The 61,454-nt window shown below is 44.1% G+C and overlaps 2 protein-coding genes and 1 non-coding gene across 4 annotated transcripts; all 3 read right to left on the bottom strand.

Annotated features, from left to right (window-relative positions):
- Positions 1-8,306: 8,306 nt before the first annotated feature.
- Positions 8,307-23,193, bottom strand: CFAP107 (cilia and flagella associated protein 107). Of its 2 annotated transcripts, XM_012473607.2 has the most exons (4): positions 23,083-23,193; positions 12,685-12,798; positions 9,754-9,931; positions 8,307-8,488 (listed from the first exon to the last, which is right to left on the bottom strand). In XM_012473607.2, the coding sequence occupies exons 1-4, from the start codon at positions 23,191-23,193 to the stop codon at positions 8,307-8,309; spliced, it is 585 nt and encodes a 194-aa protein (XP_012329030.1). The 2 variants fall into 2 exon arrangements, with proteins under 2 accessions (XP_012329030.1, XP_021525596.1); XM_021669921.2 differs by lacking the exon at positions 12,685-12,798.
- Positions 23,194-28,284: 5,091 nt separating this feature from the next.
- Positions 28,285-28,388, bottom strand: LOC135269572 (small nucleolar RNA U13). The gene has a single exon (XR_010337827.1). It is a non-coding gene; the product is annotated as a small nucleolar RNA U13 (small nucleolar RNA).
- Positions 28,389-47,254: 18,866 nt separating this feature from the next.
- Positions 47,255-56,379, bottom strand: AADACL3 (arylacetamide deacetylase like 3). Its single transcript, XM_021669922.2, has 4 exons — positions 56,212-56,379; positions 52,695-52,911; positions 51,474-51,537; positions 47,255-48,026 (listed from the first exon to the last, which is right to left on the bottom strand). The coding sequence occupies exons 1-4, from the start codon at positions 56,377-56,379 to the stop codon at positions 47,255-47,257; spliced, it is 1,221 nt and encodes a 406-aa protein (XP_021525597.1).
- Positions 56,380-61,454: the final 5,075 nt, after the last annotated feature.

The raw sequence follows: 61,454 nt of genomic DNA, 5'->3' as shown, positions 1-61,454 counted from the left end.
TCTGAAACTATTCCAAATAATACAAAAGGACGGAATCCTCCCTAACTCATTATATGAGATCAACATCATCCTGATACCAAAACCTGACAGAGACACAACTAAAAAAGACAATTTCAGGCCAATATCCATGATGAACAACATTGATGCAAAAATCCTCAATAAAATACTGGCAACCTGAATCCAACAACACATCAAAAAGCTTATGCACCACTACCAAGTCAGCTTCATCCCCGGGATGCAAGGGTGGTTCAACAAACACAAATCTATAAACATAATCCGTTACATAAACAGAACCAAAAACAAAAACTGAATTATTATCTCAGTAGATGCAGAGAAGGCCTTCAACAAAATTCAACAGCCCTTTATACTAAAAACTCTCAATAAACTAGGTATTGATAGGACATGTCTCAAAATAATAAGAGCTATTTATGACAGATTCACAGCCAATATCATACTAAATTGGCAAAAACTGGAAGCATTCCCTTTGAAAACTGGCACAATATACTCCAAGAATGTTATGAAAAAAAAAAAAACTGGCACAAGACAAGGATGCCCTCTCTTACCACTCCTATTCAACATAGTATTTATTGGAAGTTCTGGCAAGGGCAATCAGGCAAGAAAAAGAAATAAAGGGTATTTGATTAGGAAAAGAGGAAGTCAAATTGTCTCTATTTGAAGAGGACATGATTGTATATTTAGAAGACCCCATTGTCTCAGCACAAAATCTCTTTAAACTGATAAGCAACTTCAGCAAAGTCTCAGGATACAAAATCAATGTGCAAAAATCACAAGCATTCCTATACACCAATAACAGACAAACAGAGAGCCAAATCATGAGTAAACTCCCATTCACAATTGCTATAAAGAGAATAAAATACCTAGGAATACAACTAACAAGGGATGTAAAGGACCTCTTTTTTTTTCTTTTCTTGGTCTTTTGGCTAATTTTATTTTATTTTATTTTTACTTATTTATTTTCTCAGCCTTTTGGCTAAGTGAAGGACCTCTTCAAGGAGAACTACAAACCACTGCTTAAGGAAATGAGAGGACACAAACAGGTGGAAAAATATTCCATGCTCATGGTTAGGAAGAATCAATATTGTGAAAATTGCCATACTGCCCAAAGTAGTTTATAGATTCAGTACTATCCCCATCAAGCTACCGATGACTTTTTTAACAGAATTGGAAAAAACCACCTTAAACTTCGTACTTCATGTGGAGCCAAAAAAGAGTCTGCATAGCCAAGATGATCCTAAGCAAAAAACAAAAAACAAAAAACAAGCTGGAGGCATCACACATCACACTATCTGACTTCAAACTATACTACAAGACTACAGTAATCAAAACAGCATGGTACTGCTACCAAAACAGAGATATAGACCAATGGAACAGAACAGAGGCCTCAGAAATAAGGCCACACATCTACAACCAACTGATCTTTGACAAACCTGACAAAAACAAGCAATGGGGAAAGGATTCCCTATTCAATAAATGGTATTGGGAAAACTGGCTAACCATATGCAGACAGCTGAAACTGGTTCCCTTCCTAACACCTTATACAAAAATTAATTCCAGATGGATTAAAGATTTGTTTTTTTTTTTTTGAGACAGAGTTTTGTTCTGTTGCCAGGCACTAGGCTGGAGTTCAGTGGAGCGATCTCTGCTCACTGCAACCTCCGCCTCCCAGGTTCAAGCAATTCTCCTGCCTCAGCCTCCTGAGTAGCTGGAGCTAGAGGCACGCACCACCAGGCCCAGCTAATTTTTGTATTTTTTTTTTTTTTTTAGTAGAGACGGGGTTTCACCATGTTGGCCAGGATGGTCTCAATCTCTTGACCTCATGATCCGCCTGCCTCAGCCTCCCAAAGTGCTGGGATTATAGGCGTGAGCCACTGCACCTGGCTGGATTAGAGATTTAAACATAAGACCTAACACCATAAAAACCCTAGAAGAAAACCTAGGCAATACCATTCAGGACATAGGCATGGGCAAGGACTTCATGACTAAAACGCCAAAAGCAATGGCAACAAAAGCCAAAATAGACAAATGGGATCTAATTAAACTTAAGAGCTTCTGCACAGCAAAAGAAACTATCATTAGAGTGAACTGGCAATCAACAGAATGGGAAAAATATTTTGCAATCTACCTATCTGACAAAGGGCTAATAAAGAATTTAAACAAATTTACAAGAAAGAAAACAACCCCATCAAAAAGTGGGCAAAGGATATGAACAGACACTTTTCAAAAGAAGACATTTATGTGGCCAAAAAACATATGAAAAAAAGCTCATCATCACTGGTTATTAGAGAAATGCAAATAAAAAGCACATTGAAATAACATCTCACGCCAGTTAGAATGGCAGTCATTAAAAAATCAGGAGACAACAGATGCTGGAGAGGATGTGGAGAAATAGAAATGCTTTTACACTGTTGGTGGGAGTGTAAATTAGTTCAACAATTGTGGAAGACAGTGTGGCGATTCCTCAAGGATATAGAGCCAGAAATACCATTTGACCCAGCAATCCCATTACTGGGTATATACCCAAAGGATTATAAATCATTCTATTATAAAGACACATGCACATGTATGTTTACTGTGGCACTGGTCACAATAGCAAAGACTTGGAACCAACCCAAATGCCCATTAATGAAAGACTGGATAAAGAAAATGTGGGACATATATACCATGGAATACTATGGAGCCATAAAAAAAGATGAGTTCATGTCCTTTGCAGAGACATAGATGAAGCTGGAAACCATCATTCTCAGCAAACTGACACAAGAACAGAAAACCAAACACCACATGTTCTCACTCATAAGTGGGTGTTGAACAACGAGAACACATGGACACAGGGAGGGGAACATCACACACCAGTGGCTGTCGGCGGGTGGGGGGCTAGGGGAGGAATGGCAGTGGGTGGGGGGATTGGGGAGGAATAGCATTAGGAGAAATACCTAATGTTGTTGACGGGGTGATGGATGCAGTAAGCCACCATGGCACCTGTATACCTATGTAACAAACCTGCACCATCTGCACGTGTGCCCCAGAACTTAAAGTATAATAATGAAAAAAAGAAAGCCTTTCTTCTGAAATCTGGAACAAGACCAGGATGCCATTTTCTCCACTGTTTTTCAACATAATACTGGAAGTCCTGGCCAGAGCAGTAAGGCAAGAGAAAGAAATAAAGGGCATCCAAGTTGGAAAGGAAGAAGTCAAATTAACCTTGTACACGGACGACATGATCTTATCTTTAGAAAAACCTAAAGACTTTAATGAAAAGTCTGTTTCAGTAAAATTGTAGGATACAAAGTCAATGTACAAGAATCAGTAGCAGGCCAGGCGCGGTGGCTCACGCCTGTAATCCCAGCACTTTGGGAGGCCGAGGCGGGTGGATCACGAGGTCAAGAGATCGAGACCATCCTGGTCAACATGGTGAAACCCCGTCTCTACTAAAAAAATACAAAAATTAGCTGGGCATGGTGGTGCGTGACTGTAATCCCAGCTACTCAGGAGGCTGAGGCAGGAGAATTGCCTGAACCCAGAAGGCGGAGGTTGCGGTGAGCCAAGATCGCGCCATTGCACTCCAGCCTGGGTAACAAGAGTGAAACTCCGTCTCAAAAAAAAAAAAAAAAAAAAAACAGTAGCATTTATATATGCCAACAGCAAACAATCTTAAAGATTGTTAAAGAAATTAAGAAATCACTTCCACTTTTAATAGTTACAAAGAATACAAAATACCTAGGAATTTATTTAACCACAGATGTCAAAGATTAATACAAGGAAAAATATAAAACACTGGTGAAAGAAATTGGAGAGGATATAAGAAAAAAATGGAAGGATAGTTTATGCTCATGGATCAGAAGAATTAATATTGTTAAAATGAAAATGCTACCCAAAGCAATTTACAAATTCCATGCAATCCCTATCAAAATACCAATGATATTCTTCACAGAAATAGCAAAACCAATTCTAAAATTTTTATATGGAACCTCAGCAGACCCTGAATAGCCAGAGTCATCCTGAACAAAAAAAACACAGCTAGAAGCAACATACTACTCGACTTCAAAATATACTACAAACCTATGGTAACCCAATCAGCATGGTATGGCATAAAAATAGACACATACACCAGTGGAAAAGAATGGCAGATTCAGATATAAGTTCACACATTTATAGCCAACTCATTTTTGACAAAGGCAGTAAGCCCATATACAACTGGGAAATGACAGTCTCATTCATCAATGGTGCTGGAAAATCTGCATACCCATGTGTGAATGAAAGTCTATCCCTATCTTTCACCATATTTAAAAATCAAGTCAAAGTGGTTTAAAGTCTTAAATCTAAGATCTGAAATTATGAAACCAGAAGTAAAACTTGAAAAAATTCTCCAGAACATTAGTTGGGGCAAAAATAGTTTGTGTAAGACTAAGACCTGAAATTATGAAACCAGGAGAAAAACTTGAAAAAAATGCTCCAGAACATTGATTGGGGTTAAAGTATTTTGTGTAAGGCCTTAAAACACAGGAAACCAAAGCAAAAATAGACAAATGGGATTACATCAACCTAAAAAGCTTCTTTTGCACAGCAAGGGAAACAATCAAAATGAAGATATAACCCACGGAATGGAAGAACATTTTTACAAGCTATCCATCTGACAAGGGATTAATAATTAGAATATCCAGGAATATCTGGATACCCATGTGCAGAACGAAAGTCCATCCCTTAAACAAGGAGCTTAAACAAGTCAATAGAAAAAAATCAAATGATCCAATTTTTGAATGGGCAAAAGTTCTGAACAGACATTTCTCAAAAGATGGCGTACAACTGGCCAACAAATATATGAAAAAATGCTCAGTGTCACTAATCATCAGAGAAATGCAAATCAAAGCCACAATGACATATCATCTTATCCCGGTTAGAATGACTTTTATCGAAATGACAAGAAATAACAGATGCTGGTGAGTATATGGAGAAAGGAGAACTCTGGTACACTGTTGATGTAGATTGATGAGTACAGCCTCTATAGAAGCTGCCTGGAGGTTCTCCAAAAAACTAAAACTACCATATGATCCAGCAATCCCACTACTGGGCATATATTCAAAAGAAAGAAAATCAGTATCTCAAAGAGATGTCTGCACTACCATGTTTATTGCAGTACTATCTACAACACCCAAAACATGAAATCGACTTATGCGTCCATAAATGGATTAAGGGATAAAGAAAATGTGGTATATATAGATAGACAATGAAGTATCATTCAGCCACTAAAAAATGAAATTTTGTTATTTTCAGCAATATGGATGGAACTGGAGGTCATTATGTCCAAATAATCATTATGTAAAATAATGTCATTATGTAAAATAATCCAAGCACAGAAAGACAAAAAACGCACGTTCTCACTTAGTCGTGGGAGCTTAAAAGGTGGACATCATAAAGATAGAGAATAAAGTGGTGGCTACCAGAGGCGGGAAACAGTTGGGTGCTGGGGGTGGATGAATAGAGGTTGGTTGATGGGTACAAATATACACTTAGAAGAAATAAGAACTGGTGTTTGATAGATCAGTAAGGATACTATATTTAATATTAAGTGTACATTTCAAAATAGAATCATTAGGATGTTCCTAGTGTAAAGAAAAATATTTAAGATGTTGGATATCCCAATTACTCTGATTTGATTATATAAATGTATCAAATTGTCACATGTATCTCAAAAGTATGTACAGCTATTAAGTATCAATAAAAATAAATTAATTAAAAAACAAAAAAGATTTAGACTAGCTCAGCCTAGTGGCGTGGTTGCCAAAGTTCAGTACCCAGGCCAGCAGCACCAGCTTCCCCTGGGAACTCATTAGAAATGTAACTTCTCAGCCCCACTTCTCAGCCCCACCCAAGACCTACTGATTCAGAAGCTCAGGGGGTGGGCCCAGCTTGCTCGCTCCTTCCTTCCTTCCTTCCTTCCTTCCTTCCTTCCTTCCTTCCTTCCTTCTTTCCTTCCTTCCTTCCTTCTTTCCTTTCTTTCTTCCTTCCTCCTTCCTTCCTCTGGCTCTCTCTTTCTTTTCTTTCTTTTTCTTTCTCTCTCTTCCTTCCTTTTCTTTCTTTGTTTCTTTCTTTTTCTTCTTTCTTTCTTCCTTTCCTTTCTTTCCTTCCTCTCTTTCTCCCTTCCCTCCCTCCCTCCCTCCCTCTCTCCCTTCCTTCCTTCCTTTTGACAGAATTTCACTCTTGTGGCCCAGGCTGGAGTGCAATGGCACGATCTCCACTCACCACAACCTCTGCCTCACACATGCTGCTCCCATGGCCCAGCCGCCTTCTCTTCCCTCCCGACCTGTCCCTTCAGCGGGGCAATCTCCCTCAGCTTTCTGGCCTTGACCTACCTGATTCTCCCTGGCCCTACCTAGATAGGTCAGCTCTTCATTCATCACCTGTCAAGCCCTGCCCGTTGCTCTCATGACATAATTACTTTCACACAAGCTTGTCCAACCCTCTGCCTGTAGGCTGAATGTGGCCCAACATAAATTAGTAAACTTAACTTAAAACATCATGGTATTTTTTTTTTTGCAATTTTTTTTTTTTTAGCTCATCAGCTGTTGTGTTAGCTTGTTGTTGTTTTTGGGACGAAGTCTCGCTTTGTCACCCAGGCTGGAGTTCAGTGGCATGATCTCTGTTCACTGCAACCTCCGTCTCCCGAGTTCAAGCGATTCTCCTGCCTCAGCCTCCGGAGTAGCTGCGATTACAGGCATGCACCACCATGCCCAGCTAATTTTTGTATTTTTAGTAGAGACGGGGTTTCACTATGTTGGCCAGGCTAGTCATAAACTCCTGACCTCAGGTGATCTGCCCATATCAGCCTCCCAAAGTGCTGGGATTACAGGCGTGAGCCACGTGCCAGGCCAGTGTTAGGTTTTTTTTTTTTAATGTGTGGCCCAAGACAGTTCTTCTCCCGATGTAGCTCAGGGAAACCAAAAGACTGGACAGCCCTGCGTAGCACGTCCTGGGTCTCCCTCACTCCCCGAGATCCCTCACTATTCCCCCAGGGCCTCCAGCTGCAGCGCCTCTCTGTCCTGCAGCCATTTACCTTATGCTCTTCCCTGACTGCTGGACTGAGGCTCTGTGAGGTCAGGGCCTGACCCAGTCATGGCTCAGTGGATGCTCAAGAGAATGGATGGATGTTGGAGGTGTGCAGGCAGTCAGCTCCACTCTACCCGGCAGCTGTCTCCACCCCGCAGCTGTCTCCTGGAGCAACCCTTCTGCATCCCCTGGCTCCTCCTCCTGTCATTCATTCATTCAACTCATTCATTCAATTCCCGTCATTCACTCATCCAGCAAACATTTACAGAGAAGCTAGCCTGTGCCAGGCTCTGACGTTCAGTCAGGATGGAAGACGATGTCCTTACATGGACACTTGGATGACTAAGGAAGGAACTTGGTAGGTGCCAAAATGACCGTAAGGTAGGTGGCCTGAGGCCGGCAGCTGTCCTGTGAAAACAATGGCAAAGACTCAGGCTCCCAAACTGGGAGTCATATTTTCAGTCTGCGGTATAAAATCACTGGCAAAACACACCTGTGCTTATGAACCAAGCACACAGAGGCCCGAAGGTGTCTGCTGGCATTTCTGTGAAGAGGTGGTTTTGTGCGAGCACTGAGCATCCACACCTGGGGACCCTTATCCAGGGTGAGGACCATGCCTGAGTTCTGCTAGGAGATCCACCCTCACTCCCAAATCACTCACCAGAGCTTCTCCCCTCTACCCAGGCTCATAAAGATTTGAGAGCTCAGAGACAGAGGAAATGCCACGCGTCTTTCCCTACTTCTGAGCCCCACAGCACGCCTTCCCCTGCCCTGGCAATGACAGACAAGCTGGGGTCCTTCCCCATCGCCAGCCCTGCAGCACTGCCCGCCTGGGAACCACATTCGGCCATTCTGTGGAGTGTTCATGATGGGTTTCAGCCCATCATCATGGGACTAGACTCTTCAGGGAGTCACATTACCTCTCTGGATCTCAGTTTCCCCTCCTGTGAAACAACAGCATGGAACTTAAGGACCCCTCCGGTTTTCTCTGACAATCTGAATCTGTCTTGTGCATGTACATAACCCTGCAATAGCTTCAAAGAGCTTTAATTCTGGGATGGAAAAGAAAGGAGCCTGTGGGTTTTGAGGAGGGGACAGATTCTACCAAATGCAGACCGTGACTCCGAGGGCCTCTCTGATAGGCTGGATCTTGTACTCTGAGTTTATCCGCAGCTGCTTGCTGTCTGGCAAGTCCAGTGGGTCTCCAGTTGGTTCTATTTGAGCTGCTACTGGGGTGGCAGCTCTCAGAAGTGTGGGACGGGATGTAGGCGACGGGGAGGGACCGGGATCGCATGCTCCCTCGAGGACATAGCGCACAGCGGTGGTCTGGGGTAGGATGAGGTATAAGTGCTCTGCTTCAGGCCAGCCTTGGGTGCGAGCCATCTCTGCTTGAGCTGCTCAAAGAGTCCATAGTTTGTAGGGGGCGCTGCAACAGAAACCAGGGTCCAGCTGAACGGGGCTCAGAGAAGGAGCCTTACCCTAATGGCCATGAGACTGGGCAGCATGGGCCCTGGAGGTTTCCCAGGCTCTTCTCTCAGGGACTGAGGCTGGCAGAGCCCCAGAGGGAAAGGGCCTTGCAGAGCGCATTGGTTCAGGCAGACTCTGGCAGTCTCGAGGTGGGCCTGCCTCCCAAGTGCTCTGGGGAGTCCAGGCTCTGTCACAGGTGCCTTAGAGAAGTCAGCCCTGTGGTGTGGTTGTGTGTGGCCTTGCCGGTCCCGAGTAATTGTCCCACCCCACCAGGAAAGAAGCTGTGTGCGTTGAGAGTGATGTTGAGGAGAATCCCACGCAAAAGCAATGCAGAGTGACCAGCAGCTCATTCTTCAACCTATGTCCCTTTGCATCAAAAGGTAGGATCACAAAGAGATGGCACTGCTCTGTGTCCTCATTAGGGTAGACGTGACTTGAACTGTAAATCAGATCAAGGCATTCTCCTACAAAAATGCACTCCAAGTCTTGGGATTGTGGGTAGGATACATGCCATTCCCTTCACCATGCCCTATGAGGCCCTACAGGGTCCTCCTCCATTCCTGCCTTAGAACTTTTTCACTTACTGTTTCTTCCTCTGGAATGCCCTTCCTCCCAATCCCTGTATGGCTCCCTTCTTCCCAGCTTAACTATCCCCTCAACAAAGACCATCCCTCACTTTTCCAAGGAGGTATTTGTGAACCAAAGGAGGTTCACAAACACAGCACCTCACTCTCTATCCATTACCTGTTTCTTTTCCTAGGGCACATTCCTGTCTGTCATTGTCTATGTGATCTTAAGTGTTCTTACTTTTCAATGGTGTCTTATCTGTTTCCCCACTGGAAGGTCAACTCCCAGAAATTCCTCAGTGTTTGTTACCACTGCAGCAGGGGGCCCTCCCTGGGAACTACTGTCATTATTCATGGAATAAATAGGACTGGGAGGGAGGATGCATGGATGTCCCTCCCTGCCACCTGTGCTCTAAGCATGCCACCATGGGGCACAGGTGATGGCTTCATTACACAGCCAAGATTGCCCTGTGTCAAGGAAGAGGACAGGTGGCAGCCCTGAGGGGACAATAGGACTCAGCCCCTACTACGTCACCCCGCTACTCTCCTAGAGCCAGGGTCGCCTGTGTGGTTCCTTCTGCATGAAGCTGGTACAGCTGCATTGCTCCAGGCACCTTTACAGACCAACACAGAGGAAAACCCTGAATTATAAAAGTACCAAGAAGGGGATAGTCAGACTTCTCTGGCAGCCACAGTAGCTTCTGTCCGTTCCAGGTGCGGAGTGGAGGCAGCCCCGGGTTGTAACCATGCCGGTTGTAATGGTCGTCATAGGTGCTGATCAGGTAGCGATGCGGGGGCTCCTGGTGGTGGGTGATCAGGTGTTTGTAAGGGAGCCCCTGGAAGGACAGACACGGTGGGCTCGTCACTGATAGGAGCAAGGCATCTGCCTAGCCATGGTGGAGACAGGACACAGACAAGTAGGAGTCTGTGGTGCTGATGGAGAGAGTGGGCATCCGTGGGCTGGCAAAGGGTCTTCAGGGCCACCCGTGGGGGACACACTTGTTGATCCCACGCTGGGGCAGCCCACTTTCAAACACATCCCAGCCAGCTGCAGTCAGTTCTCTATATGACCGGTCCCATGCCAAGTCAATTCATTCCTAGAACGAGCTACGGTGACACATTAAAATTAAAGCCACAAGAACGGAAAACCAAACACCGCATGTTCTCACTCATAAGTGGGTGTTGAACAATGAGAACACATGGACACAGAGAGGGGAACATCACACACCGGGGCCTGTCGGGACTGGGGGCTAGGGAGGGATAGCAGGGGGTGGAGGGTTAGAGGAGGGATAGCATTAGGAGAAATATCTAATTTAGTTGACGGGGGGATGGATGCAGCAAACCACCATGGCATGTGTATACCTATGTAACTGTCAGGCTGGTAGCCTCACCCAAAAGGTTCCCTGATGCCCCCCGGCCTTCCTTTTCCCCGCCTTCCCACTGCTGTGTGCCCGGCCCAGGAACTCTCCAAGCCAACCACGCCCTGGCTAATGCAATCCTTGCCAGCTCTTGCACCAGAAAGCCCGCCCAGCCACCTGTTACCCAACAACGGCCCGCCCCGCTTCTGATCTGGTTCCCTCAGGGCCAATCAGAGGGCCTTGCTGTTGCTCGTTCTCCATGCCATAAAAACCCCACGCCCCAGAAAGTCAGCTCGACTTCTCTGGCCCCTTGTGTCAAACTGCAGAACCTCGCTCAGGAGCCGATTAAATTTCTTTATTTCAATAACTGGCCTCAGTTGCCTCATTTGAACCTCAGTTGCTTCATTCAAACCTGCATGATCTGCTCATGTACCCCAGAACTTAAAGTAAACAAAAAAAAAATTAAAGCTAGGACATCCTGCTAAATGGGAAGAGTCAGTACTACCTCACTTGTGATCTGAAATTGCACCCTGATTTGTCTGAAGTCTTATGCATCCAAGCCTGTTCCTAGGGGCAAGGAAAAGATGGTGAGTGCCAGTCTGACGTGTGTGCTCATATTTCCATCTGTTACTGTGGGAAGAATCCGAGAACACTCCATAAATTGCCTTCTCTTGCACGGGATTTATGGCTCACTCAGCTGGAAACCAGGCAAATAATTTCTTTGGTGAGGAGTAATTTACAGGGAAATGAAAGTGATGTTCTCCTTACTCTGGGATGTTTGCCTGAAGCAATGCTTTTCCTAAGAAAATCCTCTGGGCCTGGAAGGGAATCCTGGGGAACTGCACTGATTTACAAGGGGGGATAATGTTGATTTCCACGCTTGTCCTCTTGTCTGGAGCAGACAGGGAGGCCTGTGTCTGCTGTGGTCTGGAAATGCCAGCTGCACCCAATATTTCAAGTGGTGGTTCCATAAAGAAGTCAGATCACAATGCCAGAGGGGACAAGGGGGGTGGGCACAGACATTAAGCAGGATTCCCAAGACCCACATCGCCAGGTACCCCATAGTGTATTTCCAGTGCCGGAGTGACTTGGAGGGTTTCCCATCAACAGAGGGAAGTGCCGAAGCAGCGCGAGAGGGAGAGAGGCCAGCGGGAATTTTCTTGCAGTTTCTCTTGGTTTGGGGTGTGGTCCTGCCGTCTTTATTGTGTACCTGGGTTTTTTCCTCATTCAGGTGTGGGAAAGTGACAGACCCAGAGACAACTGCCTTTGATCTGAGTGATCTCTTGGGTCCCTCCAAGCAATAAAATGCTCCACTTCCAAAAGTTGTCCCCTACCTTATTCCGTGCCTCTCTGCTGCCACCCTGAGGTTAAGCAGGTGTAGTAGAGTCAGGTGGGATGGGAGCGGGGAGGCAGAAATCACTTACGAGAGCAGCAGGCTGGCAAAATAAACAACTCAAGCGGACTCCTGGAGTGTGGTGGGGACAGAGCACAGCTGTGCACCCAGTGGGTGAGCACAGCTGTTCGCTCCAGGGTGTGCCTGCTGGGAGCTACCCACAGGGGTTGATGTAGGAGGAGACTTTCACTGCTGTTCCCAGAAGGGCCACGATCTCTGAGCCTGTGACACACCAAGTTAATAAGTGTCTCCTATATACTCACTAGTGGGCTTGCTAAAGATAATAATAGTCTCAAACGCCCCTCCCTGTGTGTGGGGAGCATGTCCCGAGGTTGCAATGCCCTGCTCTCTGCTTCCAATACCTGTAACACCATGATGCCCACAGACAAGTGCCCAGTCAATAAAGAGAGTGTGTGAACAGTGCTTGACTTTTCATACGAAAGAACAGGAAGCTGGAGCACGGATAATACAAGACACTGTTTGTCCAAATATATCACGGCTAGCTGCTTTTGCAGTGCCTTATGCGATTCCTGACTATATGCACCATTCACCGTTTTGTTGTTGTTTCTCCCATTCTTTGCCTATATTCTGTTGGAAGAGTGATCCAGGTGCTGGGATACAGGTTGGAGGGAATGCTACCAGTTTGAGATTAAACAGATCATCCGCCCACACAGGTAATTATGGGTCAGTGCTATCTGCAGCCCCTGGGCTGGGAGGGTATTAATGAGACTACTCCTGTTTTCCCCAGAGGGTGCTGAACCTATAAGACGCTGGCTGGTGTCCCCTGAGCTTTGGGTGGGGTCCAGGCCTGAGTGTCCCAGATGCCACTCCCTCTTACCTCAACTTTCCTTTTCCCGTACCACCTGGAGATCTGGTCGGATCTGTGGTCTGGGAAGGGGACGTATTCTTTTCTGTGAACGGATTGGGGTGTCTCGTCAGTGTCTCTGGTGAACTGGAAAAGACCAAATATTCAGGCAAACCTCTGAGAGGCCACTTCTCAAACTCCTGCTGGGTCCACTTACCTCCTGGGCCATCAGAAGATGGGTATTGAAATGGTAAATACCAACCCCAGGATGTCCTGCCCGACACATGAAAAGAGCTGGCCCGGGACTGGGAGCCTTCCATCTGGCACCCGGGGAAGAGCTGTCATTGGCTCCCCTGGCCACCTTCTCATGGTCCCCACCTGCCCTTTCTCATCTCTCTCCCTGCTCTTGTCTCTCCTTGGCCTCCTCCGTTTCTTTTTCTTCTTTGTTCCTCATTCTTTCCAGTCCTTTCACTTTTTTTTTTATTTTTTTTTTGAGATAGAGTCTCACTTTGTCACCAGACTGGAGTGCAGTGGCCTGATCTCGGCTCACTGCAACCTCTGCCTCCCAGATTCAAGCGATTCTTCCGCCTCAGCCTCCCGAGTAGCTGGGACTACAGGCGCACACCACCACACCCAGCTAATTTTCATATTTTTAGTAGAGACGGAGTTTCACCATGTTGGGCAGAATGGTCTCGATCTCTTGACCTCATGATCTGCTTGCCTCGGCCTCCCAGAGTGCTGGGATTACAGGTGTGAGCCACTGTGCCTGGCCTTAACTCCCTCACTTTACAAATTATATTTTGTTCTCTAATTCATTTTCTTAAAGTTTAATATGGTAAAATGTATTCAACATAAAATTTATCATTTTAGCCATTTGCAACTCTACAGTTCAGTGGCGCTCACACTGGTGTGCAGTCATCACCACCATCCTTCTCAGAAGTCTGCTTCCCTTGCAAAACTCAAACTCTGTGACCACTAGACACTAACTCTCCATCCTCCTTTCCCTGCAGCTGCTGGCAATCATCATTCTACTCTCTGTTCCTATGATCTTGCCTGTAATAGGCACTCCATGTAAGTAGAATCAGACAGTATTTGTCCTTTTGTGTCCGTCTCATCTCACTTAGTATAATGTCTTCAAAATCCGTCCATTGGATAGCATGTGTCGGAGTTTTCCTTTTAAGGTTGATTCTCTTCCATTGTATACTTCCACCACATTTTGTTTATCTGTTCATCCATCAGTGGGCATTCGGGTTACGTGCACTTTTGGCCACTGGAATAGTTACTTTTAACGTGAGTGTACAAATACCTTTTTGAGTTCCTGCTTTCCATTCTTTTGGGCATACAACCAGAAGTGTAATTGCTGGATCACGTGGTGATTCTACGTCTAATTCTTTGGGGAACTGCCATATTGTTTTCCACAGCGGCGGTACCATTTTACGTTCCCACCAGCAGGGTGCAAGGGTTCCCATTTCTTCACATCCTCACCAACACTTGGTATTTTCTGTTTTTTGATACTAGTCACACTAAAGGGTGAAGTGGTATCTCGTTGTGGTTTTGATTTGCATTTCCCTAATAATCAGTGAGGCTGACTATGCTTATGTGTTTACTGGCCATTCGTACATCTTCTTTGGAGATGTATCTATTCAGGTCCTTTGCCATTTTTTAATCAGGTTGCTTGTCTTTTGTTGTTGTTGAGTTACAGAAGCCCTTTACATATTCTGGATATTAGTCCGTTATCAGATAGATCATTTGCAAATATTCTCCCCCACTCCACTGCTTGTCATTTACTCTGTCGACAGTGTCCTTTGAGGCAAAAGTTTTTTGTTTTGATGAAGTCCACTTGATTATTTTTTCCTTGTGTTGCCTGTGCTTTTGGTGTCATATCAAGAAATTCTTGCTGAAGTCAATGTCATGAGACTTTTTCCCTATGTTTTCTTCTTTTTTTATTTAATTAAGAGAAATAGAGATGGGATTTTGCTATATTGCCCAGGCTGGTCTTGAACTCCTTGCCTCAAGCAGTCCTCCCACCTCAGCCTCTCAAAGTGCTGGGATTACAGGCATGAGCCACCACACCCAGCCCCCTATGTTTTCTTTTAAGAGTTTTGTAGTTTTAGGTCTCATCTAGGTCTGTAATCCACTTCGAGTTGTTTTGTATAGGGAGTTAGGGAAGGTTCTAACTTTATTTTTTTGCACATAGATATCCACTTTACTCAACGCCATTTGTTTTTTTTTTTTTGAGACGGAGTTTCGCTCTTGTTACCCAGGCTGGAGTGCAATGGCGCGATCTCGGCTCACCGCAACCTCCGCCTCCTGGGTTCAGGCAATTCTCCTGCCTCAGCCTCCTGAGTAGCTGGGACTACAGGCATGCACCACCATGCCCAGCTAATTTTTTGTATTTTTAGTAGAGACAGGGTTTCACCATGTTAACCAGGATGGTCTCGATCTCTTGACCTCGTGATCCACCCGCCTCGGCCTCCCAAAGTGCCGGGATTACAGACGTGAGCCACCACGCCCGGCCTCAATGCCATTTGTTTAAGAGATTGTCCTTTTCCCCCATTGAATGGTTTTAGCATCCTTGTCAGGGGTCATTTGACCAAACATACGAGTGTTTCTTTCCAGGCCGTCTCTTTTGTTCTATAGGTCTGTGTATCTGTCTGTATGCCAGTATCACACGGTCTTGATTACTGTAGCTTTTAGTAAGTTTTGAAACCAAGAAATGAGAGTCTTCCAACTTTGTTCTCCTTTTTCAAGATTGTTTTGACCATTTGGAGCCTCTTGAGATTTTATATGAATTTTAGGATGGATTTTATGTCTGAAAAAAAAAACTTTACTGGGGTTTTGATTGCATTGAATTTGTAGATAGCTTTGTGTAGTATTGATATCTTAACAATATTAAGTCTTCCATCCATAAACCAGGGTGTTATTCCACTTATTTATGACCTCTTTATTTTTTTCAGCAGTGTTTTGTAGTGTTCAGTGTATATAAGTCTTTCATCTCCTTGGTTAAACCTACTCTTTTTTTTTTTTTTTTTTTTGAGACAGAGTCTTGCTCTGTTGCCAGGCACCAGGCTGGAGTGCAGTGGTGAGATCTCGGCTCACTGCAACCTCCGCCTCCCAGGTTCAATCAATTCTCTTGCCTCAGCCTCCCAAGTAGCTGGGACAACACCCAGCTAATTTTTTTTTTTTTTTTTTTTTTTGTATTTTTAGTAGAGACGGGGTTTCACCAAGTTGGCCAGGATGGTCTCGATCTCTTGACCTCGTGATCCACCCGCCTCAGCCTCCCAAAGTGCTGGGATTACAGGCGTGAGCCACCACGCCTGGCAAACCTACTCTTAAGTACTTTATTTTTTGATGTTACTGTAAATGGAATTGTTTTCTTAATTTCCTTTTCAGAGCTCATTGTTAGTGTTTACAAACACAACCGAGTTTTGTCTAAACTCATTTATTAATTCTAACAGTTTGTGTGTGTTCGCGCACGTGTGTGTGATCTTTGGGGTTTCCTATATATAAAATCATGCCATCTGCAAAAAGAGTTAATTTTACTTTTTCCTTTCCAATCTGGAAGCATTTCTTTCCTAATTGTTCTGGCTAGACCTTCCAGTACTATGTTGAATAAAAGTGGCAAAAGTTGGCATCTTTGTCTTATTCCTAATCTTAAAGGAAAAGCTTTCAATCTTCACCATCAAGTATTATGTCAGCTCTGGGTTTTTGTCACTATGTTGAGGCAGTTTCCTTCTATGTCTAGTTTGTCAAATACCTTTTTTATCTAAAGAAGTTTAACTTTGTCAAATGCATTTTCTACATTGTGATGATCATGTAGTTTTTTTCCTTCATTCTAGAATATTGGTTAATTTTTATATATTGAACTTTATTTTTATTTGGAGACAATCAGCCAGGCTGGAGTGCAGTGGTGAGATCTCGGCTCACTGCAACCTCCACCTCCCAGGTTCAAGCCATTTTCACGCCGCAGTCTCTTGATTAGCTGGGACTGTAGGCACATGCCACCATGTCCAGCTAATTTTTGTATTTTTTGTAGAGATGAGGTTTCATTATGTGAGCCAGGCTGGTCTCGAACTCATGACCTCAAGTGATCTGCCTGCCTTGGCCTCCCAAAGTGCTGGGACTACAGGCATGAGCCACTATGCCCAGCCCTTAACCATGCATGCATTCCAGGAATAAATCTCACTTGATCATGGTGTATATAACCCTTTTAATATAATATTGAATTGGGTTTTCTATTATTTACTTGGGAATTTTTGCATCAATATTCATTAGGAATATTGGTTTGTCGTTTTCTTTTCTTGTAATGTCTTTGTCTTTAGTATCAGCGCAAAGCTGCCTCATAAAACGAGTTAGAATATGTTTCCTCCTCTGATATTTTGGAAGCATTTGAGAAGGACTGATGTTCATTCTTTCTAAAATATTTGTTAGAATTCACCACTGAAGCCATTGGCTTTCCTTTGTTGGGAGGTTTTTGATTACTAATTCAATCTCTTCACTAATTATCGATCTATTCAGACTTTCTATTTCTTTATAATTCAGTGTTGATAAATTGTATATTTCTTGGAATTTCTCCATTTCATGGAGAATTATACAAGTTATCCAATTTTTTGGCATAAATTGTTCACAGTACTCTCCTGTTATCTTTTTATGTCAGAAAAAAGTTGGTAGTTCTCTTTTTATTTTTATTTATTTATTTTTTTTAAAGACAGGGTTTCACCATGTTGGTCAGGCTGGTCTTGAACTCCCGACCTCAGGTGATCCGCCCGCCTTGGCCTCCAAAGGGCTTGGATTACAGGCGTGAGCCAGCACACTCGGCCAAAAGTTGGTAGTTCTTTTACACTTTTCATTTCCAATTTTAGTTACTTGCATCTATTCTCTTTTTTTTTTCCTTTAGTCAATATAGATAAAGATTTGTAAATTATTCTGTTTGCTTGTTTGTTTGTTTTGAGATGGAGTCTCGCTCTATCACCCAGGCTGGAGTGCAGTGGTATAATCTTGGCTCACTGAAACCTCCACCTCCCAGGTTCAAGCAATTCTCCTGCCTCAGCCTCCCGAGTAGCTGGGATTACAGGCATGCACCATGATGCCCGGCTAATTTTTGTATTTTTAGTAGAGACTGAGTTTCACTATACGGCCAGGCTGGTCTTGAACTCCTGACCTCAGATGATCCACCTGCCTCGGCCTCCCAAAGTGCTAGGATTATAGGCGTGAGCCACCATGCCTGGCCCCAACTCAGTTTTGTTGATTTTTTTCTGTTGTTTTTCTATTTCCTATTTTATTTTTCTCTAAATCTTTAATCTCCTTCCTTCTGCTAGCTTTGCATCTAGTTTGTTCTTTTTTTTCTATTTCCTTAAAGTGTAAAGTTAGGTTGTTAATTTGAGATATTTCTTCTTTTTTAATGTGCTTACAGCTGTAAATTTCCCTCTTAACAGCATTTTCACTGCATCTCATAAGTTTTGGTATGTTGTATTTTCATTATCATTTGTCTCAAGATATTTTCTAATTTTCGTGTGATTTTTTTTATTTACTGATTTTTTTAACAGTGTGTTGTTTAATTTCCACGTATTTGTGGATTTTTCAGTATTTCTTCTGCTATTGATTTTTAGGTTCATTTCATTTGTGACCAGAAAATATACTTTGTATGATTTTAATCTTTAAAATTTACTAAAACTTGTTTTGTAGTCTGACATATGGTGTATCCTGGATAATATTCCATATGAACTTGAGAGAAAACAAAAAAACAACAAAAAAAACCACGTGTATTCTGTCTTTGTTGGGTGGAGTATCTGTCAGATCCAATTGGTCCATAGGGTTGTTCAAGGCCTCAATTTCCTTCTTGATTTTCTGTGTTTTTTTATCCAGTATTAAAAGTGGGGTATTGAAGTACCCTACTATTATTGTAGAGTCATCTATTTCTCCCTTCAATTCTGTCCATTTTTGCTTCATATAATTCAGAGCTCTAATGTTTGGTGTATATACATGTGTAATTATTATACCTTCTTCTTGGTGAATTGGCCCTTTTGTCAATATATAACGTCTCTCTTTGTCTCATAATAGTTTTTAACTTAAAGCCTACTTTGTCTGATACAAGCCATACCTGCTCCCTTCTGGCACTAATTGCACAAAATATCTCTGCTTCCTTTCACTTTCAACTTACATGTGTACTTCCATCTATAGTCAGTCTCTTGCAGGCAGCATATGGTTGGATCCTGTTTTATAAATCTCTCTGCTAATGTTTGCCTTTTATTGGGAAGTTTAATTCATTTACATTGAAAAGTGACTACTGATAGGGAAGGACTTCCTTTTGCCATTTTCGTATGTGTTTTCTGTACGTCTTGTAGATTTTGCTCCCTTATTTGCTCTTACTGTCTTCTTTTGTGTTTTATTTTTGAGGGGCACGTTTTGATTCCCTTATTATTTCTTTTGTGAATATTTGATAGTCATTTTCTTTGTAGTTACCATGGGGATAATATACAATGTTCTACAGTTATAACAACATATTTTAAATTGTGACCAACTTGGCCGGGTGTGGTGGCTCACACCTGTAATCCTAGCACTTTGGGAGGTCAAGGTGGGTGGATCACCTGAGGTCAGGAGTTCAAGACCAGCCTGGCCATCATGGGGTGAAACCCCATCTTTAAAAAAAAAGAAAAATATTGTGACCAACTTAAATTGCATACCAAAACTCTACTCTTGTTATGGCTCTGCCTCCCTCTGCTTTATGTTGTTGAAGTCACAAATCACATCTTTATATAATGCATACTCATTTACGTAGATTTATAATTGTATGCACTTGTCTTCTAAAGTCTGTCAAAAATAAAGAGTGGAGTTATACTCCAAAATTGTAATAATCCTGGCTTTTACGCTTGTCTACATATTTACCTTTCCTGGAGAACTTTATATTTTTATATGACTTCAAGTTACTGTCTAATGTCCTTTCATTTCAACTTCAAGGATTCTCTTTAGCCTTCCTTGCAAGGTAGGTCTATTGTCAATAAACACCCTCAGCTTTTGTTTATCTGGGAATGGCTTAACTTCTCCCTCATTTTTAAAAGACAGTTTTGTGGGATACAGAAATATCAGATAACAGTATTTTTTTTTTTTTATCACCACTTTAAATATATTATCCCACGGCCTTCCAGGCTCCAGGGTTTCTGCTGAGAAAACTCCCTAATAACTTTTTTTTTTTTTTTTAGACAGGGCTTTACTATCACTCTGTCACCCAGGCTGGAGTGCAGTGGCATGATTTCGGCTCACTGCAACCTCCACCTCTCAGGCTCAGATGATCCTCCCACCTCAGTCTCCTGAGTAGCTGGAACTACAGGAATATACCACTGTGCCCAGCTAATTTTTATCTTTTATAGAGATGGGGTTTTATCATGTTGCCCGGCTGATCTCGAACTCCTAGGCTCAAGCAATCCACCTGCCTTATCCTCCCAAACTGCTGAGATTCAGGCATGAGCCGCCACATCTGGCCAATTCCCTAATAATCTTGCTGAGGATCCATTGTTCTTGATGAGTTACTTTTTTCATGGTGCTCTCAAGATTCCCTCTTTGTTTTTAGGTTTCAATATTTTAATTTTAAAGTGTTTCAGGCCGGGTGCGGTGGCTCAAGCCTGTAATCCCAGCACTTTGGGAGGCCGAGGCGGGTGGATCACGAGGTCGAGAGATCGAGACCATCCTGGTCAACATTGTGAAACCCCGTCTCTATTAATACAAAAAAAAATTAGCTGGGCATGGTGGCGCGTGCCTGTAATCCCAGCTACTCAGGAGGCTGAGGCAGGAGAATTGCCTGAACCCAGGAGGCGGAGGTTGCGGTGAGCCGAGATCGCGCCATTGCACTCCAGCCTGGGTAACAAGAGCGAGACTCCGTCTCAAAAAAAAAAAAAAAAAAAAAAAAGTGTTTCAATGAGGATCTCTTTAGATTTTTCCTACTTGGAGTTCATTGAATTTCTTGGATATGTAAATCTATGTATTTATGGAAATTTGGGAAGATTTCATTCATTATTTTTTCAAACACTCTCTTGACCCCTTTCTGTCTTCTCCTTATGGAATCCCCTTAACGTATATATTAATATGTTTGACAGTGTCCCGTAAGTCCCACAGGCTTTGTTCACTGCCTTTAAATTTACTGATTCTTTCTCCTGCCTATTCAAATCTGCCGTCAAATCCCTCTATTGAATTTTTCAATTTAGTTATTGCATTTTTCAGCTCTAAAACTGGTTTGACTCCTTTTTAAAATTTCAATCTCCTTTTTGATAGTCTCATTTTGCTCATGTCTTGTTTTCCTTATTTGCCTTAGTTCTTTGTGTCCTTTAGCTACTTGTCCATATTTAAGTCAGCTGTTTTCAAGTCTTCTCCCACTTTATTTTCTTCCTTCGGATGAGCCATTTTTTTTTTCCTATTTCTTTGTATGTCTAGGGATTTTTTTGTTGAAAATTGGGCATTTGAAAAACAGCCAACTCTTCTAGTCTCTGTAGACTGGCTCTGTGCAAAGGAAGACCTTTTCTAACCAGTAGGTAAAGTTTTGAGTCTTGGGGTCAGCCCAACATGAAGGCTTAAAGCATTCTCAAGACTTTTCTGGTGTACATCTTGCCTGGACCTGTGTGTGCTTTTTAAAATTCCTCCATATACACAGCTGCTTTTAAATGTTTTAATTTTCAAGAAAAAGTCTCACCCCTGCTTCTTCTTGGACTTCAGATGTTCTATTGTATTCCTCTACCCACAATCTCTTGCCCCAAGTATTTACAGGTCTGTAATCCCCTGGCAGCTTTCACTAGCTGTGCCTGTCATTGCTTTCCATGGCTTTTCCCAGCCTGAGATCTGAACCATGCCACCTTTTCCCATCTGAGCTCCAAGTTAGATGAAATAGCAATCCCTCAGGCAGCCCCAGGCAGTTTCAAATGTTGCTCCACCCACTCTGATTTGAAAGAGGGAACTTGGAGCTGAGCTGCCACTTACCCTAAAATGCAGACTATGCTGTGCTGTGCTGGGGAGGTAGTGGGGAAAGAATAAGTAAAAACATCATGGAATTTCCTATCACTTTGGATGTGCCTTTTTCTTGATTGGGCATTTGACTGGCTGCTGTGTATCTTTGACTGTTTTCCAGAGCTCCTATAACGTTTTCATGTTTTTTCTTTAATGTTTCCATGGGGAATGAGAACCTGGAGCTTCTCAGTGGCTTAGTCTCACTTCTTAGGTGTGAGACCAGCCCATAATGTCCCTGAGTACTGCATCACCCATGGGCACCTGAAGGTATTTTCAACCAGTCCTTTTTGCTTTTGGAATTTTTCTTGCACATACCTGCTCCCCAAACAAGGCCAAGTACAGTTGTAGCTGATGATGAACGAAGGTTGTATCTGGCCAGAGAGGTGGTGATTACTAACATTCTCCATAAAAACAGACTTTAAACTTTCCTTCTTTTCTCCATACCAAAGCTGACAATTCTATTTCACCTTCTTTTCCTTGCTCACTTTCCAAGAAGACATGGGGAAGTCTAGATGCCTTTGAAAAATTTAAATGGCTCAGTCTTGCCAAACACGAATGAAGATATTCAATTTCAAGTATGTCAACTTGAAACTTTGCCAACTCAGGCAAAGTATTTTCCAAAGACCTTTATAACACAGAGGAAAGCCAAGAGCCTAATTGTTCTGTTCGAAAGCAAAAATTGGCCGGGCATGGTGGCTCACACCTATAATCCCAACTCTTTGGGGGACTGAGGCAGGCAAATCATTTGAGGTCAGGAGTTTGAGACCAGCCTGGCCACATAGTGAAACCCCATCTCTACTATAAATACAAAAAATTAGCCAGGTGTGGTGTCATGCACCTAAAGTCCCAGCTACTTGAGAGGCTGAAGCAGGAGAATTGCTTGAGCCCAGGAGACATAGGTTGCAGTGAGCCAAGATTATGCCACTGCACTTCAGCCTGGGCAACAGAGCGAGACTCTATCTCAAAACAAAAAAAAGAAAGAAGGTAAAAATCGAAATGCATTGGTAGGGCAAGATTGTGGAAAGGTGCCAGAGAGCAGCAAGCACATCCCTGGACATCAGTGCAGAGAATGCCAAGCTGGCCTGAGGAGGTACCACATTCTGGGAAGGGCCAGGAGAAGGAGAGCAAATGTTCTTCACATCAAGGTACAAAAGAATTAGGGACAGCAAATATCTAGATGCCTAGAAACACTTCACTGAGAATAGTGCTGAGAGGCACAACTATATTGACACCCTGTTACAGTATTTTAAAGATATAGTAGGGAACTTGGTGGTTGCTTGAATATAACTATCCTTTGTACAGCACAAAGACCCCAATGCCACATTTTTAAGATGCAATCATCTGCTGCCCTCCATCTGAAAATAGTGATGAACTTCACTCCTGCCTCTCCCCATCAGTCCTTCCTCTGAGCCCTCTGCCCAACCTCTCTCGGTTCCTTACCTTTCTCCTCTCTTCCACCCAGTTTCCAGTGAGCACTCTTGTTGAATACTTGGTCTCAATCTGCCAGCTTGGAGTAGAGAATGGCTGTGGCTTCACTGCAGTCAAAAACATGATAAGGAGCTGCCCCAGGTTTCTTTGACTTGACACAGTTTAAGGTTTCACGAAGAGAGGAAGGTGTTATGAAGTTGCTGAGTTTGGGATGCCTTTTTTTGTCTTCCCAGCTGGCCTCCTGAATGGGTAGTAGATGGCTCCCCGCTAACCTCAGAGAATAAAACGGCCCCAAGGGTTCACTTTCAGCCTCTAGGGAGAGGTGATCTATCTTGGATTCTCTACTGTTGACTGTCTCCATGGTGACACACTCTGGGTTTAAATAATCTCTGTAAGAGAACAGCTGATTCTGCAGAAGCAAAATTGACCTCACAAAAATAAATCAAACCAACCACTACCACAAAGGCAGCCACCAGAAGAACCTGCTTTCTGTGTTACCACCACAATGCTAGTATCATCTTTGCTACATTTTTACAATTGGGATGAGTTAGATTCTGCTACTATTTAATGAATGTTGATGTGCTTGCTCCAAGCAAAGACATTTATGTACATTCATTCACCTGTTTAATCCTCACAGCAGCCCTCCGAGATAGATGCCATTATTATACCCATTTTACTGATGAGTAAGATGAAGAGATTAAGTAAGTGCCTAATGTCATGCAGTTGTGATGAGATTTAAATCCCACACAGATTTAAATCCACTCTGGTTCAGACCTAAACCACTGGGCTCCCTTCATTTCCTGTCTGCTACTTTTCAAGGGCTTGCATAAAGAATTCTGTCTCTGCGTTTGCACTGGTGTACAGTTCATTCGGTCAGTCTTCATTCATTCATTCCACAATCATTTCACATTCTGTGTCAGGTGCTTAGCTGCAGCTGCAATGCATTAGCAACCAGACCTGGGCGCCATCTCCACAGAGCTCAGTCCAATGAGATAAGGGTCTTTGTCATGCTCATTCATTAGGCAAAAAATAAAATAAAAAAGCACCAAGATATCCATCAACAGAGGGCTGGTTCAATAAATTGTAGTATATCCATATAATGAAATACTCGGCAAGTATTGTAAAGGCTGATTTAGGAAGATGCCTATAACATATGGTTAAGTTAAATAACTAAAACCCTGTGTGCTGTAGTATTGCTTGCTAAAAATGAAGAGGCTGGATTTACTGCAGTAAAGAAATTCAGAGAACATTTCCAATGGCCTTTAAACAAAAATAGTAGAACTCCAGGAAACTATGTGTTCCATCTTGAAACTAAGCCTGTGGCAGGAAAAGGCCATGAAAGATGTCCCGCAGATTAGAATAAACTTTTATTTAGCAGAGACCACAGTAGGGGCAGGGCTGGAGCTAGGAAGAGGAGACGTCTTTCCAATTAACGTGCAGAGGAGCCATGTGTTCGGCATAATTCAATTCCATTGTCACATAAAACACAAACATCGGAAAGTACATTAAAAATAAATGTGCAGGCTGGCTGCGGTGGCTCACGCCTGTAATCCCAGCACTTTGGGAGACCAAGGAGGGTGGATCACAAGGTCAGGAGTTTGAGACCAGCCTGGCCAATATGGTGAAACCCCAACTCTACTAAAAATACAAAAAAATAGCTGGGCGTGGTGGTGTGCCCCTGTAATCCTAGCTACTCGGAAGGCTGATGCAGGAGAATTGCTTGAACCCAGGAGGCAGAGGTTGCAGTGAGCCTAGATCACGCCACAGCGCTCCAGCCTGGGCAACGGAGCAAGACTCCATCTCAAAAAATAAATGAAAATAAATAAATGTACAGATAATTGAATTATGGAATAGCAAAACCCCACAAAAACCACTGAGTTGGTCAAGAAAGAAAACATTGCCAGTACGCCCAAAGTACTCTGCATCCCTCCCACTCACAACCCTTTCCTCCCCTAAAGGAAACCACTGTCTTGACTTTCATAGAAATCACTTCCTGGCCAGGTGTGCTGGCTCACGCCTGTAATCCAAGCACTTTGGAGGCCAAGGCGGGCGGATCATCTGAGGTCGGGAGTTCAAGACCAGCCTGACCAACATGGTGAAACTCCACCTTTAAAAAAAAAAAAAAATGAAAAAAAAAAAAGAACTCACTTCCTTGCTTTTCTTTAGACGCTTAATGCCAAAGTATGCTCCTAAACCATAATGTTCAGTTTTGCCTATTTGTGGGCTTTCATATAAGTGCAATCCTATAGTATGTATTGAGTCTGACTTTCCCAGGTGAGTTAATATTTTTAAGATTCACGCATTTTGCATGTTGTCATGGTTACTATGTTTTATTCATGATGGCCATCGAAAAGACCACCAGCATGGCTAAATAGTAAAAAGAAGAGCTTTAATGGTGATGGAAGTTTGCAAACTGCACAGAGGGATAGTCTCCAGCATGGATCAGAGGTATCCTTTCCTCCAAGAGAGGAAGGACAAGTTGGGTTTCATGCTTCACGAGGCCTGTGTTTATACATATTCAGCAGGTTTGGGGGGAAGCTATACATATTTCTGAGTGGAACTGAGCACATGCACAATGGAAAAACATACACGTAACATCTTTCGTAAACAATAATGTTTAGCTTTGCATGTTTGTGGATTGCATATAAATGGAATCGTATAGTATGTATTTATTCAAGTCTGGCTTCTTTTCCCCGATATTGTGAACGTTTTAAAGATTCACCCATGTTGCATGTAGCCATGGCTGCTATGACTGTTTCGTACATGATTGTCATACAAAAGACCCCCAGGGTGGCTAAATAGTAGGAGAGCTTTCTTGGTGATACCAGCTTGCAAACTGTGGGCCAGGTTTTAATATTAAATGAGGTGGAATTTGGCTCTTTATGTCAAAGGTGAACTATAGGACACAAAGAGTTTGTGCACAGCCTCTATGAGCTGGCTGAAACTGGCTTTAGGTCTGCAAGACCAGCCTGGGCAACATGGTAAAACCCCCATTTCTTAAAAAATATATATACACAAAAAATAGCCGGGCTTGGTGGTGCTCGCCTGTAGTCCCAGCTACTAGGGAGGCTGAGATGGGAGGATCCCTTGAGCCCAGGAGTTTGAAGCTACAGGGAGCTGTGATCGTGCCACTGCACTCTAGTCTGGGTGACAGAGAAAGATCCTGTCTCAAAAAAAAAAAAAATTAAAATAGAAATTTAAAATATATTTTGGTGGTCATCTGGAAAATACTGCTCTACTAGGCTGTGCAGATCTTCCAAACTATACCATATTTTTAAAAATACACTTGCTGCTGGATACGGTGGCTCACGCCTTGTAATACCACCACTTTGGGAGACTGAGGCGAGTCGATCACTTGAGCTCAGGAGTTGAAGATCAGCCTGGGCAGCCTGACAAAACTCCATCTCTACAAATACAAATATTAGCCAGGCGTGGTGATGCACACCTGTAGTCCCAGCTACTAGGAAGGGTGAGGTAGGAGGATGGCCTGAGCCCAGGAGGTGGAGGCTGCAGTAAGCAGTGATTGCATCACTGTACCCTAGCCTGGGCAACACAGTGAGACCCTGTCTCAAAAAAAAATCACATTTGCTAACATCTTTACTGACATCGTCAGAAAAGCGCTGAACCGTTAGGAAGCCGTCAAGCTCACGGTGGTGGACGCAAGTTCTCCAAAGTTCTAGCTCTAGTTTTGTTATTGGTAACACAATTTTGTTATTGGCAACAACTAATCTCAGTTGTTTTCCTTGAAGTGACAGACTTACTTCATTCATTTTCAAGAAAACATTTCATCGGGAGGCTGAGGCAGGAGAATAGCTTGAACCTGGGAGGCGGAGGTTGCAGTGAGCCAAGATCGCACTCCAGCACTCCAGCGTGAGTGACAGAGCAAGACTCTGTCTCAAAAACAAACAAACAACAACAACAATAAAATAAAACATTTCAAATTTAAATAATCATGGTTTGTCTGCAGGTAATCATGGTCTGTCAAGTAAGTATGGTATTTCATTAAAAAAAAAAAGCCCGGCTAATTAATTCGGTTCACAAGTGAACTTGCTTTTTTTTGTTTAAACTGTGAGTGTGTGGCAGTGAAGAATAAATGATACTAATACAGTTAATGGCACTACCTTAATTTATGCATAGGTGCCAGCAATTTTACCCGCAATTGCTTTTGCACCATCGAAGTCAGTACTGTGGGCCAGGCGTGGTGGCTCACACCTGTAATCCCAGCACTTTGGGAGACTGAGGCAGGTGGATCACCTGAGATCAGGAGTTCAAGAACAGCCTGCCCAACATGGTGAAACCCTGTCTCTACTCACAATACAAAAATTAGCTGGGAGTGGTGATGTACCACTACTCGGGAGGCTGAGGCAGGAGAATCGCTTGAACCCAGGAGGGAGAGGTTGCAGTGAGCAAAGATCGTGCCATTGTACTCCAACCTGGGTGACAAGAGCGAAACTCTGTCTCAAAAAAAAAAAAAAAGTCAGCACCGTGGAAAAAGGCAAATAACATCTTAATATTATTATGAAAATTGTTTTGACCTCACAGGCCCCTTGAAAGGGACTTGGGGCCTCCAAGCCTCTATGGATCTCACTTTGAAGCCCACTGCTCTGAGGATAAAGACTTAGGAGTGAAATTGCTACATCAGAGAGTGCCTATGTGTCCCCAGCTGTACTATATAATGCCAATTATTTTCCAGAGTGTTGTATCAATTTACATTCCCACCATGAGTGCGTGGGTGTTTCCATTGCTCCGCACCTTCCCCAACTTTTTCAGCATCCCAAACAGAAACTCTGTACCCATTAAGCTATAACTCCCCATGCTCCCCTTCTCCTAAAGCCCCGGGAATCTCTATTCTACTTTGCCTGGTCTAGGTATCTCATATAAGTGGAATCGTATAACCCTTGTCCTTCTGTGTCAGTTGTCTTTCACTGAGATAATGTTGTCAGAGTTCATGTATGTTGCAGCGTGTATCAGAACTGCACTCCTCTTTATGGCTGAATGGTATTTCTGTTGTATGTATTTAAAACACTGTTTATCCAATCATCTGGGGATGGACATGTGATTTGTTTTCACCTTTTGGCTTTTGTAAATAATGCTGGTATGAACATTGGTGTACAAGTAGATGTTTGAATCCCTGCTTTCAATTCTTCGAGTTGATTCCTAGAAATGAAATTGGCACCAGAAAACTGTTTTCTTCTCTTTTTTTTCCTCTTTTCAGGTCAGAGGGGTTATGTGCTGACGTCATAACAAGGTTCGAGGGTGGCACATGTCACACACGTACGTGAACACCCAATCATCATGCTCATGAACCATAAAAGGATCTGTTTCCCACAGCGTCTGCATCATTTCTCATTCCCACCTGCAGTGCCCGAGGGCTCCCATTTCCCTACATTCTCACCAACACTTGTTATTTTCCATTTTCTAAATAATAACCATCCTCACTGGGGTGAGGAGGTATCTCATTGTGAATTCAATTTCCTCTAATGGCTAATGGTATTGAGCATCTTGTCATGTGCTCATTGGCCATTTATATATCTGCTTTAGAGAAATGTCTATTCAAGTCCTTTGCCCAGTTTTTTGTTTTGTTTCATTTTTTATTTTAGGTTCCAGGGGTGTAGGTACAGGTTTTTACATGCAAATATTGCAAGATCCTAGAGTTTGAGCTTCTAATGATCCTGCCACCCAGACAGTGAACATAGTGCCCGATAGGTGGTTTTCAACACTTGGCCTCCTTCCCCCTCACCACTTTGGGAATCCTTGGTGTCCATTGTTCTCATGCATGTGTCCGTATGTCCCCAGTGTCGAGCTCCCACATATGAGTGAGAACATGTGGTTTTTGGTTTTCTGTTTCTGCATCAATTCACTTAGGATAATGGCCCCCAGTCGCATCTATGTTGCCACAAAGAATATTATTTCATTCCTTTTTATGGCTGTGTAGTATTCCATGATGTATATGTACCACGTTTTATTTTCTTTCTTTTCCTTTTCTTTTCTTTGAGACAAGGTCTCACTTTGTCACCCATGCTGGAGTGCAGTAATGTGATCACAGCTCCCTGCAGCCTCAACCTTCCAGGCTCAAGCAATCCTCCTGTCTCAACCTCCTGAGTAGCTGGGACTGCAGGTGTGTGCCACCACGCCTGGCTAATTTTTGTATTTTTGGTAGAGACGAGGTTTCACCATGTTGCCCAGGCTGGTCTCAAACTCCTAGGCGCAAGTGATCCACCCACCTCAGCCTCCCAAAGTGCTGGGATTATAGGCATGAGCCACCGCACCCAGCCTGCACCACATTTTCTTTATCCAATCCACGCCATCGAGGGGCACCTGGGTTGATTCCATGTCTTTGCTGTTGTAAATAGTGCTGTGATAAACATGCAGGTATAGGTGTCTCTTTGGTAGAAGGGTTTATTTTCCTTTGGGTAAATACCTAGTACTGGGATTGTTGGGTCTAACTGTAATTCTAGTCTTAGTTCTTTGCCTTTACTCATTTTCAAATCATGTTGTGTGTGTGTATGGTGGCGGGGGGGAGGCTGAGTGTTAGTTCTTCCTTGAATATTAAGCAAATCAAGCCACCTGGGCCAGGAGGTTTCTGTCTTGTTTTGTTTTTGTTGGAACGCTTTTTATTTTAGATTCACTATCTTTATTAGGCACAAAACTAAGTAGGTTTTCTGTTTCCTTTTCCAGCTTTGGTAAGTTGTATTTTTCCAGGAATTTACACATTGCATCTAAATTTTCAACATTTCTGACACACGTCTTTCATAATGTCTTCTTATTATCATTTTATATCTCTAGGGCCTGTATTAAAGTTCCTTTTATGCCTAGTATTTGCTATTTGTGCCTTTTTTATATTTATTGGTCTTACCAGATGTTTACCAATTTTATCAGTCTTTTCCAAGGGCCAAAACGTGGCATGGTTGATCATCTCTATTGTGTGATTGTTTTATTTTAGAAATTTTCCTTTAAAGATATAAAAAAGAATAAAAAATATTTAGAAGTATAAAAATACCTTTAAAAACTTTATTTTTTTCATTATCTTTCTTGTATTTTCTTCGGATTTATTTTGCTCTCAGTTTTCTAGTTTTTGAGATGGATGCTTAGTTCATTAATTTTCAGCCTTTATTCCTTTCTTCTGTATGTTTTTAAGACTACGAATTCCTTTAATTGTTGTTTTGAAGATATAAATTCCCTTAACTATTATTTTTCTGCTTCCCATAGCGGACTAAACTATTTTCTGTTAGTTTAGTGTTTACCAAAGAAATTACCATGCACTCGTGACTTAGCAAAATCTAATGTTGGTTGTTACTTTTACCCTCCTCCCAGAAAACTCAAGGACCTTAGAACAATTTAACTTTATTTGGTCCCTTCCAGACCTATATGTTATTATGTACTCTCATTCTCCCTCCTATATGTTTTACATTACATGAGTTATTATCATTATCATTTTATAGTGTTTACTTAGATTTGCCCACATATTTGCCATTTGCATTATTTTTTATTCCATTCTGCATCTCTGATCTCCCATCTGTGATCATTTTCCTTTTTCCTGAAGAACCCTTTAGAATTTCCTTTAAAGGAGTTCCGATGGCGGCAAACTTCCTCAGTTTCTATATATCTGAAAACATCGTTATTTCACTTTGATTCTGAAGGATATTTTCAGTGAGTGTACAATTCCGGTATGGCAGTTGCTATTCTTCACACATGGAAGATCTCATTCCACTGTTTCTTGACTGTCATTGTTCCTTCTGAGAAAACAAGTGTCAGTCTAACTAGTAATTCTTTTAAGGTATTTGGGCCATTCTTTTGTTTTGTTTTTAAGATTTCTTCTTTCTGTTTGGTTTCCTGCAGCTTTATTCTGATGTGTCTAGGAGTGGATTGCTTTATGCCGCTTGCGATATGCTTCTTGGATTTATGGATAAATGTCTTTCAATCATTTTAGGAAAGTCTCGGCTATTATATGTTCAAATATGGCTCCTGCCTCCTTTCTCTCCTCTCTCCTTCTGGGACACCTATTACGTATTTGTCCTTTCTTATCACTGAATCCTCAATGCCTCTGGCCCCCTCTTCTGTATTTTCTTTCCTTTTGTCTCTTCATGCTTGACTTCTTATCGTTTCTTCTGACCTAGATTGCACTTTACATAACTTTTTTCAGGTGTGTCTAAGGTGAAATCAAACCTGTTAAAGTGAACTAAATATGGCCTGAGAAGGACTCTGTACTTCTCTATTTGAGTGCTTGTGGGCAAATTGCATCCTGGCTTAATAGGTAGACAAGATTGAAAACGTAACTTAGGAGTCTGCACCTTTAACAACAGCTGAGTCTTGGCCCATCCCAGAAGCCATGCTTCAGCCACGCACAGGCTGCTGAGGTTCAAACTGTGTTTAAATAAGGCAAACACCAGCCTGTAGCCAGTCCAGCTGTTTCTGTACCTCACCTCCAATTTCTGTATGTCACCTCCCCTTTTTGTCTATAAATTTGTTCTCACCACGAGGCACCTCTGAAGTCTCTCTGAATCTGCTCTGATTCTGAGGGCTGCCCAATTTGCAAATCATTCGTTGTTCAATTAAACTCTTTTAAATTTAATTTGGCCAAAGCTTTTCTTTTGACAAGTCTATCTGTTGAATTTTTTTTCGTTTACTGCATTCGTCAGTTCTGGAATTTCTATTTGTTTCATATGTGTGCATGTGTGTGTGTGTGTGTGTGTGTATCAATGCTATGTTATTTAAAATTTTTTTTATATTCTAACCAGAGTCATGTGATACTACATTTTCTTTTTTTTTAATTTTGTTTTGCCTCCTGAACTTTTAAATTACCACTTTCAACCTCCCCAAATTTCAAATTTAGATTTTATGTCCTTGAGCATAGTAAGCAGACCTCTTTTACAGAATGTGGATTTTTCTTTTCTTTTTTTAAGAAACTGTTGTTTCTGTGCATTCTTATTTCTAGCTCTTTTTTTCTCATGTAGCTGGTATTTTAAAAATTTTTTGCAGAAATAATTTAAAGCCTAGACTATTACCTTCCTCCAGAGATGATTGCCATTTGCTTTTCCAAGCACCTGTGAACATTATAAATAGGGGACCACTTTAATCCAATGTATGGATTGGATTATGGAACAGTTTAATCCAAGCCCATAGCAGAAGAACCTAACCTTGACTGAAATAGGAAGGCTTACCAGGGAAGGCAAAGTCTAAAATGGGACCCAAGGTGTGAATAATGAATTGACTTCTCCACTCTTGATCCACTATGACCTAGAAATATTTCTTAAAGATGGCAAATCAGTTTCAGGATATTACAAAGGGAACTGAATGGTTGTCGGGTGGTGGATTTGGAACTCACACCTACTTGGCTTCAAATTCCAGTTCTACCACTTACAAGGAAACTTTACCAAGTTCCCTGGCCACATCAACCTTGGTTTTCTGATCTCTAAATTGGGAGGAAATACTATGTGCTTCGTAACATGATAAGGATTCAATGAGATGTCATCTAAAAGCACCCGGTAAAATGTCTGTCACATATAAAAGGCCAAAAAATAGTCAATTCTTTCTTCTCTTTGTGCCTAAACCACGTTTATTCCAGTAACAAAATTTGTTCCTTTTCTTTCATTAGAAGAGCGTATTTGAAAATTTGGGGCAGAAGAATCCCAAGAGAAGTGAGTCTAGATTCTCTTGGAATAGAGAATTCCTGCATACAAGAGTAACTTGCTGACCCCATCAGGGGCTTTGCTGTGAGTCTGATCAACAGCACTCCCCACCACCTACAACTGAGTCTGACAAGCAGCATATACCTAATCACAACTTGCATTGAGTCAGCATAAACAACCCATGCCCTAAATAGGATGATCCCCATTTCAAGGCAAGAAAACCGAGGGCCTGGGAGGTTAAACGTTGAGTCTCTGATTGGCTCCAGATCACGTATTCTTCATTATTCTACCTCCTGGAGGGGCCTTGGGAATGCAGCAGCAACAAGCCCAAAATTTATCTCTTCAACATAAAATTAAAGCTCCTCTGTCCCTTAGTGACTACAGCCAGGGAATTGTTTCATGGTAATGGAGACAGAGCCTTGAGGGTTTTTCCCTATGACTAGAAATGCTTTGAAAACAAAGTCCAGGCACTGCCTTATCTGATTCAACCTTGTACAGCAATTTGCAAGACAGCCAGCTGCAATATTGGGGCAGCGGTGTTCTTGTCAGGGAAGCAAACAAGCCTTGGCAACCTGCATATCTAGGAGCCAGTTCTGACAACCTTTGCTTTGTTACATGGAGGCAAGGATATTTGAGGCAAAAACCCACTATGGTTTGAGTCAAGGAACTTTCCTTTTTTTTATTTTTATTTTTATTTTTTTGAGATGGAGTTTCACTCTTGTTGCCCAATTTAGAGTGCAGTGGCATGATCTCGGCTCACTGCAACCTCCTGCCTCCCGGGTTCAAGTGAGTGTCCTGCCTCAGCCTCCCGAGTAGCTGGGATTACAGGTATGTGCCACCACGCCTGGCTAATTTTGTATTTTTAGTAGAGATGGGGTTTCTTCATGTTGGTCAGGCTGGTCTTGAACTCCTGACCTCGGGTGATCTGCCCACCTCGGTCTCCCAAAGTCCTAGGATGGCACTTTCCTTCTAAAATACAGATATGCGATACCAACTCCTTCCCATCCTGCCAACTGTCAAACTCATCAGTTTTCTTTTTGCTTTAGGAATTGGTCGTTACACTTTGACTACTTCCCTTAACTGAGATCTGCTGATAAAAGAAAATGAAACAAGCATTTTGTTAGTATCCATCAACATTTAAGATGCGTCCCACTAACAGCTCATGAATCTATCACAGAGAATCACACGTGCAGAAGCAGGTGTGTGCAGAAATGCTCACTACAAATTTGTTTGTCACATTGAGAAACTGGAATCAGATCAAATGTGCCCATCAGTAGGGAAAGGCTAAAAAATGTAATATTGCCAAACCACAGAATACTATGTGTAGCTAAAAATAGTAAGATAAATCTATTTTTATCAGGCTGAATTTCTTAGATATATTATTGAGTGAAAACTCAAATTTCACAGCAGCACATACAGAATAACGTATTTTATGTAACAATATATGAAAAATTTATACCATAACATAATGCTCTTTATTTTCTGTGGATAAATGCACAGAAAACAGACTTTAAAAGATTAGACCACATCCCCTTTGCTGAAAAAGGTAACAGTGAATATATCAAGATAAAAAGGAAATGAGTTAGTGCAGGCACGGTGGCTCACGCCTGTAATCCCAGCACTTCGGGAGGCTGAGGTGGGCGGATCACCTGAGGTCTCAAGTTTGAGACCAGCCTGACCAACATGGTGAAACCCTGATGCTATAAAAAAATTTTTTTATAAACAAATTAAAAAATAAAGGAAAAGAGTTGAGGGGAAGGTGCCCAAAAGGACTGGAGCCTTATCTCTAATACTTTAAGGTTTTATTTGAAAGGAGAGCACAGGCCAGGCATGATGGCTCATGCCTGTAATCCCAGCACTTTGGGAAGCAAAGGTGGGAGGATCACTTGAGCCCAGGAGTTCATGACCCGTTTAGAGAAGAACATAAATGACCTGGTGTAGCTGAAAAACACAGCACAAGAACTTCATGAAGTGCACACAAGTATCAACAGGCGAAACAATCAACTGGAAGAAAGGATATCACAGATGGAAGATCAATTCAATGAAATAAAGCATAAAGACAAGATTAGAGAAAAAAGAATGAAATAAATAAACAAAGTCTCCAGTAATATGGGACTATGTAAAAAGACCAAACCTATGATTGATTGGTGTACCTGAAAGTGATGGGGAGAATGGAACCAAGTTGGAAAACACACTTCAGGATATTATCCAGGAGAACTTCCCCAACCTAGCAAGACAGGCCAACATTCAAATTCAGGAAATATAGTTAACACCACTAAGATGCTCCTTGAGAAGAGCAACCTCAAGACACATCATTGTCAGATTCACCAAGGTTGAAATTAAGGAAAAAATGTTAAGAGCAGCCAGAGAGAAAGGTCAGGTTACCTACAAAGGGAAGCTCATCAGACTCACAGTGGATCTCTCTGCAGAAACCCTACAAGCCAGAATAGAGTGGGGGCCAATATGCAACATCCTTAAAGAAAAGAATTTTCAACCCAGAATTTCATATCCAGCTAAACTAAGCTTCATAAGTGAAGGAGAAATAAAATTCTTTACAGACAAGCAAATGCTGAGGGATTTTGTCACCACCAGGCCTGTCTTACAAGAGCTCCTGAAGGAAACACTAAATATGGAAAGGAAAATCTGGTACCAGCCACTGCAAAAACATATCAAAATGTAAAGACCAATGACACTATGAAGAAACTGCATCAACTAATGTGCCAAGTAACCACCTAGCATCATGATGACAGGGTCAAATTCACACATAACAATATTAACCTTAAATGTAAATGGGCTAAATGCCCCAGTCAAAAGACACAGACTGGCAAATTGGATAAAGAGTCAAGACCCATCAGTGTGCTGTATTCAGGAAACCCATCTCACACACAAAGACACACACATGGACTCTAAATAAAAGGATGGAGGAATATTTACCAAGCAAATGGAAAGCAAAAAAAGCAGTGGTTGCAATCCTAGTTTCTGATAAAACACACTTTAAACCAACAAAGATCAAAAAAGACAAGGGCATTACATAATATAAAGGGATCAATGCAACAAGAAGAGCTAACTATCCTAAATATATATGCACCCAATACAGGAGCACCCAGATTCATAAAGCAAGTTCTTAGAGACCTACAAAGAGACTTAGACTCCCACAAAATAGTGAGAGAATTTAACACCCCACTGTCAATATTAGACAGATCGACAAGACAGAAAATTAACAAGGATATTCAGGACTTGAACTCAGATCTGAACCAAGCAGACCTAATAGACATCTACAGAACTCTCCACCCCAAATTAACAGAATATACATTTTTCTCAGCACCACATCACACTTATTCTAAAATTGACCATATAATTGGAATAGAACACTACTCAGCAAATGCAAAAAAATGGAAATCACAAACAGTCTCTCAGATCACAGTGCAATCAAATTAGAACTCAGCATTAAGAAACTGACTCAAGGCCTGGTGCAGTGGCTCATGCCTGTAATCCCAGCACATTGGGAGGCTGAGGCAGGTGAATCACGAGGTCAAGAGATCGAGACCATCCTGGCCAACATGGTGAAATCCCGTCTCTACTAAAAATACAAAAATTAGCGGGGTGTGGTGGCGCATGCCTATAGTCCTGGCTACTCGGGAGGCTGAGGTGGGAGAACTGCTTGAACCCAGGAGGTGGAGGTTGCAGTGAGCCGAGATCGTGCCACTGCACTCCAGCCTGGCTTCTGGCAACGGAACAAGACTCTGTCTCAAAACAAAAACAAAAACAAAAAAAAACAAACAAAAAAAAACCCTCACTCAAAACCACACAACTTCATGGAAACTAAGCAACCTGCTCCTGAATGACTATTGGGTAAATAACGAAATTAAAACAGAAATAAATAAGTTCTTTGAAACCAATGAGAACAAAGACACAATGTACCAGAATCTCTGGGACACAGCTAGAGCAGTGTTTAGAGGGAAATTTATAGTACTAAATGCCCACATCAGAAAGTGGAAAAGGTCTAAAATTGATACCCTAACATCACAATTAAAAGAACTAGAGAAGCAAGAGCAAGCAAATTCAAAAGCTAGCAGAAGACAAGGAATAACTAAGATTGGAGCAAAACTGAAGGTAATAGAGACTTGAAAACCCCTTCAAAAAAATCAATGAATCTAAAAGCTAGTTTTTTGAAAAGACTAACAAAATAGACCACTAGCCAGACTAATAAAGAAGAAAAGAGAGAAGAATCAAGCAGATACAATAAAAAATGATAAAGGGGATATTACCACTGAGCCCACAGGAATACAAACTACCATCCAAGAATACTATAAACACCTCTATGGAAATAAACTAGAAAATCTAGAAGAAACGGATACATTCCTGGACATATACACCCTCCCAAGACTAAACCTGGAAGAAGTCAAATCCCTGAATAGACCAATAACAAGTTCTGAAATTGAGGCAGTAATTAATAGCCTATCAACCAAAAAATGCCCAGGACCAGATGGATTCACAGTTAAATTCTACCAGAGGTACAAAGAAGAGCTGGTACCATTCCTTTGGAAACTATTCCAAACAGTAGAAAAAGAGGGACTCCTTCCTAACTCATTTCATGAGACCAGCATCATCCTGATACCAAAACCTGGCAGAGACACAACAAAAAAATAAAATTTCAGACCAATATCCCTGATGAACATTGATGTGAAAATTCTCAATAAAATACTGGTAAACCAAATCCAGCAGCACATCAAAAACCTTATCCAACATAATCAAGTCAGCTTCATCCCTGGGATGCAAGGCTGGTTCAACATATGCAAGTCAATAAATATAATCCATCACATAAACAGAACCAATGACAAAAACCACACGATTATCTCAATAGATGCAGAAAAGGCCTTTGATAAAATTCAATACCCCTTCATGCTAAAAACACTCAATAAACTAAGTATTGATGAATCATATTTCAAAATAAGAGCTATTTATGGCAAACCCATAGCCAATATCATAGTGAATGGGCAAAAGCTGGAAGCATTCCCTTTGAAAACTGGCACAAGATAAGGATGCCCTCTCCCACCACTCCTATTCAACATAGTATTAGAAAACCCCATTGTCTCAGCCCAAAATCTCCTTAAGCTGATAAGCAGCTTCTGCAAAGTCTCAGGATACAAAATAAAAGTGCAAAAATCACAAGTATTCCTATACCCCAATAACAGACAGAGAGCCAAACCATGAGTGACCTCCCATTCACAATTCCTACAAAGAGAATAAAATACCTAAAAATACAACTTACAAGGGACGTGAAGGACCTTTTCAAGGAGAACTGCAAACCACTGCTCAAGGAAACGAGAGAGGACACAAACAAATGGAAAAACATTCTATTGAGCATGGATAGAAAGAATCAATATCGTGAAAATGGCCATACTGTCCAAAGTAATTTATAGATTCAATGCTATTCCCATCAAGCTACCATTAACTTTCTTCACAGAATTAGAAAAAACTACTCTAAATTTCATATGGAAACAAAAAAAGAGCGTGCATCATCAAGACAATCCTAAGCAAAAAGAACAAAGCTGGAGGCATCACGCTACCTGACTTCAAACTATATTACAAGGCTACAGTAACCAAAACAGCATGGTCCTGGCACCAAAACAGATATAGAGACTAATGGAACAGAACAGAGGTCTCAGAAATAATACCACACATCTACAAACATCTGATCTCTGACAAACCTGACAAAAACAACCAAGGGGGGCCTAGGTGCAGTGGCTTATGCTTGTAATCCCAGCACTTTGGGAGGCCGAGGCAGGTGGATCATGAGGTCAAGAGATCGAGACCATCCTGGTCAACATGGTGAAACCCCGTCTCTACTAAAAATACAAAAAATTAGCTGGGCATGGTGGCGTGTGCCTGTAATCCCAGCTATCAGGAGGCTGAGGCAGGAGAATTGCCTGAACCCAGGAGGTGGAGGTTGTGGTAAGCCGAGATCGCGCCCATTGCACTCCAGCCTGGGTAACAAGAGCGAAACTCCGTCTCAAAAAAAAAAAAAAAAAAAAAGATGGATTAAAGACTAAATGTAAGACCTAAAACCTTAAAAGTCCTAGCAGAAAACCTAGGCAATACCATTCAGGACATAGGCATGGGCAAAGACTTCATGACTAAAACACCAAAAGCAATTGCAACAAAAGTCAAAGTTGACAAATGGGATCTAATTTAACTAAAGAGCTTCTGCACAGCAAAAGAAACTATCATCAGAGTGAACAGGCAACTACAGAATAGGAGAAAACTTTTGCAATCCATTCATCTGACAAAGATCTAATATCTACACTCTACAAGGAACTTAAACAAATTTACAAGAAAAAAACAACCCCATCAAAAAGTGGGAAAAGGATATGAACAGACCCTTCTCAAAGGAAAACATTCATGTGGCCAACAAACATATTTAAAAAACCCCATTGTCATTGATCATTAGAAAAATGAAACAAAGCCACAATGAGATACCATCTCACACCAGCTGAATGGTGATCATTAAAAAGTCAAGAAACAACAGATGCTGGAGAGGATGTGAACTAGGAACACTTTTACATTGTTGGTGGGACTGAAAATTAGTTCAACCATTGTGGAAGACAGCGTGGGGATTCCTCAAGGATATAGAACCAGAAATACCATTTGACCTAGCAATCCCATTACTGGGTATATACCCAAAGGTTTATAAATCATTCTACTATAAAGACACATACACACGTATGTTTATTGCAGCACTATTTACACTAGCAAAGACTTAGAACCAGCCCAAATGCCCATCAGGGATAGACCGGATAAAGAAAATGTGGCACATATACGTAAGGCCGGCTGCCTCGCCGGGAGCTTGGACGCATACCCCCCCCCCACTTTTTTCCAAAACCTCAGACATGCTTGGGAATGTTCCCTTCTCCCTTTCTCACACAGCCTGGCTTTCCCTTAAAGAACCCAGTATGCAAGCAGGGTCTTGTGATTTTAGCCAATAGCAGCCGAGTCTTTCTAGCCAATAGCAGTCGAGTCTTTCTAGCCAATAGCAGCCGAGTAATTCTAACCAATAGCAGCCAAGTCCTGTATGCAAACAAAGGCTTGTAACCTTACCCAATAGTAGTCCTGCTCTCCCACAACCAATCGAGCTCTTCCACTCCCTATAAAACCCCACATCTGAGAGGAGTCTGTGCGACTTCTCCGGCCCTTCCTGTTGGATCACAGAACCTTGCCTGGGAGCCTGAATAAATTCCTTCACATTGGATCTTCTTGTGTTGGCCTCAGCTTCTTCCCTTTTAAACTCGGCAAGAACCCAAGAACAAACCTCACAATATACACCGTGGAATACTGTGCAGCCATAAAAAAAAAACGAGTTTATGTCCTTTGCAGGGACATGGATGAAGCTGGAAACCATCATTCTCAGCAAACTAATACAGGAACAGAAAACCAAACGCCACATGTTTTCACCCATAAGTGGGAGTTGAACAGTGAGAACACATGGACTCAGAGAGGAACTTCACACACCAGGGCTTGTCAGGGAGTGGGGGGCAAGGGGAGGGACAGCGTTAGGAGAAATACCTAATGTATGTGGGGCTTAAAACCTAAATAATGGGTTGATGGGTGCAGCAAACCACCATAGCACATGTATACCTATGTAATAGACTTGCACATTCTGCATGAGTATCCCACGATTTAAAGTATAATAAATAAATAAATGAAAACATATGCTGCCTCTCTCTGGGGAGGGTCATGTTCTCTGTCCTGCCAACACCACGCTTGGCCATGTGACTTCTTCAGCCAATGAAAGGTGAGCAGAAATGATGCGTGTCGCTTCTGAGCAGAAGCTTGGAGAGACAGCGTGAGGTCTGCCATATTTTTTTTGCCTCTGCTGCAAGATTGGAACCATTTCAAATAGAGGCTGCTCCATCGTCCTGGTTCTGGAGTGGACACATGTGGGGCAGGACTGCGGTTGACCTGTGAGGGCTGTGGGACATGTAATGTGAGCAAGAAATAGACCTTTGCTGTTGTAAGTCCCAGAAACTGTGAGGCCATTTGTCATTGCAGCCCGCCATTGCACCTCATCTACACTAGCCCAGGGACAGAGGAGGGAGCAAGCAGCCGCTCTGAAGTGGAGAGTGTGGGGGACAAGGAGTGAGGTTTGGGGTCAGAAGGCAGGGAGGTCCAGGTGGTGGGTGTGTCTGAAGCAAGTGGGGAGAAGATGGGCTGAGGCAAATTTTGCTAGTTTTCCAACTTTGCCCCAGACCTTGTCCTAAATCGCCTACTGACTAAAGGAAGCAATTTGGGATGGAGCTCATTGTCCCTTTTATTCTTATTTTTTTAAGTTTGCTCAACTTTAATCAGTCACCTAGCAGTGTATATGTTTGTTTACCTTTTGTTTACTCATTTCCTTTTTTTTTTTTGACATGGAGTCTCGCTCTGTCACCACCCAGGCTGGTGTGCAATGGAGCCATCTCTGCTCACTGAAACCTCTGCCTCCCGGGTTCAAGCAATTCTCCTACCTCAGCCACCTGAGTAGCTTGGATTGCAGGCGTGTGCCACCATGGCCAGCTAATGTTTCAGTAGAGATGGAGTTTCACATGTTGGCCAGGCTGGTCTCGAACTCCTGACCTCAGGTGATCCACCCTCCTCTGCCTCCCAAAATGCTGGGATTACAGGCACGAGCCACCACACCCAGCCCTTATTTTCTCATTTCTAGGACAAAAGTCTCCCCAGTTAATTTCTCTCCCCGCATCAAATGGTGCATGCCCTGAGCTAACTGTAGGTCTTTCTAGGGAAGCCCTAGGGATTTACTGAGAAAATACTCCTGAGTATAGGGGCTCACAGGTGTGTGAGTGGCTGCCTCTCCTGAGCGGTGTCAGCTGGGCACTTCAGCTGTGCCTTTCCGGAGGGGCCTATGGTTACCAATTCCACAGCCATTCAGAAAGTAAAGAAAACCAGAGAGCAAACACGCTTGACTTTATCAACCTGACAAGGATCAGACGGTAGCTGAGAACTAGCAGGATGGGAAATGAAAATGAGATCACATGGCCCAACAGTGTCTTTCACTTTAATTCTGCATGATGGGAATGAAAAGAGCTGCAATCCCAGGCCAGTGGGCCATGGGGCACGGCAGGGAAAGCCGTTGTCAGGCCATCGGGGTTTCAAGGAACAGCACAGGGGCTAACCGTGTGGACTTGGGCAATCCGCTTAGCTAGCTGGCCTCGAGCTCGACTGGAAAGGGACAGGAAGAGAGTTCTGTGAGTGAGGCTTTCTAAGCCTCAGTTTCTTCATCCACAAAGTGGATTTAAGAATACAGGCATACTTTGCTTTATTGTGCTTCGCAGACACTTTACTGTTTTTGTTTATTTGTTTTATTGTTTTTGTTTGTTTATTTGTTAGTTGAGACAAAGTCTTGCTCTGTCACCCAGGCTGGAGTGCAGTGGCACAATCTCGGCTCACTGCAACTTTCGCCTCCTGGGTTCAAGCAATTCTCCTGTCTCAGCCTCCCAAGTAGCTGGGATTACAGGCACTTGCCACCATGCCCAGCTAATTTTTTTTTTTGTGTGTGTATTTTTAGTAGAGACAAGGTTTTGCCATGTTGACCAGGCTGTCTCAAACTCCTGACCTCAGGTGATACACCTGCCTGGGCCTCCCAAAGTGCAGGGATTACAGGCATGAGCCACTGCATCCAGCAAATTATGCTAAATCTGTCCTCCCTGTGCTCTACAAATGGAACAAAAGAGCCTGGATGCCAGCACATCTGTTTACAACATGGTTTACTAGATACTTTAAGTTCACTGTTGAGACCTACTGCTCAGCATAAAAGATTTCTTTGAAAATATTACTGCTTATTGACAAGGCACCTGGTAACCCAAGAACTCTGATGGAGATGTACAAGATTAATGTTGTCTTCACGCCTGCTGACGCAACATCCATCTGCAGCCTATGGATCAAGGAGTATTTTGACTTTCAAGTCTAATTATTTAAGAAATACAATTTGTAAGGCTATAGTTGTCATAGACAGTAAGTCCTCCGATGGATCTCTGCGAAGTAAATTGGAAAACTTCTAAAAAGAATTCACCATTTCAGATGCCATGAGGAACATTCATGATTTATGGGAGGTAGTCAAAATATCAGCATTAACAGGTTGGAAGACATTGATTCGAACGCTCATGGATGACTTTGAGGGGCTCATGACTTCCGTGGAAGATATCACTGCAGATGTGGTGAAAACAGCCAGAGAACTAGAATTAGGAGTGGAGCCTGAAGATGACTGAATTGCTGCAATCTCATGAACAAACTTGGGCAGATGAGGAGTTGCTTCTTACAGATAAGCAAAAATAGTGATTTCTTGAGATGAAATCTACTCTTAATGAAGATGCTATGAACGCTGTTGAAATGACAACAGAATATTTAGAATATTACATAAACTTAGTTGATAAAGTAGCATGAGGGTTTGAGAGGAATGATTCCAGTTTTGAAAGAAATTCTCTGGGTAAACTGCGATCGAACAGCATCACCTGCTACAGAGAAATCTTTCATGAAAGGAAGAGCCCATTGATGTGTTGAATCCATTATTGTCTTATTTTAAGACATCGCCGAGGGCTGGACACGGTGGCTCACGCCTGTAATCAGCACTTTGGGAGGCCGAGACGGGTGGGTCACCTGAGATCAGAAGTTCGAGGCCAGCCTGACCAACATGGAGAAACCCCGTCTCTACTAAAAATACAAAATTAGCCAGGCGTGGTGGTGCATGCCTGTAATCCCAGCTACTTGGAAGGCTGAGGCAGGAGAATCACTTGAACCTGGGAGGCACAGGTTGCAGTGAGCCGAGATCACGCCACTGCACTCCAGCCTGGGCAGCAAGAGTGAGACCCCATCTCAAAAAAAGAAAAAAAGAAAAAGAAAGAAAGAAATTGCCACAGCCGGAGGTTGTGATGAGCCAAGATCGCGCCAATGCACTCCAGCCTGGGCAACAAGAGTGAAACTCCATCTTAAAAGAAAAAAGAAAAGACAGTAGCTTATGTTCATGCCAAGCACCTCTCATCACAGTCCACTTCCAAGGAAAAGTTCCAGCGTTTTCTACATTGGCTGCCGCCTCATCGGAAATCAGCATATTCCACGGAGGAAGGAGTCCTGCTTTGTTGCATCTTCTATCCTAGGGTTTTATGTTGGTAAATGAGTAATTCTAGCATTTGTACAAGGCTCCCTAAGACTCCTGCAGCAGCCAACCAAGCCCAGGGACATAACTGAATCTGGAGATTCCTGGGGCCTTGTTGTCAAAAAGACTTGAAATACACATAAGAAGAAAGGCACAAAAATAAATGTTCACTTGTAAAAAATGAAAGATAGAAAAAGAAAGAAGAAAAAAGAAAGGAAAGAAAAAGAAAGAAAGGAAAAGAAAGGAAGGATGGAAAAGGAAGAAAGGAAAGGGAAGGAAGGAAAGGAAAGAAAGAAAAAGAGAAAGAAAGAAGAAAGGAAAGAAAAAAGAAAGGAAGGAAGGAAAAGAAAGAAGAAAAAGAGAAAGAAAAAGAAAGAAAGAAAAAGAAAGAGAGAAAAAGAAAAAGAAATTGCCACAGCCACCCCAGCCTTCAGCAACCACCACCTGCATCATTGGGCAGCCATCAACATCAAGGCAAGACCATCAACCAGCAAAAAGATTACAACAATTTGGACAGACCCACGAATGTAACATATACATCTTGGGAGTGTGGGAGGAAACTGGAAAACTCAGAAAAAACCATGCAGGCATGGGGAGAATGAGCAAATGCCACAGAGACAGTAGTAGCCCAGGCTACTGCAATGATGAAGTCTCAGGTGATTGTTAGCATTTTTCAGCAACGAGGTATTTTTAAATTAAGGTGTGTACATGCTTTTTAAAGACATAATGCTATTGCACACTTCCTAAACAACAATATAATGAAAATGTAACTTTTATATGCACTGAGGGAAGCAAAAAATTCATGTAACTTGCTTTATTGCTGTGGTCTGGAACTGAAGCTGCAATATCCCACAGGTGTGTCTGTACCTACTCTGTAGGATTAATGTGAGGAACATAGGAGGTGGCAAATTTAAATGGCCCAGCACAGTGCCTAGCGTGTAACTGGCCCTGAGTGAACATTCAATCCTATCCCTTTTCCATAAACTGAGTCTCGTGGATGGATTGCAGGAAGGATAGTGGTGATGGGGCAAAGGAGAGGGGTGGAGAATTCAGTCCCAAAATCAATCATCCAGCCATTAGGTGAAAGTGCTTGATTCTCCCACGATCTGCAGAAGGCAGCTGCCATGGGCAAGAGCCCAATCAGGGGTGCTCTCAGCCTCTTAAAATGTTATACATGGCCGGGCGCGGTGGCTCAAGCCTGTAATCCCAGCACTTTGGGAGGCTGAGGTGGGTGGATCACGAGGTCAAGAGATCAAGACCATGCTGGTCAACATGGTGAAACCCCGTCTCTACTAAAAATACAAAAAATTAGCTGGGCATAGTGGTGTGTGCCTGTAATCCCAGCTACTCAGGAGGCTGAGGCAGGAGAATTGCCTGAATCCAGGAGGCAGAGGTTGCAGTGAGCCAAGATTGCAGCATTGCACTCCAGCCTGGGTAACAAGAGTGAAACTCTGTCTCAAAAAAAAAAAAAAAGTTATACATTCCTCTCTGCTGGGTGCGGCCCTGCAGTGCCTCAGCAACTCCTTGCCACCCCAACTTCCCAGAAGGTCAGTTCATGTTTCTCTATACATCTCCAGAGGCAGGGGTGAAACAAGAAACTCAGAGGCCGGTCTCAACTCCGAGGCCTGTCTCAGAGGAGGCCTCGCCCCTTGGACTCCAGTGCTCTTCAACAGTCGAGTGGCTACCACAGTGTGTTTTCAGGGGATGATTCCTATTTCTCCAACAAACCATCTTCTGGTCAACTGTGAACAGAGCAAGGAGCCACCCTACGGGATTCCTCTCTGCCTCATAGTTCAGCTCAAATGTTCAACTTAAAGCAAGTTAAGGGCATCCACAGGGTTTTTTGTGCAATCGCCTTGACCTTGGCATGTAAAGACCACTAACTAACCAAGATCAGAGCCTCCAGGAGACCAGGTGGGGCCAGCATGGGAGCCTGACCATTCCTTTCAAATGGATTTTCATTCCTAAGGAGCACTTGGCCAACTTGCCCAGTGGACCTTGACATCTCTTGCCACTTCCACGTACCCTGCCTGAGGGTTCAGTTTAGCTTCTGTAATTTACCCTTCAATTAGGGAAGCTGTCACTCACCACTTCATGCTTAGTTCAAGCACCAAGGTGACTTGACTCCACCCTCCACTTCCGGATGACATAGGACTTGGGAACAGTCAGCTAGAACATTTCATTCCCTTGGTTATGGCAACTGGACACATTGCTCAGAAAGTCAACAAAGCCATCAAGTTGCAATAAGGTTTTTGCTGGAACTGCTGAGAATGAGGCAAGTCCATGATAATGAACTTGACCCTGGGAGAAGGTAAGCATGAAGCTGCCCAGTACCACCGTATGGAGAGGTGAAGGTGGCATTAACACAGAGGAGAGAAGAGCAGAGCAGAGAAGACAGGACAGCTGATGGCACTGTGTGAGTTCCTGGATCAAACCTTGCCTGATGGATGCCTAGCAAGCATTGCTACCTAAGCCAATCCATTCTCTTTCTGATGGAGGTCAATTTGAGTTGGTTCCATGTCTTAAAAAAGAAATCACATTCTCACGAATACATCTTCTGTCCCTTTGGCTGTCTCGACTTTGCACTGTGGACAGCGTCATCTGGTTAGACTCAGCCTTCATGGGTCTCTGACTCAGGACCCCACTTCCCTCCCAACTTCTCTCCTCAAACTCTTTGAACACTGATTTCGGGCTTCTGGTTGGAAGCCAGGCTTTGATTCCAGGAGCTCCAGAGCCTCCCCAAGTTGGGTAGCTGCAAGACGTCTTTATTCACTGCTAGATGCCAACCACTGTGGAAGCTCTATCAATTCTGTCTTAGCTTTTCCAGCCCAGGCAGTCAAGACTCTGATCCCAGGGGCTGAGAAACAGCAGGAAAAGTCATTACTGTTCACAGAAGAGAAGGCAGGTGAAAGCCAGTTTCTCCACCACCACCACCACCACCACCTCCCAGCGGCTAGAGCATCAGAGTTCTAGGGAAAGAGCTCTGAGACACCTTGGGAAAGCCCCGTGAGATTGTATGTGATCCTCTTGTGCTATTCCAAGGTCCAGCCAAGTGGACGCAAGTCACCCACAGTCTGGATCAATCTGGAGAGTCTGAACTGCCCCTTAGGGAGGCTGAGAACAGTCCTTACCTGAGATTCACTCCCACAAATGGCCACTGTAGATTGTCAGCCCACGTTTTCCCAATAGAGGCCAAAGACAGAAAGTCCCACTCCCACCTGCAAACCTGTCTTCTCTACGGCGTCCTCTGGACATTGTGTGGTTCTAGAATCTAAATCAGAAAGGAGACAGCAACCTCCATCTGCTCCCTAGCCTCACTATGCACCACCTAAATCAGCAACAGGGAGTCCTGTGGGAGGCTGGATGACCATGGAATCCACACCGCAGCACCAGCAGAGAAGAAAGATGGTCACAGTCCCTTTATAAAATGGGTTAACATATTCAGAATTCTCGTGGAGCTGGGGAAGTACAAGAAGTTCATATCAATGGTGTTGAGCACTCCGTGGAAACCATCCTCCACGTGGTGCCAGGTCACAGGCACCCCCAGGTCTTCCAGCCTCTTCTTGTACAACAGTGAACTGTCCCGGAGGGTATCATACTCACAGCTCACGATGCAAGCTTCCGGGAGCTGAGACACTATGTCATCTTCTGCAATCAGGGGCGAGCACATGACATCCAGGACAACACTTAGTTCCAAGTAAGCAGCTTCATTCACAGGCTCGTGGGGCTTTTGTCGGTAGCCGCTCTTAAACCTCTCCGGGATGTTTTCTGGGCCCAACCACTTTCTGTACTTCTCCCAGACATTGGCAGGCAAATGGGCGCCTTTCATGATGACCTCATGCCAGGAGGAGCTGATATCCAGGTAGTGATAAAAACAGTAGCAGGCGAAACTCCAGCTGAGCATCGGGATGTTCTTTCTCTGTTGAATGGAAGGGGTTTGAAAATCCAGGGCTTGGAGAATGGCATAGACCAGGATCTGAGCCCGGATCCGGGGCAGATCTGGCATGTTCACAAGTTTTTGACAAACCACTGTGGCTATTCCCCCTCCCAAACTGTCGCCACAGACCACAACCCGGGCTGGATCCACTCCATATGCATGTAGGGACTTCAGGAAGTGGATGGTGGCCACCAAGCAGTCTCTTATTGGCACTGGAAACTTATATTTGGGTAACTTGCGGTAACTAAAAAGGAATCAAGAAACACAGTTGATACTCAACGCCCGAGCAGATCCAAAAATATCAGCACCTAGCATCTTTTAGCCCAAATTAGTCCATTCACTTCCCTTTCTGAAACAAACAGGTAAAGTTAGGTGTGAGGCTTAAATAAGATGGCACACATACAGCCCACATAACTTGGCAGGTGCCATTCCCATTGTCTCAATGCCCTAATGGGGCACCTGTGTCACAAGACTTCCACCAATTGGCCAGCAATGCAAATATCACCAACTCTAGCCCCATCTTTCTGAACCTATCTCATGTTGCTTCCCTGACTCATGTGCTCCTGCCTCCTGCTTTATGATTCTTGTATAAGCATCTTCAAGGCTTGCTTATGTTTTTAATTAGTCATGCCGTACCCACAGATTTTGTTGGGGAGATCTTGTAGACTTAAATACAGCAAGTTGGCCAGGCCAGTGGTTCACACCTTTAATTTCAGCACTTTGGGAGGCCAAGATGGGCCGATCACTTGAGTCCACGAGTTCAAGTTCAGCCTGGGCAACATGGTGAAAACCCATCTCTACAAAGAACACAAAATATTAGCTAGGCGTGGTGGTGGTTGCCTGTAGTCCCAGCTACTCAGGAGTTTAAGGCAGGCGGATGGCTTGGGCCTGGGAGGTCAAGGCTGCAAGTGAGCTGTGATCATGCCACTGCACTCCAGCCTTGGCGACAGAGTGAGACCCTGTCTCAAAGAAGAAAAAAAAAGTAGGCCCTCAAATAATGTCATTTCATTCAACGTTGTTTCAGGATATTGATGAAAGAAAGAAAAATGATTCCAGCCTGGGCTACTACTGTTCGTGTGGAGTTTGCACATTCTCCCCATGTCATGTTGGTTTTCTCCAGATCCTCCAGTTTCCTACCACATCCCAAAGATGTGTATGTTACATTCACAACCGTCTCTAAATTGCCCCGGTCCAAGTGAATGTGGGTGCACATGTGAGTGTGCCCTGCGATAGGAGGGTGTCCAGTCCAGGGTTGGTTCCTGCCTTGTTCCCTGAACTTCAGGGATAGGCTCCAGCCAGCCCGGCCCTCAACTGGAATAAGGGAGCTGGAAATGAATAGATGAAGGAAGACAAATTATTGCAAAATAAAAATGCATAAAGTTGGTCGGGCACGGTGGCTTGAGCCTGTAATCCCAGCACTTTGGGAGGCCAAGGTGGGCGGATCATGAGGTCAGGAGTTCAAGACCAGCCTGACCAACATGGTAAAACCCCATCTCTACTAAAATTACAAAATTAGCCAGGCGTGGTGGTGCTTGCCTGTAGTCCCAGCTACTTGGGAGACGGAGGCAGGAGAATCACTTGAACCTGGAAGGCAGAGGTTGCAGTGAGCCAAGATCACTCCAGCCTGGGCAACAGAATGAGACTCCATCCCCTCCAACCCCACACCAAAAAAAAAAAAAATAACAAAGAAAAAGAAACACTCTATGGGACCAACAAATAAATATTCCATCAGCCGTTTCCATTCCATACCCCCATTTCTGGCCACCTGGCAATAGGTGTTCCTGGAGAGCAATACCCTTAACTCCAAAATCCTGTCTACCTTGGATTTAGAAAATAACTTTCTGGCAGAGACTTGCTGGCATGTTTTACCGACGATCTCTTGGTTTGGCACAACCAGAATGATGAGGTGCCCAGCAACATCCCACGGTAGAAACTCCTTGGGAGCTGAGAACGATCAAGTCAGGGTTTGGCCAGGTCTCTCATCTCATCTCTTCACTTTTTTTTTGAGATGGAGTCTCACTCTGTCACCTAGGTCGCTGGAGTCCAGTGGCACCATTTTGGCTCTGCAACTTCTGCCTCCCGGGTTCAAGCGAGTCTCCTGCCTCCGCCTCCTGAGTAGCTAAGATTACAGGCACACGCCACCACACCTGGCTAATGTTCATATTTTTTGTAGAGACGGGGTTTCACCATGTTGGCCCAGCTGGCCTCAAACTCCTGGCATCAAGTGATCCACCCATCTTGGCCTCCAAAAGTGTTGGGATTACAGGTGTGAGTCACTGAACCCACTTCATCTCTACATTTTTCACTCTCCTCAGATAGCTGTGCCACAGGAAAGCTAGGAGATGTACCCCAACTGAGATGCAGACAACTGATATTTCTTTTTTTTTTTTTTTGAGGCAGAGTCCCACTCTGTCTCCCAGGCTGGAGTGCAATGGCACAATCTTGGCTTACTGCAACCTCTGACTCTCAGGTTTAAGCAATTCTCTTGCCTCAGCCTCCCGAGTAGCTGGGATTCCAGGTGACTGCCACAACACCCAGCTAATTTTTTAAAATTTTTAGTAGAGATGGGGTTTCTCCTTGTTGGCCAGGCTGATTTCGAACTCCTGACTACAGGTGATCCACCTGCTTTAGCCTCCCAAAGTGCTGGAATTATAGGCGTGAGCCACCGTACCCAGCTAGAACAGATATTTCTTTAGAATGTGTACCTTTAAATGAAACTACAGGGAAACTTATCAGGAGGAAGCATCTTCGTGATGCTGCATCAGGCGGCAGGACAGGGGCCCAGCGCCCACCATGCCCTCTTTGAGGCCCCAGGAGGGGTGGGTGACTGTCAGAAACCCGTTAGGACAGACAATGGGTTTGTTTTTGTTTTTCTCACTTTCTCTAGTGGGTCTCAGCCAGGGGGACCTCCCTTTTGGGAACACTTGGAAGTGGATGTGGCAGCATTTGGGGTTGAGCGATGGTGTGGGGTACCACTGGCATTTAGCAGAGGGAGGGGCAGGGCTGTTTTACTCAAAGATGAGCTGTGCCACCCAAGTGTTCCTGCAGTGAAACTCTGCACCTGATCTGCTGAAAAAAGGCCACCTCCTTCCTACCCAGCTTCCAAATGCACAAAACGCCTCTGTTTAAACAAACCCAAGGCCCACGTGCACAGAGGAAGGGGTTCCCATTGTCTGTCTCCCCCTCTCTCTTCACCTCCTCTTATTTTCTCTCACTTCTTTTGCTTTTGTTGTTGTGTTTTGTTTGTTTTAAGACAGGTTCCTGTCTGTCACCCAGGCTGAGTGTCGTGGCGCAATCAGGTTCTCTCACTGCAACCTCCCAGGCTCAGCTGCTGCTCCCACCTCGGCCTCCCAAGTAGCTGGGACTACTGGCATATGCCACCACACCTGGCTAATTTTTGTATTTTTTGTAAAAATGAAGTCTCACTATGCTGCCCAGCTGGTCTGAACTCCTGGGCTCAAGCATTCCACCCGCTGTGGCCTCCCAAAGTGCTGGGATTACAGGCGTGAGCCACCACACCCAGCCACCTCTCTTTCTCTCTTCACAGGCTTCTCTCAGCCCATCCCCTCCTCTGGGCTTCCTCCAGCTCCCATCTGCTCCCACCCTTCACCCCCATTTCTATTTCCCACCCCATCCCTCCAAATCAGAGCCTTGCTCCCTGCTGGCTCCCTGGCATCTCCCCCTTACTCACCCAACTGCCAGAACCACGGAGTCACTCTCCTTGCACAAACGAGAGCATATGCCATGGTGGGTTTCTAGAAGATAAATGGTGTTTGACATTCACTAGGAAGGCTTCCTTTGCCAGCCATTGTCACTGTCCTCTTCCTGCACACACAGCACTTGGGCTGACACTGACTAGGTTTCCCCTACTCCAGCAAACTTCCGGTCAAGCTTCTCACTGATTCTCCTCCGTGGTACTGCCTGAGCAACGTTCTCTAAGATGCCCACCCTCTGATCCATCCTACAAGTCATTAAAAATATCTGCGAAGCTATTTGACCATAGAGTGTGGTGGTTTAGGGTGTGAGCTCTGGATTCAGAGAGACTGGAGTTCGAACCTCAGCTTTGCCTCCTTCTAGCTGGAGCTAACATAGTGCCTCGCAATTTCCTCGTCTGTGAGCCGGGATGATGATAATATCTAACTCACAGAGTGCTGGAGTAGGAATGAGATCATCCACATATAGGGTTCCCACAGTGTCTGCATGTAATTAGTCATATTAATAAATACTGATTAATAAATATTAGCTGTTACCGTCATTCTCATACAGACCAAACCAACATCTCCATTGCACTAAACCCCTTATTCTCAAAGCCTGCCACACTGGGACCCCGGCATTCCACAGATTAGAAAGCACTGCTGAAAGCAAATCAAAGTGTCCCCCCACCCTAATTCCCCAGGAGTAACAATTAAGATAGTAAATTGTCTCAATAGTGACTTTTTCTTCTCATTGATTTTTCTCAAATCTTCCTGTTTGTCTGTACCAGAATTTATCTTAGCAAAACCTGATGTGAAACAAAATGCTGTGTTTTAATTCTTTTCATTTAAGATGTCCTCATCTCCAACTAAATAGATGTGGTAATGATAAGGTAGTGATATATACATATATATATGTATATACATATGTACACACATAAATGCAGGTAGGGGTACATTTCAGGATCATTACCTGACAGTTTCCTTCCTCATATTACAGTATTGTTACATTTCACTAAGGATTACATTTATGTAAATAAGGAGATGTGTAAGAGGGCAATATATTCCATATTTTTTCCCCTGAATGACCTGCAAACCACAAACTGCCCTGGTGTTCCCTGGTCATGATAGCAGACGTTATGTCCCAGGAAGATCCCATTCTTTCAAGTTATGTTAAGGGGTGCCATCACCCTTTGGGAGGTTTGAGAAAAGGTTCTTACTCAAGCTCCCTACGGCACCCCCGCCACCGTGGTAGTACACAATACCAGGCTTCAGGGTGCAGCTGGATGCCTTGGGCTGGTACAGCTTCACAGGGATTGTCCCAAAGTGGAAATCTGTAACCACAACGTCGGGATCGTACTTCAGCAGCTGCAGATCTTGCATGAAACAGACAAACTGGGGCATAGAACAGATTCTGAGCTTCTCAAAAATCATCCCCTGTTGGAGAAAGAAGAAGAAATGAGTGGAGATGGGTTTCCGCATAGGCCGTCTGGAGGCTGGCCCTCATACCTGCCCTTCACAAATGGCGAAAGGAGTTTGAGGAAACAGCAGTTAGACTGGACACAGCCCTGCTCAACCCCTCCGTGCTCTCAGGACATCTGCAGGAAAATCCACTCCCACGCAGGCCCATGTGGCCACAGCACCAGCCAGCCCTGCTCAACCCACTCTCCTGACACCTTACACTGCAGCCACTGCCAGCCAGGCTTCTGGGCACCCCGATGGTCCCTCCACCTGCAACACCCCCCTCCACCACGAGGCCCTGCTCCACCTCGCCCTGGGCGCGACACGTTTCCAGGGAGGCCTTCCTGTGCTATCCCAGTCAATCTGGCCACTCCAGGGATGTGTAGCTAACTAGAGTGTGGGTATGTTTGTTAAAAACAGGAAGGGGAAGTTTATATCTTTTGAAAATACCTGCTGAAGAATTTGAGGATAAAATAATACAATGTCCAAGATTGGCTTCTTAAATAAATGAAAATGAGGGGAAAGTTAGGGACACAGGGAAGGGAGATGGGCCAGGAGTCAGCGATGGCAGCGCTGTTCCCGTTTGGTATATGTCAAAGTTTGCACAAAGAGTTAAAAATACAGCCAGGCGTGGTGGCTCATGCCTGTAATCCCAACATTGGGAGGCCAAGGCGGGTGGATCACTTGAGGTCAGGAGTTTGAGACCAGCCTGGCCAACATGGTGAAACCCCTCTCTACTAAAAATACAAAAACTAGCTAGGCATGGTAGCAGGCACCTGTAATCCCAGCTACTTGAGAGGCTGGGGCAGGAGAATCTCTTGAACCTGGGAAGCAGAGGTTGCAGTAAGCTGAGATCGCACCACTGCGCTCCAGCCTGGGCAACAAGAGCAAAACTCGAGGTCAAAAAAAAAAAAAAAGCGTTAAAAATATGCAAATAAAGCAGGCTGTCTCTCTGGGTAGCCTTCCAGTGTTTCGTAATCCTTTTCTGTGTCACAGCCGTTTTGGCCATGGGTGAAGGGCCTCATTTCAGAACTTTTTTTTTTTTAGAGCGATGGAGGCCACACTGTGTCGCCCAAGCTGGTCTCAAACTCTTGGACTCAAACGATCCTCCTGCCTCGGCCTCCCAAAGTGCTTGGATTACAAGTGTGAGCCACTACACCCAGCCCAGAACATTTTTAAATACATAAAATAAATATGTGGGATTATAAAGGAAAGCAGTTTTGAGTATACTTATCAAAATATTAAGGTGTATGATGTAATAATATAGGTGTCTTATTAGCACATCGAGTAGTAAGATCTAGCTGCCGCCTGATAGCACCCTAGTTTCAAAGGACAGAGAAGACATGAGTTTTCACAATATCTAATAGGCTATGCAAACAGCTCTGATTCCTCTTGGTGACAAAGTCGAGGTCTGGCTTTCAGGACTGTGGTTTGCTGCCTTCAGTCCTCGTGGAAGGAATTTCGATTGGAGGTCAGCCGTGAAAATGGGGTAATTTTGACCCCATCCAAATCCATGAGCCCCTTGTATTCCGTGACCCAGGGGGACTCAGGGAGCCCTAGGTGAGAAGCCCTGCTGGGCTCACCTGATGGGTTTCTCTGTCCTCCTGGCGTTCTACACTTTGGGAAGCTGTTTATCTGTAGCTTGTTCACTTATGGGTTTGCTCCTTTACGGACCGATTCCCCGCCCCCACTGCCTGGAGCCTACAAGCTCCCTAAAGGCAGACCTAGGGGGACGTTATCTCTCTCACCTGTCATTGACCCTGGAGCCCAGAATTGGTGCAGGACGCAATGAGTCAACAGAGAGTAACCACGGCTAGTATTTATGGAGGGCTCCCTCTGTGCCAGGCATCGCCCTCCGGAGAGAGTGATTCACGGAGTCCCCACAAAATGCTGTGAAGTAGGGGCAATTCTCCCCACTTTGCAAAGGAGGAAATCAAGTCACTGTATTTGGGACTCTGGACTACAGAATATGAGCGTCAAGGCCAGGAACACCTGGGAGCCAATCACTGCATGTGATAAAAGCTGACTCTGGAGATCAGAAGCCTTGGGCTCCGGGGCTCTTCTCTTTTAGATGATAGCTACGTTCTTTTTTTATTATTATTATCGTACTTTAAGTTCTTGGGTACATGTGCAGATCTTGCAGGATTGTTGCACAGGTACACACATGCCATGGTGGTTTGCTGCCTCCATCCCCCCATCAGCTACATCAGACATTTCTCCCAATGTTATCCCTCCCAACCTCCCCATCCCATGCTGTCCCTCCCCTAGTCCCCCATCCCCCAAGAGACCCCACATTCTTTTGAATAGTATAGAAGAGACATCTAAGGTATCTCTGGAGAAGAGGCCCTGGCAATTGCTTTTCATTATGTAAGAAACTTACAAGAAATATTTTGTATATTCAATTTCCGTCAACCCTCTGAAAAAGTTCAAGAAATCCATATTGGCAATAGCTACACAGTTCCATTTACAGGTATTTTAACAAATTACAACAGGAGCAGCATCAAATTATATTACCTAGGCAGCTTTCTATCTCTCAAAAGCAACAATATATTTTTAAAGTCATAATCTGTAGTTTTGCTCACCGGCACTAATTTACTCATCCGCTACCATTTATTTTGTGGCTTGCTGGCTCTAGCTAGCAGGTAAATAGCAACTGGGGCTCAGAGATTCAGGAAAATTCATTCCTATCTTCACAGCTTCTGAGAGTGGTGAGTGCTGCTAACAATATAGACACATTTATTACCACTGAACTATACACTTAAAAATAGCAAAAATGGTACATTTTATATGAATGTTTTACCTCAGCAGAAAAAATAAAACAAACTGACACAAAAAAGAAAGTCAGGCTGGACGAGGTGGCTCACGCCTGTAATCCCAGCACTTTAGGAGGCCGAGGCAGGCGGATCACCTGAGGTCAGGAAGTTCGAGACCAGACTGACCAACATGGAGAAACCCTGTGTCTTTCAAAAAAGAAAGAAAGAAGAAAAAAAAAAGAAAGTCAAACGGGAGACACGCAGGTGAATAGAACCAGACTTGTTTTTTCCTTCTGTGAACTGAGAAAGCAGATCATTCTTTGAATTTTGTGGATATTAGCCCAATAAACACCAAAAGAGGCTAAGAACCACGTAATAACTCAGGTTTGAGAAGGGGTGATCAGCCGCCACTGTGGGTCCCATGATATCGATGTTCATTCAGCTAGAAGCTTCTGGCGTGTGCTTTCTCCAGCCCCCTTCCTTAATACTCAGCTGAAGGGGACACATAAAACACAAAACTCACCCACGTCACCAGCAGCTGGAAGATGCAATGGAGGACTCTCAGTTTCACAGGGTGGCCAACCGCTGCAGGAATGTGCACAATGAAAAAATGGCTGCAAATGACCCACAGAGTGACCCCCAGCGAGAACAAGCAGGCTGCTGCGAGGAACATCAGGGCCAGGGTCCACATGCTGCTTCCCACTCGGAGGGGGCTGAGAGGAAGCCGTGCACTGCACAGACACTTTAGGACATGGTTCCGAGCCGGCAGCGCTCCTCCACTTATAAGTCACACCTGCCCTCCCCTACCTCCCACAAACGCTGGCCCAGCCCAGGTGAGTCACAGGCTCAGGTGAGGATATGGTTCTAGGACAGGGCCCGTGCAGAGGAGAAAGTGGCCCATCCAGCCGACCCAGCCAGAAAATAAAGTTCTAGAGTCCCACCTTACAACCTGGCACTGCTAACTACAACTAGCCTTGGGTAAGCCACCAAGTCGCAATGGACATCACAAACACGATTCCGCCACCAGCCTTCGGACCTCATCCCCCCACTCCTCGATTCCACTCCAGCTGCGCTTGAGGCAACCAACAACCCTACAGAGTGGGGCGTCCTATTATTATCCCCACTTGACAGATTTGGAAACTGAGGCTGAGTGCACGTAACTTGCTCACGATCAGAATGCTGGCATTTGGCAGAGCCAGGATTCAAATCCAAGCATTGCGAATGCAGGGTTTCTCAACCCGGCTTGCTGGACTGCATCAGTCTGTGCATTGTGCGATGTTTGCCAATGTCCCTGGCCTCTTATCTATGGCATTCCAGCACCAGCCCTGCCCCTTCCTGAGTGGGCAAAACAAAAATGCTGCCAGCTATGGCCATATCTTCTGCGAGGTAAAATCTCCCCTGTGTGAGAACGACTGCTCTCTCACCTGAGCCTGGAGGTGGGAGACACAGCAGATATTGCTGTTGTGACCGTGGATGTGGCACTTGGTCATTAGGGAGGATTTCCATTGGTGACATCAGCCTCTGACCTGACCTGGAAAGGTAAGCAAGTACAGTCTCCTGGATTTGCAAGACAGAGGACAAAGCCTGTCTATTCATCCCCTCACTCCACAGCGGTTTGCTGAGCACCTACAAAGTACCAAGCCCAGATGCAGCCTCTGGCAGTAAAACACCACAAAAGAAAAATTCCTGTCCTCCCAGACAATAAACAAACAAGTGAGGCAGGTGGTGATAAAGGTCACAGGGAAAAACCAAGCAGCGAGTGGTGGGAAAGGTGGGGGTGGGGAAGATAAGGGATGGGGAAGGTGGAGGATGGGGAAGGTGGGGGTGGGAGAGGTGGGGGGTGGGGAAGGTGGAGGATGGGGAGGATGGGGATGAGGAAGGTGGGGAATGGGGAAGGTGGGGGATGGGGAAGGTGGGGGTGGGAGAGGTGGGGATGGGAGAGGTGGGGGGTGGGGAAGGTGGAGATGAGGAAGGTGGGGGATGGGGAAGGTGGAGGATGGGGAGGATGGGGATGAGGAAGGTGGGGAATGGGGAAGGTGGGGGATGGAGAAGGTGGGGGTGGGAGAGGTGGGGGTGGGAGAGGTGGGGGTGGGGAAGGTGGAGATGAGGAAGGTGGGGGGTGGGGAAGGTGGGGGATGGGGAAGGTGGGGGTGGGGAAGGTGGGGGGTGGGGAAGGTGGAGATGAGGAAGGTGGGGGGTGGGGAAGGTGGGGGATGGGGAAGGTGGGGAAGGGAGAAGTTGGACGATGGGGAAGGTGGGGAAGGTGGGGATGCAGAAGGTGAGGGTAGGGAAGATAAGGGATGGGAAAGTTGGGGAATGGGGAAGGTGAAGGATGGGGAAGGTGGGGGATGGGAAAGGTAGGGGATGGGGAAGGTGGGGGATGGGGAAGGTAGGGGATGGGGAAAGTGGGGGATGGGGAAGGTGGGGGATGGGGAAGGTAGGGGATGGGGAAAGTGGGGGATGGGGAAGGTAGGGGATGGGGAAAGTGGGGGATGGGGAAGGTGGGGGATGGGGAAGGTAGGGGATGGGGAGGATGGGGATGAGGAAGGTGGGGAATGGGGAAGGTGGAGGATGAGGGCTTTGCCACATTGGCCAGGCTGGTCTCTAACTCCCAGCCTCAAGTGAGTCTCCCGCCTCAGCCTCCCAAAGTGCTGGGATTACAGGCATGAGCCACCGCGCCCAGTCTGTTTATCTCTTGCCGCTGTAACACATTACCACAATCTGGGTGGCTTAAAATGTATTTTCTTCCCATTCTGGAGGTCAGAAGTCTACAGTCAAGGTGTCAGCAGGAGGCCAGGTACAGTGGCTTATTCCTATAATCCCAGTGCTTTGGGGGGCTGAGGCAGGTGGATCACTTGAGGTCCAAACTTTGAGACCAGCTTGGCCAACATGGTAAGACCCAGTCTCTACCAAAAATACAAAAGTTAGCTGGGTGTGGTGGCACACACCTGTGGTCCCAGCAACTCGGGAGGCTGAGGCACGACAATCGCTTGAACCTGGGAGGTGAAGGGTGCCTTGAGCCTAGATAGCACCACCGCACTCCAGCCTGGGCCATGGAGTGAAACTCAAAAAACAAACAAACAAAAACAAAATAAAAAATGGTATCCGCAGCTCTGGCTTCTCTGAAGGCTCATTCCGGTTTCCTTCCCTCTTCCTGCCTCCAGAGGGCGCCTGCGTTTCCTGGCTCGTGATTGATCCGTCCCGGAATCACTCTGCTCTCCTGCCTCCTTCTTAGAAGGACCTTTATGGTTACATCAAGCCCACCCAAATCATCAGGGCCATCTCCCCCTCCCCAAATCCTCATTTAACCACTTTTGCAAAGTCCCTTTGGCCATGTAAAGTCACATATTAATGGATTCATGGGGGGTTGGACGGGAACACCCTTGGGGGGAGCATTTATTCAGCCTACGGGGTAGGGGGTGCCTGGCCCTTTCAAGCCCCTTTGACTTTGAGAAATAAGCATGTGAGATTTGCTTTTGCAGGTGCAATAAAGGTGTCTGCAAGAAGTGTTTACTACGTCAGTCAATGTCACCAATGTAACTCTCACCGGAAAGTCTTTGTTTTCAGGGCACCCCCTGAAGACTCAGCAGAGCTCTCTCCTCTCTGATGAGAATTCCATGGCAGCTTCTCCTGTCCAGGAGGCAGGCATTCTCCTCTTCTTTCATTCTGTTTTCCAACTTACAATTTCCAACACATACAGGGTTAGGTTACATGTGGGAAATGCCCGTGGGACCTTCCCCTGGTGGGCGCCACCCCTTATAACACAGAAAGCTCCTAGTAGGTGTAGATGCCTAATGAACGCTTAACCTCTGCCTTCCAATTTATTGGAGCTCCCATACAGATATGTGACTTTGCACTAGAGATCTGATATATATATGTGTGTGTGCATATATATATATATATATATATATATATATTTTTTTTTTTTTTGAGACAGAGTCTCACTCTGTCTCTGTCACCCAGGCTGGAGTCAGTGGTGCCATCTCAGCTCACTGTAACCTCCACTGCAAAACCCCACCCGAAGATACCATTTCTACCAAGGCCAGAAAGAGGCAGTGGTGAGACGATAACTAGGAAGGAGGGTTAAGAAGGAGAGTTGTGTGGGACAAGAATGAAAGCTCATGGCCACATTCCTCAGGATAGAACTGCTGGGGGTATCTGTAGGTCCTGGGCAGAATGTCATGACCACCAAGGAGGAGGCAGAGGTGTTAACAGAGTCTAAAAATGAAAAGGGTAATTGGAGCAGGACCTAGTCTGGTTCAGGACTGTAAGGAGAAAGAACGGAATGAACTCAAAAGAAACAGAGGCAGGACAGGCTGTCTAACGTGGCCTGGAAGGGAGTGGTGAGGGCCGGGGCTGTGCATGGTGGCTTCTGGTGCCTCTGGCACAACTCCACAGCGTGCCACTCACCTGGGCACTGTCATAAAACTTCAATTTTATTGCCCATGCTTTTTTTTTCTTTCCAACTTTTTTTAGGCTCAAGAGGTACACGTGCAGGTAAATTGCATGTCAAAGGGGTTTGGTGTGTAGATAATTTTGTCACCCAGGTAATCAGCATCGTATCCTATAGGTAGTTTTTCAATCCTTACCCTCTCTTCCCACCCTCTACCCTCAAGTAGGCCCCAGAGTCTATTGTTCCCTTCTTCGTGGCCATGTATACTCAACATTTAGCTCCCGTTTGTAAGTGAGAACATGTAGTATTTGGTTTTCTGTTCCTGTGCTAATTTGCTTAGTATAAGGCCTCCAGCTGCACCCATGTTGCTACAAAGGACATTATTTCATTCTTTTTATGGCTGCATAATATTCCATGGTGTACTTGTACCACATTTTCCTTATCCAGTTCACTACTAGTGGGCATCTAGGTTGCTTCCATGTCTTTGCCCCAGGCGGAGGATATCTTGAGCTCAGGAGTTCGAGACCACCCTGGGAAACATGGCAAAACTCGCCTCTATAAAAAATACAAAAATTAGCTGGGCATGATAGAGCACACCTGTAGTTTCAGCTACTCAGGAGGCTGGGGTGGGAGGATTACCTGAGCCCAGGAAATCCAGGCTGCAGTGAGCCAAGATGGTGCCACTGCACTCCAGCCTGAGTGACAGAGCCAGACCTGCCAAAATAAAACAAAAGAAATAGAGTTGTTGAAATGATTTTTCCATTTCTGATACAGTAATTTAAGTGCTTTTTCCAAAAAAGTTTTCAGTAACAATATCTACTGGTAGCTCAGTAACTGCCATATTTCAAAGTAATGATGAGCATAAAAGGTGCTTTGTGATATCTGCTACAACTGAAATATGATATGAAAATATCTGTGATTTCCACTGGTGATAAAATCCATACATAGGCAATATTACTGTGACTCATGGCCCATGTTTATACCAGAAAGAAACTAAGTTTCTATTAGAGGTTGATGAAAATAACAAAGTGATTTCTTTTCCCACCCAAGTTTATGCACTCCTTAACTATTATCCATTGAACCCAGGTTTGAAGATATAATAGTTTTGTTGAAATTATCTGAACTACACAATAAATTCTTCATGTTTATGAAAGATGAGAGATCATGTTAGTTTCATGTACTTGGCAAATGGAAGTTCTCCCACTAGACACTGGAGAAATGACACCTACCCTCTGCTCCCCAAATGAAATACAAGTCCACTTCCTCCTGTATCCACAAGCTGTATAGTAGCTTGACACATTCAGACTCTAGTAACCAATTCAGAATTTGAAAGGCAATAAAATAAAAACATATTGGAAAACACAATTACTGGG

The sequence above is a fragment of the Aotus nancymaae genome, unplaced genomic scaffold (assembly GCF_030222135.1).
Source record: "Aotus nancymaae isolate 86718 unplaced genomic scaffold, 86718_ANA_hifiasm-v0.15.2.pri h1tg000053l, whole genome shotgun sequence".
NCBI classification, from domain to species: domain Eukaryota; kingdom Metazoa; phylum Chordata; class Mammalia; order Primates; family Aotidae; genus Aotus; species Aotus nancymaae.
This window is presented reverse-complemented; position numbering and strand designations above follow the sequence as displayed.

Excerpts from the sequence above, each read along its gene's own strand:
- CFAP107 (XM_012473607.2), bottom strand. The coding sequence starts at position 23,193 with ATGTTTTTGACTGCAGTGAAGCCACAGCCATTCTCTACTCCAAGCTGG. Across the intron at positions 12,799-23,082 it reads GGGTGGAAGAGAGGAGAAAG|TTCACCAGAGACACTGACGA; the intron begins GTAAGGAACCGA and ends GGTCTTTTCCAG. Across the intron at positions 8,489-9,753 it reads GTCTGACTATCCCCTTCTTG|CGCCCCCTACAAACTATGGA; the intron begins GTACTTTTATAA and ends TTTCTGTTGCAG.
- AADACL3 (XM_021669922.2), bottom strand. The coding sequence starts at position 56,379 with ATGTGGACCCTGGCCCTGATGTTCCTCGCAGCAGCCTGCTTGTTCTCG. Across the intron at positions 52,912-56,211 it reads TCCAGCTGCTGGTGACGTGG|GGGATGATTTTTGAGAAGCT; the intron begins GTGAGTTTTGTG and ends TTTCTCCAACAG. Across the intron at positions 48,027-51,473 it reads TCCGTGGTTCTGGCAGTTGG|TTACCGCAAGTTACCCAAAT; the intron begins GTGAGTAAGGGG and ends ATTCCTTTTTAG.